The sequence below is a fragment of the Phocoena sinus genome, chromosome 6 (genome assembly GCF_008692025.1).
Source record: "Phocoena sinus isolate mPhoSin1 chromosome 6, mPhoSin1.pri, whole genome shotgun sequence".
Taxonomy (NCBI): Eukaryota; Metazoa; Chordata; class Mammalia; order Artiodactyla; family Phocoenidae; genus Phocoena; species Phocoena sinus.
In genome coordinates, this window is record NC_045768.1 from 71,692,915 (window position 1) to 71,765,003 (window position 72,089).

At 35.5% G+C, this 72,089-nt stretch overlaps 1 protein-coding gene across 1 annotated transcript; it reads left to right on the forward strand.

The window, feature by feature from the left end:
• Positions 1–8,484: 8,484 nt before the first annotated feature.
• DMRTA1 (DMRT like family A1) lies at positions 8,485–13,520 on the forward strand. The gene is made up of 2 exons (XM_032636122.1): positions 8,485–9,406; positions 12,673–13,520. The coding sequence occupies exons 1-2, from the start codon at positions 8,758–8,760 to the stop codon at positions 13,518–13,520; spliced, it is 1,497 nt and encodes a 498-aa protein (XP_032492013.1). The 5' UTR covers positions 8,485–8,757.
• The last annotated feature ends 58,569 nt before the right edge of the window (positions 13,521–72,089 follow it).

Below are 72,089 nucleotides of genomic sequence, written 5' to 3' on the forward strand. Positions count from 1 at the left end.
CAGTAGAGAAAACTAATCAACACCAAGGTCAAGAACTCTAAAGATTCTGTAGTTCTGCGTTCATTTCCTACCGTAGTAGACTTCAGACACTTCAGAGGCTTGGTCTCAGTTTTGCAGATTTGTTTTATGAATCAGGAGGTTTTATATTGATATTAGCATAGAACCATAGAATTTTAAGCTAGTAAGAGGCTAGTAATCCTTTATGGCACTCAGTCTAACCAGGGGGTTGAAATGCTATGTAAAATTGTGTTGTTCACATGTGCATATATTTCAGATCTCATAGACTTTATCCAATTCTTAAAGTAACTGACATGAAAAAAAAAGCATCTAAAACTACATTTTATAGAGGAGGAAACCAGTGCCTTGGGAACCAAGACCTTTTCCCAAATCACACAAAATTTTAGTGGGATCAGTTTGTATTCTTATGGTGTTCATTTCATTCTGAAGTCCATAAAATCAAACTAGAGATATTAAGACTTTTTTTTTTTTTTACTGTTAAAGTCATTTATCAGGCTCATTGTGTCTACTGCATCGCTTTACTGTACTATTTGGGTGCTTTGGCAGAGCTTTAAATTTTTTTAATGAGAAAAATTCAGAAAGTAAGGGGAGATAGATATCTTTGCCTTACTGGGAAAAATAAACAGCTATTAAAATGAAGTTTATCAAATTAGGTGCTGAGAGGAAAGGTATGTTAGCATTTTGCATTGCACTAACCCCAAGCTAACATGATCAGTTCAAACCTGAGAAGTGGAATGTGTCCACTCTTTTTCTGTTTTTCTGTTTCAGAAGTGAATAGACATCTCGATAGAGCCCAGCTGCTATTTCCATTGACTTAATGAGTTTCTTAGTGCACCCCATTGTGCCTCAGTATTAGAGAAACATATGGCACATTTAACTCTTAACTATGGATTTATCTACTTTTTATTGTGTATTTTCCACCTGTGACACTATAGGTTCTTTAAGAAATCACATATATATGTATATATATATATGATAATATGATTCTATAATACATGCCAGTTGTGCTATTCAAATGGATATATGAACGAAATAGCTTTTTCTTCTTAAATGTTGCCAATAACTGTATGTTCTAGAAGAAAACTAAAAACAACATAAAACCCCTCATTTTAAAGCAATTGTGAATGTTTTAAGACTTTTTTTTTTACATCTTTATTGGAGTGTAATTGCTTTACAATGGTGTGTTAGTTTCTGCTTTATAACAAAGTGAATCAGCTATACATATACATATATCCCCATATCTCCTCCCTCTTGCATCTCCCTCCCATCCTCCCTATCCCACCCCTCTAGGTGGTCACAAAGCACCGAGCTGATCTCCCTGTGCTATGTGGCTGCTTCCTACTAGCTATCTATTTTACTTTTGGTAGTATATAGAAGTCCATGCCACTCTCTCACTTCGTCCCAGCTTAGTCTCCCCCCTGCCTGTGTCAAGTCCATTCTCTACATCTGCGTCTTTATTCCTGTCAGACGTTTTTTTAAAGTAATAAAAATATAGAAAAAGGTACAACAGAAAGGTTTAAAATCAGTAAATTGATCAACTAGGCAGGATATCAGGAAATAATTGCATAAATGGCCTAAAAAATTAAACATGGGCATTCTTACAAAGGTATTGGGTCAATAAAAGATGTCGTAAGAACAGAAATGCAATCAGTCAGGGATTCAGGAAAAATGGGAGGAGAACGTGAATAAATAGACAGGTTTCTTTATTTTTATTCTGATAATGATTTTCCTGAACCTCATTTGACAATGAATCTCAAGTTACAAGTCTTCATGTAAATCTTAATATACCGTTATAGATGACTAATTAAAGTAAAGCTCCACATGAGAATTAAGTCATTCCCTGGGGCCACCTGAAAGAGCCCAACGTTAACTGCATATGGCACTGGGTTTTGATGTGCAGCTATTATTTTCCAAGCTTTGACTTTGAAGACATTGATCAAAAACTGCCACCTCCTACCATGCACAATAACTCTGTCAGAGGCCTGACAACACCTCATAACAGCCACCTTATGCTCACAAAGACATGAATTTCAAAACCAAAAGATGTGAATGGCTAGGAGCCAGGGAGGAACTGATTTACCGAATTTACCTCTTATTTAGAATCCTTGTTGTGAATGGAAGCCATTTTCTTAACTCACACTGCTTTTTAATTGGAACACTTCTAATGAAAGCTCCAGAAGACAGACTGTGGCACAGGAAAAGATAGAAGAGAAAAAAGCAGACATGTATAACATCTTTCAAAGTTAATTTCATCATATTTTATAACAATAATGAACAAAAAACTATTTTCTAGATCCTGCGGCAATTCCTTATGAATAAATAGGGATTTGAGGTTATTTGAATTGACTTACGTATCTTGTTTGTGTTCAGTCATTGGAATACAGTAGGAACTAACTCATTAAAATGTATCTTTTTTTGTTAACTATTTTGCTTTCCAAAAAGGGTACCTATGAACTTCTCTTTTGTCAATTTTTATTTTATGAAACTTTTAACTATTTTTTTTTCTAATGCTGAATGGCAAGGTCTCACAATAGTTACCTTGAGAGGAAAAGATCACCTTTGAATAGAATGTTAGGTTTTGACAGGAGTAGAAGTTAGTATCTAATCTGACTTTAGTGGTGCTTGAAAATAAAAGGAAAACATGTTTCAAATTTCTAATGGTATAAATAAATAATAGCAAAAATTTTTGCCTTGATGTCTGTCTTATTATTTACATGGTAGGATGTGAGAAAGAAAGGGGAAAACAATAAAAAATTCCATCATTAAACTTTACTAAAAGAAGATATGAAAACTATGGAATTTTGAATTTCTCTTTCGAATGTCATACCTTTTTTTTTAAATGGAACTGTTGTTAACTGAAAGAATAGTTACATTTTCAAGATTGCTTATGACTTAGCCAGTAAGCGCCTCTTCTGAATAACTGTATTACGAACAACTCTACCTAACAGGTTGTTTTGTGAGTCTCTATTACAGTGGAAGCTAGCCTAACTTCTGGGGAGAAGCATGAGTGTAAAGGAGTCGGACTATTAGAGTATTTTGAGGACTTACTGTTTTTAAAACTTTAATTTTCTCATTTGTAAAACCAGGATAATATAATTGGCCTCAATAAGCTGATTATGAGAATTAAATGACGTAATATATATAGGGCCTGAGCATAGAGCATAACACACAATAACCAGCTCTTAAAGGGTAGCTATAATAATGAGAAAGAGAGATGTTCTTCATATAACAAGATCCTTTAAGGTGGTAGAATTTTATGAAGACTTATTGATTAATGACTTGTTTTAATTAACTTATTAACAAGGATGCAATTTTTAATTCAACTTCTTACTAAAATGCTTTACCATTTAATATGCGCTATTCATTCTTTTATGATCTTTAACAGCCACGTAAAGGGCTCTCACATACTTTCTGAGTGAAACTGTATTGCTGTCTGTTTAAAGACTGAATTCTGAGGAAATGTTTCCAGATACATTAATTTATGAAGGTGGATTCTATTTAGTGTAAGACAAGTCACAAAGCTTATCTCAGTGTCTGAGCATGAATTTCCTTTAAATATCCTGTGAGTTAAAAAACAAGAGTTTCATAAGTTCTGAGCCCTATTTACACAGTAGATTTAGATCTATTAGAGTAAACTAAATAAAGAGCATAGCTTTTGAACATGTGCTTATTCAATTAACCACAATGGCACCAGCGTTTTTTGCTACAGTCTTTTTAAGTCAGCACTCCTTTATAAAGAATTTTTTAAATCAGCAAGTTCACAAAAGGCCATGTAATTTACTCAAGGAACCATCAGGGTATGTTAAAATGATTGGAACTTTTGCCATGTTTTGCTTCAGTTCCCCCCAATCATACTCAACCAGAGATTTGCAAAATGGTAATTATCTTTCTATGAACTGAAACCTTGTAGAATTATTTTCCTAATGGAACTCTGGGTTATCACTGTTATTTCAGGAGAAAGCGGCATCAATTTCCTAGTTAAAAAAACCGCTACCATTAAAAGAAAAAAATACATGGTATAATGATGAAATGAACTGCATATTAGAATTCAAATTCATATGAACTCTTCAGGAAAAAAGTTAGTAGCATAAGTCAAAAGTTTAAAAAATATCCATAACCTTTAATTATGTACTTTTATTTATAGAAGTTTATTCTAAAGAGATAATTAGTAATTTAGAAAACATTTTCAAGCTCACATATTCATCCCTTTCTTACTTAAAATAGGGAAGAAATGACACATTATAAATATCCTTTATTAGAAGAATTAAGTAATTATTGTATGACTAAATAATGGAAAATTATGTGGCTATTAGAGATGATGTTTGCAAAAGCTATTTAAAATGGAAAATGTTTGTATCACAATATTAAATTAAAAGTTATGTATACAATATTATAACCTTTTTGTATGAAGAAAAAAGATTACAAGCAAATGCACTGACACGTTAATTCATCACATTCATAAGCAATTATGTGTTCTTAGATCTAAACATTTTGAAAAACATTGGAATACATATACAGTGGCATGAAAGTATAACTGTAGAGTTTTGTAAGACTTTTTCTTTAAGAAAAAAAGTCAAAATACCTTATTTAATATTAAGCAAAAGTACAGAAAACAAAGGAAACAATAAACCATACTTCAAAAGAAATTACACTCCAGCTTATATAAACACCATGGAGCTAAAACTGGAAAAGATTACTTCTTAGTGCATTGGAAATAGTTTTCAAAAATTTCAGAATACAAAGGAAAAATAATGTGATATTAATGCCTTTTCAGCCAACCGACAAGTAAGTCTTGTGGCATCCATTTATTTATTTTCAAAGATATATTGTTTACTATGCTGGGCATATAGAAATGGATATAGAAAAAAATGGTACTTCTCTGTTTCCTGTCTTTGTTAGTTTCTTGAGTTCTTCATTACAGGTAAGCATCCTCAACTGGTATGAAAAGGGTCATAAAGCAATAAAAGAAAACAATTCTACTCACTTTTATAGTCCTTGTCCCCTTGATAGTGGGGGAACAATGTGTATGATCTCCAGCTGGCTTTTTGCTATCTTAGACCAAGGGATTAGAGATGATGTCCTCCAAGGAAGTCCTGTTTCCTAAGATGTACAGTGCTGTGGGGAGTTACAGCTCTAGGGCAATGAATTATATCTCTCCCCAGCTGTAGGGTATTCTCAGAAGGGAGCATTTACTGGTAGATATTCGTTTTGGGGGGAGTGACATTTCTTGGCCAATTACTTATATCACCAAATACGTTCATCATTTCTCCAGTACTCCAGGAAAGACTGTGTCCCAGAGGAGGCCTATTTTTTCCCAGATCCGGGATGCCTACCCATTTGATGGACCATAGTCCAAGGGCTGAAATTTGTCACTCTGCAGGCTGTGGCCTCTCAATCATGATAACACTCAATTGTCTTTTGAAAAGCCCTGGAGAAAGAGAAGTTCAGTTCAAACCTCCCCTCAAAACTGACAAAAAATATTAGCATACCAGCATGGTTCTGGGAAGCCTTGGAGCAGATGGGCTATATAAGGTGTGCTCATATATTCTGAAGCCGTGAAGTGAACTGCGTATGTTTATGTACAAAAGAATAAGCAATTTAGAGCCTTTCCTTCCAAATCCCTAGTCTTCTTGCCAGGACAAGCTAATAAGCATGTCCTCCTTAACTTTCCTTTACCACACGTTAGCACAAGATATTCTACCAGGAGGAGAGATGCTTTGACTGAGGCCTTAGTGGGGGTAGTAATGATGTTCTTTAGAGATCAAGAACATTAATAAAAAATAACTTCAGACTAGACGTGGCAAATGAAATGACTCACAGACTTGGAAATATCCTTGTATATGACTTAATGTTTTCAGTTGCCAGTGGGAAAAGTGAAGCTGAGAGAATAAGTGTCTTGCCTAAGATCTTTATAGCTTAGTATAAAGCTAAAAGTCAGGCCTATTTTTCAGTTGCTGATTCACACTTCCACATCTCTGTGCTGAGTGGTTGGTGTGGTGAACCAACGAGAAATGGCAGTTGACTATAAGAGTTTAAAATGAACAAGGAATTGGAATAAAAATGAATAATAATTAAAAAAGGAGATGCATACATGTTTTTGAGCTTGGGAGAAATTCTGTTAGCTTCCCTTCCTTCTGATATGCTCTACGTTTCGCATTTATCAGACTAGTCTCTTTTGTGTGTTTGTTTTTTTGCGGCACGTGGGCCTCTCACTGCTGTGACCTCTCCCGTTGCGGAGCACAGGCTCTGGACGCGCAGGCTCAGTGGCCATGGCTCACGGGCCTAGCTGCTCCGCAGCATGTGGGATCTTCCCGGACCAGGGCAAAAACCCGTGTCCCCTGCATTGGCAGGCGGACTCTCAACCACTGCGCCACCAGGGAAGCCCCATAATAATTCTTGAAATAAGATATTGTTAGCCTTGCAACTTTATTTATCCTTTTTTTTTCAAAGATGTTTTGGCTATGCCACGTCTTTCCTTTGCATTTCCAAATGAGTTTTAGAGAGGGTTTGACAATTTCTACTAAAGTCTGCTGGAATTTTGATTGAGGTTGAATTGATCTATAGATAAATTTAGGTAGGACTGTCTTATTAAGAATGTTGAGTCTTCTGACCCGTGGGAATGGTCTATCTCTCAATTTATTTCGATTTCCTTTATCTTTATCAGAAAAGTTTGTTTTCAGTCTTTCACACATTTTGTCATTTTCCCTGTCAGTAGACACCCGTTTTATTTAAATACATTTAAGAATTATTTTCACTTTTTTGAATAAAAACCAATATCACTTGCCATAATTGGAAGATAACTTTGAAAATCAAATAAAAATAGAAAAATAGTGTTAAATTCCAGGTAAACAATGTTACTTGCTGAGGTTCTTTTAATTTTTTTTGTTAAAAAGCATAATTGATAAGGCTTAACAAATTATAATGTCATATTTACACCAGGCTGAGCATTTTCCTTTATGTAACCACGTCTTTAAAAATAATAGAAAAAAGGAATTGTTTTCTCACTAGGTAATTCACTGTACTTTAATGATCCATATAGCACTGAAAACTCATTACTCATACATTGGATGTGAGTTCCACAGTAAGGGAATAACTGGATTTTAGGTAAGTGTGGCTTGAGCAAAGATATAGAGGTGTGAGAAACTTTGGGTATTACAGAATCTGCAGAGGTTAGGAATTCCTAGAGTGGCAGTTCTAAACCTTGGTTGTATATAATCTTCAGTTTGAGAGTTTAAAAGACTCACAGCCAAAAGAATCAGTTTACTTTGTTTGAAGAATTTATATCTTTTAAAAGTTCCCTAGGTAGTTCCAATGCTTAGGAAGGGTGGGAAACTTCTATGATTGAATGTCAGGATGCCCATATGGGAGGATGGTGATGGTGGTGTTGGTGTGAGGTGGGCAGGTAGGAGAAAGCCCAGATTGATTAGCAGTGTCTGCCCTGGACGTCAAATAGGTGGAATGGTAAAAATGTCATTATTACTTGCTGTCTTAGTGCTAGAATATCAATTGCCTGTCAAGGCAGTTGAATATTATCTTGAAAAACTGATAGAGCCCTGACTCTTCTATCCATTAAGGAACAGACACTCATGAATTTTCTGCCTCAAATGGTCTTTCGGTTTAAAAGCAATATGATCTTTTCTTACAATTAAAGGCATTAAATGCATATTTCAAGAATGCATTTAATGATAGCATGTTTAAAGAATGGTCTACATGACCTTCCCCAATACTGTACAATAGAAACGTGAAGTATTTTTGAAATAGTTTTAACACAGTTGCTATGTATAAATAGTTCTAGATAAGAAATTCATAAAGACTTCTTTGGGCAATAACATTTCAAAATATAACGATATATAGAATCCAAATTTGCACCTCTAACTAAACATAATGCATGAGAAGATTCTGAATGTGAATCAGGCCCCTTAAATACTTATCCACTGTTTAGACGCAGCTCTAAGACCCGTTTAAAATAAGGCACCTTTCAGGTGTGGGTAATATTTGCAGCTTGTTAAGCTGTGCTTTCTCATTAATATTGGCCATGCTACCATCCTAAAGACTTCATCTGGGAAAAGGAAAGAAAAGGAGAACTTCATGTCCAAATCTTCAAACTCTAGTAAGAGGAGCGAGGAACTGGGGAAAGAACTTCAAATCTTGCTTAATTTAAGAAGGGTAGTAAGAGGCATGGGGGCAGGGAGTGAAGGTTATCTTACAAAAAGTATACATTGAGGAATTCATGGGGAAGCAGATGGGAGAAAGGGGCGCGTGTGTGTGTGTGTGTGTGTGTGTGTGTGTGTGTGTGTGTCTGTTTGTGTGTGTGTCTGTGTGTGAAGGGACAGTGTCTTTTGTCTCCCACTGCCCCTCCTCCCAGACGGTCAGGTCCCCACTCTCCGCCCCTGGCCCTCCTTCCCCAGGTTTTCAGCCCTTGGCCAGTAGACCCGGTGGGCGGGGTAGCCTCTGCAGTCTTGCTTTCTCCTGCTCCGAAGGCGAAGGCGCGCGGAGCACCGGGCATTAATTTAGCGCCCCAGGACTCTAAGAGGCTCAGTGGCATCTGCGCCTCTAAGAGCTTCCAGCTGTGGGGATCGGTTGTCCCCAGTTCTTCACGGGAATTGTGCCAGACTCTGTCGGTGTGTGGGTGGGAAGCAGCGGGACCAAGGCTGGTCCTCTCGGCCCTCGCATCCCAGCAGGGTTAGCTGTGGACAGCGCACTCTCCTGTGGTGAGCCCTCACCAGACACTTCTCGGAAATGGAGCAGTCACAGTGTGGCAGTAGAGACCAAAGCGGCAGCGGCCCACCCCACCTGGCCCCGCGGCTGGTGGCAGCGGCCCCTCCGCGCCAGTCTCCAGCGTTACCGGTACCCCCGGGGATACCTGTTCCTCCAACTTTCCTGCGCCCGTCCAGCCTCTTTCTACGGGCAGCCGCAGTCGCCACCGCGGGAAGCGGAGGCTGCCCGCCGCCTGCCGGAGTGGAAAGGGGGGTGGGCGCCGTGGCCTGCGGCTACCCACGGACACCCAAGTGCGCCCGTTGTCGCAACCACGGAGTCGTGTCAGCCCTCAAGGGCCACAAGCGCTTCTGCCGCTGGCGGGACTGCGCGTGTGCCAAGTGCACCCTGATCGCCGAGCGCCAGCGCGTCATGGCCGCACAGGTGGCGCTGCGCAGGCAGCAGGCCCAGGAGGAGAGCGAAGCCCGGGCGCTGCAGAGGCTTCTATACCCTGGACCCTCAGGGCCCGGGGGTCGATCATCCGGAGGCAGCAGCAGAACGGAGAATCCCCAGACTACAGCAAGTGGCCCTGCGACGGTGAGTGCACTGGGACTGAGTGCCTCGAGACAGACTAGTGGTCTGGCGACTCCTGCTTTCGAGATTTTCCAGTCAGATTATACAGAGGAAAAACAAGGTGAGTAGATCTTACGTTTGTTCTTTGCAAAAGAAAAATGGTTGTTTTGAAGAAAAAATCTTTGAAATAAGCAGCCGTGGCATGGAGGAGGGCAAGAAAAGTTGTTTAAAAGAAGCATTTAAGTTCTGGGAAACTGCTCTGCAATATGAATGTTAGTAAGGGTGTTAGGGACCTGACACATTTACTTCAGAAGGGCTTTCTGTTCCCTTAGGACCTAAAGCTTAGGTGATAGGATAAAGAAATGAAAAAGTGAAGTGCAAGTGATCAGTTGAGGAACTCATTCTAGGAATGGAGTTTGTGCCCAAGTTGCTATGACTTTCTCTTTGAGAGCAGAGAGCGGGCATTGAGTGAAAAGCTTAATGAGAGGAGCTACATTTTGAGCTTGCTCTGTACTATTTTCAGTTGTAAAACCAGAGGTCATCTGATCTTACATGGAAAACTCACTTATGGTTGGGAGTACAGTTCTTTACCTTTGGGACTAACCAACTAGAAGTGGGGAAGAGACTGAAATCTACCAAAGTATTTTTACTCCTTTCCCTTAAATTTTTTAAGCATTCTGTCCCTTTTTTTCAACTGCTTTTCAGCCTCCAAAAGTGTAGAAAACTCTAACATTTGCAGTTTCACCTTTTCTCATAGGAAAGAAACTTAGATTTTCTAAAATCAGGTTTGTAAAAACGTTGGTATGAATTTCAAAGTCCAAGAATTTCTTATCCTTGGGGATCTTATCCTTAGCGATTTCTTATCCAAGAAGTTCTTTTTTTCTCTTATTTATTGACTGCAAATTGTCTTCACCCCCTGTGTTAGGTAGAAAAGATTTTCTTTTTGACTAGGGTTATCCCAACTTAACTTTTCATGCTAATATAAATCTCACTGTATTTTAGTGAATTTCATAGCCCTACAAGTAGGTCACTGAAAATGTCATTTTGATATTTTTGTATAAATCTGAGACTGGTTGTATCATATGAAATTATAAGGTAATGATATAGTAAGTTATTAATTAGAACATTCCTTGAATTGTGAAAATTGCAGCTCTTAACAGATCACAGCATGTACTTTTGAAAAGAGTCTCTCTCTACTTAAATAAGGCATATATGATTTTGTTTTCACCTGTGTCACCTTTTTGTCCATGTTCTAGTTTATGTCAGTGGACAAAATGGACTTTAAACATTTCTCATGAAAAATGAAAGAAGGCTGGAGAACGAAGCTGTTAAGCAAAACTGCTGTAAAAATTAAAATTCTGCAGACTAAATTGACAGTGAGATTTGACTGACAGCTCTCTGCTAGGCATTGATTTATTTATGTGATTTTTTGGGGGTGGGTGCTGTTTTATGGGGTCAATTATTTTATTTTATTGTTTGCCTCAGTTGACCTTCTTTGAAAAGCTGTTTCTCAACTGTCTCCTCTTATACAATGTCCATGAACTGTAGTAGTCTATTTATTCACTAGACCAAGACTTACAGTGATGCAGAGGCAAATAAGATTTTCCTACATAAAAGAATATTATATTCGAAAGAAGGAAAACTATGTGTGTCCCAAAATTACCTTACAAGACATAGCATACAATGATAAAAGTAAAGTAAAACCAGCTATAGGAGTTGAGGGAACACAGGTGATGTAAATGATATCACAGTATTTTAAAGACAGCTTATTTTCTAGATAGTCTTATGCAATCAGTATTTCATTACATTATATTGTATTCCATAAATACAATGTAATAACAAAAATTATTCTATGCATAAATTACTGTAGAGGTGAAATTTTGATACCTTACATGTTCAGGGGGTCATATGTGGTGAATCATATATAAATAAAATGGAATGGCAGACCAAGGCTAATGTATCTTTACTTCATTAGATAGGTTTTCTTGTTTTATTTAAGGTGAAAATACTAGTCTTTGTGATTTTGCAGGAGCAGCACCTTTTGTCATATGTTTGATGTAACGACAGCATTTTAACCCTCAAAGTGTTAAATTGTACACACTTTAATTTTAAAATAAACTGTAGATATTTGTTTAGAATGTAGGACCACTCCTTGAGAAAACATAGTATTGCAAATCATGTTTGCAAATCACTGCTTCAGGCATTGTATGTTTTGTTACATTCATAAACATTGTACAAAAAGAAAGTTTGACAGTAAAACTCTGAGTACCCCGTTGACATTTTACTCTTTCTAATGGAAATAGAGGTAAAATATATCTATAGGATATGTAAACCTAAATAAAAGTTATTTGTTATTATTTTCCTGGCATTAGCCTTGCAAAAGGTTTTTAAAGATAGTATTGTTTCATTAATATTCATATACTCAACATGTTGAGGTAGAAAATCGGTTTTTGTGTAAAAACATTTTTGGAAAATTGCCCTTAATATTGGAAAGGAGTTGCGATTTAAAGCATATGACCAAAATGGTTTTTTACAAGACACTTTGAAAATATGCACAGATTGCAATAGTGAAAATAGTGCAGTTAATAATTTTATTTTAGAAACAATTTGATTGTAAGCTCTTTTATTGATATTTCCTAGAGATTTAAAAAGAAAGTCCATATTTCACAGAGGATTATGAAAAAACACCAACTTTGTATTGTCTCTCACATAAAATGAAACATGCAAGCTCTGGTATGATTTGAGATTGGTACAGCAGTTGGCAATATTGGTTTAGATTTGAAATGAAATCAACAATTTTGTTATTTTCTCACATTATTCAGGTAACTTAATTGGAACCTGAAATGTGAGCATTAAAAAAATAGTTGTTGAAATTTAGCATTAGTGACTAAATAGAATATTCATTTTCATACTAAGATTGTTCCTTCTTCTGATTTCTTATCTAAACAATTGTTCTATTTAGTTCTTTTTGCATAGTGTCATTGTGGAAAAAAAACCCTCCCGTGGATAACAACAAAACTTGGGTAACATTTAGAAAAATCTTGAATCACCAAATGGGCAAATAGTGTGAAATATTGGTGTTAACAGTTTGGGGGTAACAATAGACTTTCATCTTCTGATTCCTAAATAACTACAGCATTTGTATATTATATAATTTTGTAATCCTGAAATGACATAATAAATAGCGTTTTCCCACTGTTCCAACACCTGCATTTCCAAATGATCTTTTATAATTCTTGTTCATTAAAATCTCTTACATTGATTAATAAGTATTATTGATATACTATGAGTAAACAAGTTAGTTTATCCAGCATTAATTTTGAGTGGGCAGTACTGTGTTCTTGGAAGTTTTCCCTTTATTTCATTCCTTTTTTTCCTCTTCCCCAGGACGAAAAGAGAGTAAATGTGACTCATTCCAGAGTGGACAAGAAGACCTGGTGTCTAAATCCCATCAATTTACCCTGAGATCATCTCCTAAGTCTAATGATGTCACTGGAAAACAAAATGTCAGGTCATCTATTTCAGAAAACCCAAACAAGGATGATAGCATTCAGTCTCCTCATCCTGGGGAGCAGTCAGGAGGTGAAGAGAGTCCCAGGTCCCTGTCATCGTCTGATTTGGAATCAGGAAATGAAAGTGAGTGGGCCAAAGACTTCACTGATACCACAGTCAGCCTTCCCACTGTGTCCTCTAGACCAAGAGACCCTCTTGATATCCTTACCAAGATTTTCCCAAGTTACAGACGCAGCCGTCTAGAAGGCATTCTACAGTTCTGCAAAGGGGATGTGGTCCAAGCCATTGAACAGGTCCTAAATGGGAAAGAACACAAACCAGACACCAGGGACCTAGCAAGCTCAGGAGCCTTGGAAAATACAGCTTTTCAGAGAGCTTCGAATTTAAGTTTAGCTGGAATTGGTTTTGGAACTCTAGGAAATAAATCAGCTTTCTCTCCCCTTCACAGTACTTCTGCTTCTTATGGAGGTGATTCAAGTATCTACAGCTTAAATCCTAGACTAGGTATCAGTCCATTACGGCTGGCATATTCCTCTCCAGGAAGAGGGCTGTCTGGTTTCATGTCTCCCTACCTAACTCCTGGGTTGGCACCAGCATTGCCTTTTCGGCCAGCTTTGGATTATGCCTTTTCAGGGATGATTAGGGATTCTTCTTACCTTCCCATCAAAGATTCAGCAACTGGTGGCAGACTGTATTCAAGGCCAAATCAGAACAACATGTAATGCATCTCCCTACCTCCCATTTTGGAATATTTCTAGAAGCATGCAATATAACCCTCACACCCACACATACCCACATCTGTTAATGTGTTCACTATGTATGGGAGTGGATTACTGGGCTTTAAAAATGCTATTTTTTTTTATGAGCAGTATAATAGATTTGAGATCTAAAGACTCTTCTTTAGCATTTATTAAGTGAAAGAAACATTCTTTGTGCCTTGAATAAAGCCATTTCAGGGAATATGTTTACTGTAATGAATTTTTTCCCTAAGATATCAGTTATAAAATTCTTATTTTAAAACTATACTTGTTTTTATTTCATTGAAAAAATGGAGTTTATAATTAAAACATACATTATAAAGCAGTCCAGTGTTACATAAAATGAAGCAGAAGCAATAATTGAAAAACTGAGGTAATTCTAAATTATTATTTTAAACTTTTTTTCTCCTTCTGTTTCTTGTACACAGGAGAGAAAAAGCTTATTCAAAGTATTTTATTCACATATAAGTAATTAGCTGTAAGTTAAATTTTTGAGAAATTTAATACCTTATTTTTTTCTGAATGTCTTATTTTTCATTCATATCTGCCATTTGTGATAAGTGCCTTTAATAAAACATTTCTCTTTAAAGTAAACATTGTGAGATACACAAAGGCCTATGAAGTAAATCTTAGGAAATGAGAATGCTCCATCTCCTGGCCACTATCACTAATTGCAACTAAGTTCTGGTAGAGTATAGGAATTAGAAACAAATGGTTTCCTAATAGTATAAGGTAACCATTTTTTGAAATGGTCATCTTGGATCACGCTATATTGAATTTTCATATTACGGAGAGAACATCTACTGTGGATGAGGATTTATATCTTTAAGTATGGTTATGCTTGTATTTGGGGCAATATCCCTTTCCAAATGTTTGTGGCAGGGATATGGCAACCATTCTCAAAGGTAAAAATAATTTTATTCTGAAAACTTAAATAGCTGCTCATATAAATATCGATTGACTCTAGATAGTTAATGCTTGCTGCATTGAGGAGAGATAAAATATTTCCAAAGGGGGAAAATTGTCATTAAATTTTAGAGGTTTTCTTGAGATTTTAAAATTACTTTTGTTCTCCATCTAGAGAATTTGAAAGCTATTTATTTCAGTCAGTGTAAAGTCCCTGAGAACAAAACAGTTTTATGAAGTTTTCTTTATATGTCATCATTTATTTTTTAAAGGACAGTAGCTCTATTCTATTGTCAGGAATAAATGGAAACCCAGCTGTGGTATAAAATAATTGATGAATTAGAGACGGTTTAAACAATTTGAACAGCATGATTTACTATGGATTTCTTAAATTATGTGTATGTGTGTGTGTGTTTATATACCTCTCTATCTATCTGTTGTACACATAAGCCCTATTGGTTCTGTCATCATGAAAGCTTTTCCATGGAGCCAGATAAAAATACATCAATATTTCTAAAGTACATTTTACCAGCAAATATCATATTAAATAACTGCGTAGTATCTGATGCTGATTTAAGATGTAAATATGTTTAAAGAATATGCATTATTATTATTTTTTTTAGAAGATGTTGGGGGTAGGAGTTTATTAATTAATTAATTAATTTTTGCTGTGTTGTGTCTTTGTTTCTATGCGAGGGCTTTCTCTAGTTGTGGCAAGCGGGGGCCACTCTTCATCATGGTGCGCGGGCCTCTCACTATCGCGGCCTCTCTTGTGTGGAGCACAGGCTCCAGACGTGCAGGCTCAGTAGTTGTGGCTCATGGGCCTAGTTGCTCCGCGGCTTGTGGGATCCTCCGAGACCAGGGCTCAAATCCGTGTCCCCTGCATTAGCAGGCAGATTCTCAACCACTGTGCCACCAGGGAAGCCCAGAATATGCATTATTTTTAATGGTGTGAATGTGAGAAAGCAGATCTTCTAAAGATTTGATACAATCAATATTCATTATTTATAAAAAAAAAAGTTTTAGATTCTATGCCTAAACCATGGTACAATGCTTGTCAAGTAGTTGATATTCAATTAATATATACTGAGTGAAGGAATCATTTTGGATGGTAGATCTCTTAGAGACTCTGATAAAACTGAAGAACTCTGCAAAATGGCCTACAGACACAGTTTTGAATACAATTTCATGGGGTTCTTGAATCTCCTAAATGCCATTGGCCAATCAGGTTGGAATCCTTGGTGATTCTTAAGGTGTTTCCATTGCATTAATTCATTTATCGAATCCTATTTTTTAAAAAGTGCTAGATGCTATTAGAGGATACTGAATGTAAAATGTGCCCTCAAAGAAGTTACATTATACAGTAGAGATCTGATATAACAATACAACAGTGCTAGAGTTGCTGGATTCTTTATGTGGTTTATATAATGATGTGCATGTATCCATTTGCTTTTTGAATTGGGGAGAACATCCATTTGGGGCAGTATTCAAAATTTTAAAAATGTTTCTAATTTTAAAACTTAATTTACATAATGCTTTATACATTTCATACCCTTTACAATAAGTTTAGAACTTAAATAGTCTTACAGATTATGTTGTCCAACCACTAAATTGAATGTGAGGAAATTGAGGTTTGGTAGTAGTGTTGTCCGACATCCCTAAGGTTAAAATAATGGTGTCAATCGTCAGGAGTGGAAGTTACTTCACCATTTTCAATTAGACTGTAAGGCCTGAGGAAGGATTCATGCCTGTTTGTCCACTCATAGCTTTGTCTAGTATCTGGTACATAAATAGGTGCTCAGGTAATAGTTTTCCACTGACTCAATTAATGAAAGATAAATAAAATATTAGCTTAGAAATTCATTTATTCAGCTATTTATTAAGCACCTACTTTGTGCCAGGCATTGCGCTAGACCAGGGGATAAAGAGGTGAATAAGATATAAGACCTGCCCACAAGCTGCTCACAGTCTGTTGCCCATGTGTACAGAAATAACCAACCAACCAGTGATGGTACTATTTGACAATGTTGGTACTTCAGTGAGTTCTCTGTAATCTTGCAGTTTTTGCTCATCCATGCTGCTTGAGGTCTGAACTCCTAAGCCACCAATTAGGGGTGGGAAGGAAGATGGAGAACATCTGTTTCCATGTTGTATGTTTAGGCAAGTCCATTCTGTTTGTCCAAGAGGTAAGCAACTTCCAGGTCTATGGTGAAAGAAGTGGGCAAAGAGGAAGTTTTGTTTGCTTGAATGAAGTCTTGTGTGGAAATCACTCTAGTTTCCTCATGGCCTCTAGATCAGAGTTACTGTCCAGTCTTCCTGGGGTTGGTCTTTTGGAATTCCTCTGATTCAGTGCATAGATCTCATGGTGTAAGCTCTCACCTAGCTATTCTGTGAAAATGGGTTAGGGTTGGGGGGACAATTGAGGAACATGTGAGTCAAATATACTATTTTTCTCTTCAACTTCTACTGAAACAAAAAGATTCTGGGGATTTTAAGACCTTCCCCTCTAGACATTCCTAGCTGTGAACGTGGAACTAAGAAAACTACGAATGAAGTGGCCTATGCATTCAACTCTTTTTAAAAATGCATTTTCCTTAGACATTTGTTTGTCTTTGAAAGTGAAAAGCCTGCAGAATACAAGAGAAGCTTGGAATAAAGCACCTTGTTGTATACCACTGTAAAGAGAATCATTCTCCCAAGCACAAGATGAGATAAAGTGCATCATCAGCTTCATAAAGGCAAAGCTTTCCTCAGGGCAGCCTGATTCTTAAGCATAGATGCTCATCCTTTAGGTCAAGGCTAGTGGGAAAAGTTCTTGCTCAGATCCATTCCTCCCACCCCCATGTATCTCCACATAATCTCGTTATTAATGCCTGTGTTGCAAAGCTAGACCCTTAATTATTTGGCACCATCTCCTCTAAAATTGAATTTATTTTGATGTAGCACTTCAGAGCAGCTGTGCCAAACATTAAAATACCTTTTTTTGGTTTTTGCTTTGGTTTTTTGTTTTTTGGTTTTGCTTCTCTCATTTTCAAATGAGAGAAATTCATTGGCATTTCCCCTTTCTGAACTCCATGCTAATGATGGGGGTTTAGGGAAAAACAGGATGACAAATGTGACAACTATGAAAATGTCTGTTTCTCAGTTTTGTCTAACTGGTAATTTTAAAAAATGACATTTTAATGTTTTTAAGACTGTGTCACAGTATCCTCAAGTCAAAATGACCACATTATGTAGTCCTATGAGGATGTACGTAATTTTAAAATAGGTACACAAATGTGGCCTTATCAAAACATCTATGTCAAAAAGGTTCTTTAAAATATCAAATGTTTATTAAAATTCATCCTAGAGACAAGTTCAATTAAAAAAGTGGACTGGATGTTGATACAGTTAGGAGGAAATGTATAGAAAGTTGAGCAAGTGTGCCAAAGAATGTTGACTAGAAAAATCCAAGTCAAGCAGCAGGTGTTTTAGATTCCTGTCCTTGACCTTTTATAAAACTTCTGTCCATCAATTAGATGAAGGAATAAAGATATACAATTCATTATTATCTTATTCATGGACAGCACACATCTGTGAATGGCAGCTAATCTTTTGATTGACAGAATCAAATTTTAAATGATTGATTCTTACCCTCTAACTTCCATTCCAGTGAGCTGATATAACATTCAAGATCTTAGGATTAAAAAAAATCAACTGCACACATAAATAAGAAGGAAGAGAGACCTGGATTTATAACAACTTTTTGAGAAAAAGTAGTAGTATTTATTGGTAAATCCACTATGAGATTACCATGTAACATGGCTGTTCTAAAAGTCAATTGAAATTTAGGTTACATTAATAGGAAAACATGTGTAAAAGGAGAGAGGTGATAGTACCATGTACTCTGAAATATCAGTTCGTCAGATATTAGCTAAAGTAGTGTGATCAGTTCTGAGTGCCAGATACTAGGAGTGATTCTAAAACTTGGGATATAAGCAAAGAGGCATCAGATGCTAAATGATTGTGGTGGTTGTGGTGGTAGGGTTCTAGGAGAAAGATTTTTAAAAGGAGAAATGAAAACGTTTAAAGAGCTAGCATATGACAGAAATGACTGTAAGGGGCATAGGAGGCAAAAGTTACATAGATAATTTAGAGGAACATAAAGAAGGGTACTGTAATTGCATTTAATACACGGACTTGGAACCCCAAAGGCAGACATCACCAGAGAAACGTACAGTCTTAGATCCAGTTTGTTTGTTGCTGTTTGGTTTTTCATTTCATAGGTGAGCCATTCTTTCATAATTTATTGCACTTTTTTTTTGGATTCTTTTGAGGGGTATGTGGAGTAAATGAGCAGCTTTGTGTTCATGCTACATTTATCAGTCAAGATTCAGCCAGGAAAACAGAGTCCCTTTAAGTATATATGGAAGTGAGGGACTTAATTTAGGAATTAGACTGAACACAAACAGAAGGAGCTGGGAAGACAAAGTTTGGAAGAGGGAAACAGGCAGATCAAAGAGTCACTAACGAATCTGCCTAAAGCACTGGTATGTGTAGACAAGTGGGGAAAAGTAGAAACTTGCAGGAAATCTGTGAGGTCCAGCATGTCAAGTCACTCAAATGGTCCCAAGGGAAGGTGCTGTGAAGGGGTATAAAGGAAGTTAGTGCCTCTGCATAGCTTCTAACGCTGTGGGTCTGCAAGCAGGTACCAGGTGGTGGGCCTGCTGCCACTGTTGATCAGCAAGGTCAGCAGTCCAGTGCACCCCTTGCCAACATGGCATTCATACTCACTCATAGCAGCCATATTTACTTCCAAATAAAGGCAAAAGCAAATTCATTATTTCACCTAAAATTGATTCTTTGTACAATAACATGCTAGTCCTCTCCCTAAAAGAAGATACAAAGTGACTTACCCATGTTTGAGGGATGCTCATTCCTCTTCTGGCTGAGTCAGATCCCCCATTGAATATCCTATAATTTTAATCCCAAGGTACTATTATAACCACTATTAGTAACTCTTACATTAGAGTAAGGAAATGGGAGAGAGGGAAAATTGGTACACACACACACACACACACACACACACACACACACACACACACACCCTAGAAGCAGGGAAGAAATAAATGCTCCTATCAGTGCCCTCATGTTTGCAACTGGTCATGGAATCTAAGGTGGTATTTATAACTTTTCCCACTCTCCATTTCATATTCCCTGTACTCTTTGCAAGTCTATTAAGTCAATTGTGGTTCCTTACTTGGATGACCCAAATCTTCTTTCTTGAAGAGTCTGTGTTATTACAGTCCTGCCTTTATTGGGTTGTTCTAGCTTTCCATTAACTTTTACCACAAAATATGGGAAGACTAAGTGACACTCTGGAGGATCTTGTGCATGCTGGAAATATTTTCCTCACCCTTTCTGCTTGTTTCAGAGGTATGAGCTGCTCAAAGTAGCCAATGGTAGTCTCAGGTTCCAATACAATGTTGTATTCTTTGGTGGAATCATTTCTCCTTTGTGAAGTAAGACTTCTAAACCCAAAAAAGCTGTAGGGAAAGGAAACAAAACTGTTGCTATTGCATCATTATCGTTAATATGAGAGGAGCTGTTTCCATATCTGTCCTGTGATTCCTAAACTGAATTCTGGGTATAGGAAAAACATCACTACATATTTATAACTTACTCAAAGCATATCTTACATCCAGGATGACATTATTTCAGCCCCATAAAGTGCTGTCACCAGCTGGTGCCGTAACAGTCTTTCAAAGGCCATTCCATAATTTTATTAGGCCAGCTGTTTCAGGATGAGGGGAACATAATGATACCAGAGAAGTCCATGAGCATGAGACCAATGTTGCACTTCATTTGCTATAAAATGGTTTTTTTTTTTTTTTGTCAGAAGCAATGTCGTATGGAATACTGTGAGGGTGAATATGGCATTCTGTAAGCCCACAGATGGTGGTTTTAGCAGAAACATTGAGAGGAGGAAAGGCAAAACCATATCCAGCATATATATGTCTTTTCCAGTGAGAACAAAAAGCTGCTCCTTCAATGATGGAAGTGATTCAGTATAATGAACTGCTACCAGGTGGCTGGCTAGTTCCCTCAGGGAATGGTGCCACTTTAGGGGCTCGGTGTTGATATTTGCTCTTGGCAGGTTGGGAACTCAGCAATGGCTCTAGCCAAATTGGCCTTGATGAGTGGAAATCCATATTGCTAAGCCCATACATAAGATCCATATCTCCTTACATGGTCATTGTCTTCATGAGCCAATTGGGAATAAAATAATGGGAAAAGAATGGGTTACCTTATGCATATATTTATTAAGATCTCCTCCTCTAAGGTTGCTGTTTGGTGAACATTTGTATGGGACAAAAGTATTCTCATATTTGTACCCATTTGGAGAAGTCTTTCCACATACATCTTCTCTAGATCATACTTCTTCATGTTTCTTCCAATCCTGTTTCTTCCAAGTTGCTGGCCATGCAGCCAAACTGTTAGCCACTGCTCATGACTCATTTTAGATATGTACTTGTATACATCTCTACTTCCAGGCAAAATGAAAGCTTGAAGTTTTTCCCATTGAAAAGATTTTTTTCACCACGATCTTTCAGGGCCATACCTGTAGTGCTGCAGCTGTCCACTTCAGCTAGTGCCAGAATAGCGTGGGGAATTGTCAGTGAACAAAGACCAAATTGTTCTTTCTCATTCTGCTGTCATAGACAACTTCACATTAGAGGAAAAAAGAGGTGGCAGTGCGACAGGAGTATTCAAGCCATGGAAGTTTGAGCCACTTTTCGTGCAACTTGTTTGTGACTTCAAAACCTGTGGAGAAAAACCTATCTATTGCTTCCACTTGGCTGAACACTGAGGGATTTTGGGGCAGACGACACCCTGTTCATAGGCGTATTTCAGGAAATGTCATTATTTAATGACCAGTAGTAAGTGTTAGCACTCAGGTAGGACCCAGTAAGGAGGCAGAAGCTGTTTCTCAGTTGAGAATAATTATTTGCAGAGAAAGTATAACTTTTCTCCAAAATCCGAAAGAGGTATACTGTGATTTATCTGTAAGAATCTGCCTAAGTTTCTTTTAGGATCCCCAACTGCTATAGACACTTCAGGCACTATTGGATATGCTGAGTCCTGTGAACCAAGTGGCAAGACTGGTTGAATGGAAGCCTGGTTCTGTTGCAGAACCTTCTTTTGATCTGGACTCCAAACTGACAGCTTATTGGGTAATTTGGTAAATAGGTTGAAGTCAAATGCCCAAATCATTTATCTTCTGCAACCAAAATTTAGAGGTCCACCTCTAAGAGGTAGCAGGTATCAGATGCAGAAACACATTCACCATTTGATAAGAGAAATTTTGACATGCACCACTGATGGTGAGAACCTTAGGCAGAATCTTAGACCATTGGTGCCTAGAAATTTCACATATATGACGTATCTCTGATTTTCTATGGTGTTTATTCTCCCATTCTCTGGCATGCATATATCTTTTTTTTTCTTTTTTTTCCTTTGTTTTTTTAACATCTTTATTGGGGTATAATTGCTTTACAATGGTGTGTTAGTTTCTGCTTTATAACAAAGTGAATCAGTTATACATATACATATGTTCCCATATCTCTTCCCTCTTGCGTCTCCCTCCATCCCACCCTCCCTATCCCACCCCTCCAGGCGGTCACAAAGCACCGAGCCGATATCCCTGTGCCATGTGGCTGCTTCCCACTAGCTATCTACCTTACGTTTGTTAGTGTATATATGTCCACGGCATGCATATATCTTAACAAGATATTTAGTGTACATACTACTCTTTGCTCACCAGGTCCAGTCAGCATGATATCATTTATGTTGTGGGCTTGCTTGATGTCCTGTAGAGTAGAGAAACAAACAAGTTCCCAGTGGGCTAAACTACAGAAGATAGCTGGAGAGTTGGTAGAGCCCTAAGGAGGGACACTAAAGTTCATTATTGTTTCTGATGGCTTTACTAACAAGTACAGAGTAAAAGTATGTTTGAGATCAATAGCTCGAACTGGAGAAAAGGGGCAGTGTCTATTTTCTCCAACAGAGCAAACACATCTGGAAATACAGCTGCAGTTGTAGTTACTACCTAATTTTATAATAGTAGACTCTCAGTCCTGAAGATCTGTATGCCTTGTCCACAGGCCAAATAGGTGAATTGAATGGGGATGTGCTAGGAATCTTTAGGCTTCTAATGGGGACAGAAACCTTGGCAGTCTCTCCATGATGTGCTATTACATTTGTTTCACTCCTCAGTAGGGAGTGTAAGTTCTAAAGATCTCCATTTGACATTTTCTATTTAATCATTCTCAATACATAGGAAACCTAATTGTAACAGGTCAGGGATCCAATTTGGGGATTCTCCCAGTTGCTGAGTATGTCTTGACCAACTGTGCTTTCCAGAGTTGAGGAAATAAACATTGGGTAATTTGGGGTACATATCGGACTCACTATGAAACTGACTTGAGCCAAAATGTCATTAGTGATTAGACCTCATTCCTCTTTTTAAACCTTATCCAGCCTGGTGGATCATAGTGGCACTTTGGATTCCAAGGGAATAGCCATTATCCAATAAACACTGAAAAATATTATTTCTCTTTTCCCAGTGTACCGTCACCTGGTAAATTGGCTCAGGTCCTTTTGGAGAAAGTTAGGAGAAAGATTTACATTTAAGTTATTAGAAGTATAGCAGGGTCACTACTCAAGGGGATCCATCCTCAGTTTCTATAACAGGTTCAAGACTAGAAATTTGTTGAGGAGCCATGACTCTCTATTATTGATTCAAGAAAAGACTTAGTTTCATCAGACTTAGGACTTTCCCAGTTACAAATAAAGTGTGACTTTATCAGGGTTCCCACCTATTTCAGTCCTAGAAATACAGTGATTGAGTAGTCAATGCCAAGATCTCTGCAGGTCAAATAATTCTAGCTATTACTTCAGCTCAGTGTTTTTGTTTTTAAAATAATATTCATGCCAATCCATGGATGCCTGAAAAAATGTGTATTCTTTGTTGTTTAGTGGAGTGTTCTATATATGTCATTTAGATATTGTTGGTTGGTTGTGTTGTCTAGTTCTTTATCCCTTCCTGATTTTTTGTCTGGTAGTTATATGAATTACTGAGAGTGGGGTATTAAAATTGCCAATTGTGTTTTTTTTCCCACTGTTTTAGCAAAACATGCACACACCACGCATATAACTTGACCTCCATGTAGAAAATATTACTATTAGTACATTAAATAATCAGGAATAGTATAATTTGGTGACTGATGAAATTCTGAGTTTTTGTCATTTACTTTCAGGTTTTCAAAACTAAAGCAGATACTTTGGTTCATATTTCATATTCCAAAATTTATAAATTATTGATTCTTTGATTTGAAAATTTTCATTTTCTAACATACTCTTAATACTTTCTAAAAATATAAAGATAAATTAAGTCTTATAATTTTTAGTCCTTTTAGTCTTTATAGACAAATGTGGAAAGCTATGATTATTTCCATGGGTGGAACACACGGCGGGGGGTCTTATTGCATTAAGATTGCTTTGATTTAAAAATGGTGTGTCTTAAGATCTTATCAAAAAGCAGCTATGAATTCACAGCTTAAACTATTTTACCCTTGTTGAATACACATAACAATGATAGATTTAAAATATTTATTTAATAATTAAAAAGGCATAGCCTTGCCCCAAAACAATATAAATATCTCCATAGATAAGAAATAGAATAGGATCTGACAATAGTAAACAGAGGGCTAAAGGTACATGTATCCTGGTCTTTAGGAACCCAAATTGTCAAAGGCAATGGGAATTCGAATGCTTTGGACTAATATCAACCAGCATTGCCTCTGTTCATGGGTAGTGGGAGAAAAAAATTGATGAATGAAACTTGGGAAATGTGACATATTCCTTGCCAAGGAAAGCAGGCTGAAAAAGGCTGCCACGATTGCCTAGAGTTGTACCTTGGTTGGGATGATAGAAAAGTGAAAACAGCCATGTAACAAAGATCTGGATCATGCTCTGTTATGGCCTTTGATATCACTCCAATATGAATGTGAAACAGGATCCTTGAGGTGCCAGTGTAATGCATGGTTCTGGTCTGGAGACCTTGATGGTGCAATGTAGGCAAGTACAAGACTACTAGACAGGGAAGAATTAACACTGAGAATAAGAAAGGAAGAAAAATGAACTACCCCTAAAGATAGGCATGTAAATTAAAATTCTAATGCACATGAGGAAATCTACTTCCAAGACAGCCATTTCAAGGAACAATTGAGATACAAGTATATGTCTATGAAATTCAAATAATAGAATGATTTGTAGATGACTTTAAAATAGATATATTTAAGAGCCTCAAAGATATAAAAGTAGGAAAATTAGTTAAAAGGAAATTAATTTATGAAACAAATTCAGACTGATATGTATTTCTACAAAACAGATGTGGCAAAACCAATTAAAAATCTTGGGAATAAAAAGTACAGAGAAGAGAGTTAGTTGGAAAATTATACTAAAAATTCATCTGGAATCTAGCACCAAGAGATAAAGAGATGAAAAAGATAAATGGGTATTTAAGATGCTGATGGGAAGTAGATTGAGAGGCTCCAACATATGTCCTATGGGAGTTCTAGGAGTAGAGATTTAAGGAAATTGTATAGAAGCAATAATAGCTAAAACATTTTCAGCTGTGCAGTAGTCAGAAGAAAGAGAAAATAATTTAAAAAGTTAAAATATGTCGGTAAATATTATTGGTTACTGTATGTCTACTTTTTTAAAAATTAAAAAACATTGTGGGAGTATAGGTCTAGGCAACAACAAACTGGAAATTATTAGTGGAGGAATAGGTATTTGTAGGTAGTTAAAACCTACTGTTAAGATTCTTGTCTTTTTGAGAGAAAAACAGATGTTGAATGATTTTAGCGCTTATTAGAAAAAAATGTTTTCTTATGCATGCATACTGAAAAACCTAAAAATTATTACCAAAGAATAATAATAAAATTGTTAACTTCCAAACCATGAGGTGAGATACACACTTTGAGTCATTTTTCTTCAGATGTTCCACTCATTGCATAGAGTCATGACCTTACTCTCCTCCTTCCCTCTGATCTCCTTCTGGGACTCCTCACCGAGTAAACCCAGTTGGAAGCCAGAGGCAAAGGAGGCTAGTTGTTGTGTTCATACACGTCACCCTCACACACATCAACAGCTTGGGTCACAGAATAGAATGGAGAAACATATCTGATCTGGAAGTATAAAGGGACATATCTAGTACAGCCTCACTGCAAAAATAAATTCCAGATAGAATAAAGGCCCATATGTGAAGAACAAAACTTTGGAATTATTAGAGGATAATATGAAATTATCTTTATATCTAAGGGGTATGGAAATATTTCTTTACTTTACTTTCCAGTACTTACCAACTTTGTCCAGAACTCAGGAGAAAGTACTGAGTTAAAGAACTCATGAAATAATTATGTATACCATTTATAATTCCATTTATGAAAATTAAATTAATTCTATTTATGAAAATTAAAAATACAGAACATGCTACAAATTGCTTATGGGTAGATATGTAATAAAAGTACAAGCATATGGATTGGCTATAAAGAAATCATGTTCCTCCATTCCTTCTAAGTAGGAATGGAGGGAAATGGGAGTGGGGAGTGTAACATCGGTGCTTGAAAATAATCTCTAATGTTTTGTGTCTTAAAAACATCTTTAATCCAATTCAAGGAGTGTAAATACATTTCATTATCCTATTTTATTTTCTGGGCTTTAAAACATTTTTAAAATAACAAAGAAGAAAACACATCATTCATCCAATACAAAAATATTCTTTCAGATATATGAGAGTGATTAAGATCATCATTAGATTATGCTAATTTAATTTCTGTAGACCAAGTTAATGGCTGAAGTTAAGGAATTACTCTGGTGTTTATTCCAGTTCCCCTCTTTCTCTGGTAATGGATCTGAACAAGCAAGAAATGTTTCTCTCTAGTTTTTCTCTCCCATAGCAAGCAAAAGCCTTCAGTATTAAAACTGTTCCCAGGAGTTTTGGAACTGAGCAGCCAGAAAGGGGTTCTTAATTTGTGCAAAGGTGTTAATTGAATTTTTAATTCAGTAAGCAACATGCGCAAAACAATATTCTGGGCTATATGGATAAATACAGAAATGACCTTAAAGGAAAAAAAATTAGGTGGCAGGAAATTAATATTTACTAAACAGCTCTTGTGTGCTCTAAGGAAAGAGGCACCTCACGTGGACAAAGGCATGGGAACTTCAAATTTTGTTTAGATTATATTTGAACTTTCTTTTTTCTGTCTGTTCTGTTAGCAAAATGTTTCCTATTCTTTGGGGACTTTTGTTCTTTCTTTAGTTTCCTTTTCTGATTTTCTGAACCGCAGAATTTATTGGGTGATATCAAAGCTAAGAGCAAGGTCCTGATGTCAACTCTCGATTTTACTCCTTCCTGTTTGACCTATCTTGGGCAACATAGCTGACTGTAAAATGTCCCAATCTCCTCATCTGGCAATTGGGACGATAATAATGATACCTAGCTCAGAGGATTGTTGGGTGGGGACGGAGGTTAGATTAAAAAATAGGAGAGAACACAACTACATCGCTTCAACAATGGGTAGCATTAAGCTTCTACAAATGAAACCTATGAATTTTTTAAAGATTTACAATTTAGATGATAAAACAACTCATTTGTTCTTGGAAAATAGCACTATACCATACAACCCTGTGCTTCAGACTTGCAGATACGATGTCCTTAGGTGAGGTCAGCTATTTACTTTCCAGCCTGTGGTGTTTTCATATCAATACTTGCACTGTGCCATTTACACCTTCCTCAGAATGGGTCAACTCTGTAAGGAGTGATTTTTAAAGCTTCCATTTGAGGGCGATGCCTACTTCTGTGGTAATTGAAATACCACAAATGTCCAGTTACACAAGGAACTTTTTTCCAGAACTTGATTTAAATTGTACCATGTTTCCAATGTATTCCAGTGATGTGGCAGCTCTCCTTATTGATTGGTACCCCAGGCAGATGCCATCTTGACCTATGCTGAGCACTTTATATTAGACATTTCATTACGTTGCATTAATCTTCTCAAATATCTTGAGAAGAATACTTAACACCAATTTTATACATGAGCAAACAACCTGAAAAAGCTTACGTAATACTCCCAAGTTGTCTTAACTGGTGTGTGGTATAAAACTCAAACTTCAGTCTAGATTAGTGTAACTACAAAAGTAGTTTACATTCTTCGATGTTGTTTGTCTTTCTAAAGTATATATATGTTACATTTTATATATATATATGTGTGTATATATGTGTGTACGTATCAATAAGTATATGTGTATATGTACAGAATATAAATGTAATTTTACAATTAATGGGCAAATATATATGTTATATTTGGACTATATTTTAAAAATTACGTTTATATTATATTATTATTATTTATATTTTTTTTTTTGCGGTACACGGGCCTCTCACTGTTGTGGCCTCTCCCGTTGCGGAGCACAGGCTCCGGACGTGCAGGCTCAGTGGCCATGGCTCATGGGCCCAGCCGCTCCGCGGCATGTGGGATCTTCCTGGACTGGGGCATGAACCCATGTCCCCTGCATCGGCAGGCGGACTCTCAACCACTGCGCCACCAGGGAAGCCCTATATTATGTTTTAAAACAGGTCCAAATTAAATATGTTGATGAAGAAAATACACAGATACAACTGTTTGCCTGCAGAGGAAGTTCTGTTTTCTTGCTGAATAATGCAATAAATGTGCTAAAGCAGAGCCAGCATGCCCAACTGTTTTATCAGGTTGGCAGGCCAGAATAAAACACCAAATTACTGTCTAGAAACAAAACATATTTTTAAGTAGAGCTGTTTTAACTAAGTGGAAAGCACCCCGGCCCATTTAATATGTGAGGTTTTTTCCCCATTTCTTATAAATTTGAATTAGGTAAAGACTATATTATTATTTGTATTTATAAGAAATCAATCCCCTGAGCAGACTAAGCTACTAATTTACATAAAGTTATTCTTTCAAAATATAAGTAAAAGCAAAAGGGATAGTATGCATTATTATTTCATTTCTATGCAAATATATAAAAATTCCTCCAGGTAACCCAGTTGATGTTTGCCATCTCTCCTTTTCTTTAATGCTATCCAGATTGAATGCTCTTTCTTCAAAATTTTCAAACTTGAGCAATCTCATTAACAGAATGGTGACTGAAAAAAAAAGCATTGAAATAATTATCACTGAAGCTTTGTACAAGTGAGCACTATCTTCATAATCAATAGGAAGCATTTATTGCATGCCTCTTGTGTCTGGGGTATTGTGCTGAGCAGGAGTAAAGCATGTTTCTCACCCTTTTTGAAAGTAGAGCTTCATGGGGGAAGGACAGAAGGTCTTCCTAGTCTGAGAGGGAGGGATGTGGGAATGACGGAGGTGGACAGCGCAGAAAGACTAGGCCCTGATCTAGATGTCCATATTTCTCAAAACTTTGCCTACACAGTGCTTTGTTACATAAAATATAGCTAACATGCTCCAGGCATTTCAAGGAGAGAAAATGGTCCTGGACAGCCATGGAAACACATTTCTTCCCATCTTTTGGTAGTTCATCAAGAAACTGGTTCAGCAGGTATGAGTTGTTCTAGAGAACAACAGGATGATACTAGAGGCTGAACCCCTTCCCCATTCCAATCATTCTAATAGGGCCACGCCCCTCACCAGGAAGCCATGTTGGTTTTTTGGGAGCCTGTGCATTCCTTGTAGTACTGTTTTATTTCCTTTTTCTCTATATAGAGGGTTGTGGAGTCAGATTCCTTCTCTGGAGCTTTTCCATGTTGTGTACAATATAGCTGTGCCTGGCCTAAGCACAGCTACCTCTGTGATACAAACAAGAGTTTGAGAGTTTGTGTGTGCTCTGCTACTCCTTTGGTTTAAGTTAAAAAAAAAATAAAAAACATCTTACTGAACCGTGCTAATGCTATGTGAGATTGTGCTCCCTTCACATGACACATTTCTTTGTAAAATGCCATGTGTGATCAAGTAGGGCAAAGAGCACCAAATTAGTGACAATTAGAGTCGTAGCAAAAATAATCTTTTCTTCAAAGTCTGGCATGTCACCTATGCTCAGAACCAAAGGACCAACTAATTCACAACCTGTGGATGTCTTGCTTGCTATGAAGGGACACATTTAAGAACCCAGATCATGAAATAAACTTTGATTCAGACACATCAAAATGGAAGTTTTTTGAGAATACATCAGCAGAAGTGTTAATGTTAGATAACAATATGTTATAAATTTTAACACTGACCTTTAATGTTCCAAGAGCAGGAATTGCCTGAGGCTTGCTACTGTCTTTGCCTCAAGTTCTAGCTGAACAAGCTTTCATTTGGCTCTCCAGGCGCACTACTGATGAAGTCACTTTGAGAAATGTCAGATATGGATAAAACATTTTCACACACATTACGCCTGACAGGAAAACCTGGTGGGCTGATGTCAAGAACATGAAACCACATCCTGGACTTCTTTGAAATGCTTTGCCTGTCCCTTCCACAAATATAGAGCCATTTAAGATTACCTTCCTGGCTGAGACCTGGATGTACTTCAAAGGACATGTAGGGTTGATAGCATTGATCACTTCTGGGGCTCTGAGATAGAAATGTTGCTTTTCAAAATCTGGAGACCAAAAGGAAAAATGATGATGCTTACTTCCCACAGAGTTGTATAGTTCTATGAAAATTGCAAGCAGAGGGTAAAACAAAAGATACACATGTTAAAAAAAATTGCTTGGAGTGTAAAGGCTCTTTGGCAATGACAGCCATTTTAGCTCAGTGGAGTATATAACTAGCCAGTTGAGTGCTTTCCCCATATTAAAATGTACTTGTTTTAAAAAGTCAAACAATATAAAAAGACATACAATAAAACAGAACTGCTTCCTTTTCTTAGTCCCCTTTATTAGTTTCTTTGGTATACTTACACAGTTTCTATATGCAAATATAAGGAAATAGGCATGAAATTTTATTCTTATCCCCACACTTCTTTTATATGATTCAAAAGATAGCTCCTCGCTTCTTTCATATAACAATGTATACTGGAGTTTCTTTTGTGTGTCTGGTGTTAGGGAGTGTTCTAATATCATTCTTTTACATGCAGCTGTCCAGTTTTCCCAGCACCACTTATTGAGGAGGCTGTCTTTTCTCCATTGTATATTCTTGCCTCCTTTATGAAAGATAAGGTGACCATATATGCGTGGGTTTATCTTTGGGCTTTCTATCCTGTTCCATTGATCTATATTTCTGTTTTTGTGCCAGTACCACACTGTCTTGATTACTGTAGCTTTGTAGTATAGTCTGAAGTCAGGGAGCCTGATTCCTCCAGCTCCATTTTTCTTTCTCAAGATTGCTTTGGCTATTCGGGGACTTCTGTGTTTCCATACAAATTGTGAAATTTTTTGTTCTAGTTCTGTGAAAAATGCCAATGATAGTTTAATAACGATTGCATTGAATCCGTAGATTGCTTTGGGTAGTATAGTCATTTTCACAATGTTGATTCTTCCAATCCAAGAGCATGGTATATCTCTCCATCTATTTGTATCATCTTTAATTTCTTTCATCAGTGTCTTATAGTTTTCTGCATACAGGTCTTTTGTCTCCTTAAGTAGGTTTATTCCTAGGTATTTTATTCTTTTTGTTGGTGTGGTAAATGGGAGTGTTTTCTTAATCTCACTTTCAGATTTTTCATCATTAGTGTATAGAAATGCAAGAGATTTCGGAGCATTAATTTTGTACCCTGCTACTTTACCAAATTCGTTGATTAGCTCTAGTAGTTTTCTGGTAGCATCTTTCGGATTCTCTATGTATAGTATCATGTCATCTGTAAACAGTGACAGCTTTACTTCTTCTTTTCCAATTTGGATTCCTTTTATTTCTTTTCCTCCTCTGATTGCTGTGGCTAAAACTTCCAAAACTGTGTTGAGTGATAGTGGTGAGAGTGGGAAACCTTGTCTTGTTCCTGATCTTAGTGGAAATGGCTTCAGTTTTTCACCATTGAGAACGATGTTGGCTATGGGTTTGTCATATATGGCCTTTATTATGTTGAGGTAAGTTCTCTCTGTGCCTACTTTCTGGAGGGTTTTTATCATAAATGGGTGTTGAATGTTGTCAGAAGCTTCTTCTGCATCTGTTGAGATGATCATATGGTTTTTATTCTTCAATTTGTTAATATAGTATATCACATTGATTGACGGACATATATTGAAGAATCCTTGCATTCCTGGGATAAACCCCACTTGATCATGGTGTATGATCCTTTTAATGTGCTGTTGGATTCTGTTTGCTAGTATTTTGTTGAGGATTTTTGCATCTATGTTCATCAGTGATATTGGCCTGTAGTTTTCTTTCTTTGTGACATATTTGTCTGGTTTTGGTATCAGGGTGATGGTGGCCTTGTAGAATGAGTTTGGGAGTGTTCCTCCCTCTGCTATATTTTGGAAGAGTTTGAGAAGAATAGGTGTTAGCTCTTCTCTAAATGTTTGGTAGAATTCACCTGTGAAGCCGTCTGGTCCTGGGCTTTTGTTTGTTGGAAGATTTTTGATCACAGCAAAGGAAACTATAAACAAGACGAAAAGACAACCCTCAGAATGGGAGAAAAAGTTGCAAATGAAGCAACTGACAAAGGATTAATCTCCAAAATTTACAAGCAGCTAATGCAGCTCAATATCAAAAACACAAACAACCTAGTCCAAAAATGGGTAGAAGACCTAAACAGACATTTCTCCACAGAAGATATACAGATTGCCAACAAACACAGGAAAGAATGCTCAACATCATTAATCATTGGAGAAATGCAAATCAAAACTACAATGAGATATCATCTCACACCAGTCAGAATGACTATCATCACAATATCTACAAACAATAAATGCTGGAGAGGGTGTGGAGAAAAGGGAACCCTCTTGCACTGTTGGTGGGAATGTAAATTGATCCAGCCACTGTGGAGAACTGTATGGAGGTTCCTTAAAAAACTAAAAATAGAACTACCATATGACCCAGCAATCCCACTACTGGGCATATACCCTGAGAAAACCATAATTCAAAAAGAGTCATGTACCACAATGTTCATTGCAGCTCTTTTTACAATAGCCAGTACATGGAAGCAACCTAAGTGTCCATCAACAGATGAATGGATAAAGAAGATGTGCCTCATATATACAATGGAATATTACTCAGCCATAAAAAGAAAGAAAATTGGGTTATTTGTTGTGAGGTGGATGGACCTAGAGTCTGTCATACAGAGTGAAGTAACTCGGAAAGAGAAAAACAAATACTGTATGCTAACACATATATATGGAATCTTAAAAAAAAAAAAAAAGTCATGAAGAACCTAGAGGCAAGATGGGAATAAAGATGCAGACCTACTAGAGAATGGACTTGAGGACATGGGGGGGGCGGGAAGGGTAAGCTAGGACAAAGTGAGAGAGTGGCATGGTCATATATACACTACGAAATGTAAAGTATGTAGCTAGTGGGAAGCAGCCATGTAGTACAAGGAGATCAGCTCGGTGCTTTGAGATCACCTAGAGGGGTGGGATAGGGAGGGTGGGAGGGAGGGAGATGCAAGAGGGAAGAGATATGAGGATATATGTGTATGTATAGCTGATTCACTTTGTTATAAAGCAGAAACTGAGATACCATTGTAAAGCAATTATACTCCAATAAAGATGTTAAGAAAAAAATGTATACTGGAGATATTTTCATATCAAACTCAAAGAGATTGCTTTTTTCCCCAGCAACTTTAAAAAATAACTGCATAGTATTCCAGTCTATGGATGGGTAACAAGTTAAGTGGACTCCTATTGAAGGCCATCTGTGTGATTGACAATTTTATGTGTTTGCAAACAGTGTTGCATTGGATGACTGAGTATTTGTTGTTTGCTTGTGTACAATGGTATCTATAGGATAAATTACATAAAATTGAAACTAGATTAATTTATAATTTGAAAGGTTTTGCCAAATTGCTCTCAATAGGTTAAGCTATTTTGTGGTCTTAGCAGCAATTTATGAATATCATTAATAGAATGTGTCAAAAGTATTTTGGACTTTAAGAGATTAAAAACGTTTGGGTTTTTTGGATAAAAATATCGATATAGTTTTAATCTGAATTTTTTTAATGATAAACATCTCTTCAGATGCTTAGGGGACATTCATATTTTTTATTTATTTTTCTGTGAACTATGAACTGTCTACTTTTGGTGTATTCATTTTTCTATTGGATTGCTATTCTTTTTCTTATAAACTTTCTTAGGAACTCTTTCTATTTTAGGGAGGTTAGAATATTGTTTTGGGGATTTATGCTTTTCTTCTTACTTTTGACTTAGGGTGATTTTTTTTGTACTGCAGAGTGTTTATTTTTCATTATAATCTTTACATAGTAAAATACATTAATCTTTTCTTCTATGGCTTCTGAACTTTGAGTACAAGTTAGAGGGGCCTTGCCTACAATGACTGCTTTTTTTTTTTTTTTTTTTTTTTCATTTTTTTTTTTTTTTTTTTTTTTTTATGGTACGCAGGCCTCTCACTGTTGTGGCCTCTCCCGTTGTGGAGCACAGGCTCCGGACGCGCAGGCTCAGCGGCCACGGCCCACAGGCCCAGCCGCTCCGCAGCATATGGGATCCTCCCGGACCGGGGCACGAACCCGCGTCCCCTGCATCGGCAGGTGGACTCCCAACCACTGCGCCACCAGGGAAGCCCTACAATGACTGCTTTTTAAACAATAAAGTAATTGCCCAAGTTTTATTTTAGTGGTTTGTTATATATTTTAATTATAATTAATAAGTAAAATTATTAATGGTATTAAAATAAAGATATAAACAAAGTAAAATGAAATGATAAAATAATACAAATGAATTAAAAATATGTAATCATTAATATGCAACTATTAATAAACATCAAATATATATATTTACACCTTTGACACAAGATTTGCAAATTTTATTTTATTTATTTATTTATTTATTTATTTTTTTGTGGTACATGGGCCTCTCACTGTTGTGGCCTCTCCTGTTGCGGAGCACAGGCTCCGGACACGCAGGCTAGGTGGCTATGGCTCACGGGCTCAGCTGCTCCGCGGCACGTGGGATCCTCCCGGACCGGGGCACGAACCCGTGTCCCCTGCATCGGCAGGTGGACTCTCAACCACTGCGCCACCAGGGAAGCTCACAAATTTTATTTTTTTAAATTTCCAAGTGAACAGGTCTTTTTGTTTCTGGTTTTAAAGTTATTTTCTATTTTTTGATCAGAGAATATTGTCTGTATTCTTCTACTTTTTAATATTCATTGTGTTTTTTGTTTGCAGCCTAATAATGTCCTACTACTAATATATTTCAATTTTTGCTTATATTTTCTGTATTATCCTTTAAAAAGTTGTCATGTGAGATGTGTAGATATTAACGATTCATTGTGATTTGTATTCTTTAGACTGATAAAGTGCCCTTTTTGGCTTTTTTTTTTGAATTTTGTAATACATTGGCTTGAATTCTACCTAATTTGATTCATCTCATAGTAATATGACAATACCTTTTTTTTTTTGTATCATATCTATGTATGCCTTTCGCTATTGTTATTTTCAAACTTTCTGAATCACTTTGTTTTAGCGGTATCTGTGCATACAACACAGAATTAGGTTTGTATTTCCATTTGAAAATTGTTTTCTGTTTTTCAGTGACTTGTAGTCTTTTATGTTTGTTAAAATGAGAGATATTTTGTTTCATTGTAGCTAATGTTAATCGGATCTCTTTTGATTTAGTAATGGCTATTTACATGAATTAGCTGTAGTCTGACTTATGGTGAATCATGTGCTGGCTTGTAAACCCTTCTGCTTGGATGTAGTAGGCATCATTTTGACTCGCATTTCATTGGAATAAACAAATTATTACTATGTTTAACTTAAAAGCAGGGGATGGGGAATACAGTCCTATTTTTGACCTGGAAACATGAGACCAGGCATATTTGTGCATAGTTTGATTACTACATGAAGCTGTTTGACATTTTGATTTGTGATTTTCAAGCTCCCTACATAGGTTATTTAGGAGGTCTTGATTTGAGGACTAAATTATACTAGAGAAATATGGTCCAAATACTTTTTGCCATTTTTACTTGGATTATATTTTTGCATCTCTGAACAGAATATGTTTTGGATATGAAGAAATTTTGAATATCTAAAATAGTTGGCTAATGGGGATAATGATAATTATAACAATGATTATGATAATGACAATGGGGAAAATAATGATAGGAGAAATATTGCCTGAGAAGTATAATTAAAGTATGACAAATGGCCAATGACATTTATTTTATGGCAGATATCTTTTTGGAATAGCAGCTTGGGGCATCACTGACCAGATTTTCACTTCTGGTTTATGGAATAATCTGTTTCTGTGGGCTCACTTTCTTACAATATATAATTTGTCTCTTAATTCACATTTTAAAAATTATTTTAAGTACTTTTTTGGAGTTTATTTGTTGATATTATTTTAAATACAAGAGCCATTAAAACTGTACATGTACAGCCTTGAAATTGTAGCAACCTGTATTAACACTTTGCATGGTACCTTAACCATAGTAAGTGTTCAAATTATATTTGTTGAATGAGTCAGTGTAAAAAGGATTTTAATAACTGAAGAGAAGTCATACTCTATGCCTTCCTATCACCTTTGACATAACAAATAAGCAAGAAAGAACTGAAATTTCAGAGAAAACAGATGTTTGTTCCTTGTGTTCATTAAATGAAGTTAGAACAATACTCTGGTTTAGGTCAGACTTACATATATATAAGGATACAGAGAAATATTTTTCTCTGGTGAACTTTAAAGGAACTTAGAGAAAATATCAATTGCTAATATTTATTGACCATTTAATATGTGACAGTAATCTTATCATATCAATAACTTAATGAAGTAGAAATTATTATTATAGTCATATTTTATGATGAGACAACTTTCCTGACTGTTTAGCTCGCAGAATAATGGAAGTATGATTTGCACCCAGGAAGTATAACTCCAGACCCGTTATGCTAGAGATGACTTTGCCACTATGGTTGAAAAAATTTCCATCATTGCATTCAAAGTGCATTTTATTCTAAGATAAAAATCACAAAGAAATAAAGAAGAAATTCTATGGGGAATAAGGACCTTACTGTTAACTTTGTAGGTTTGAATTTATAAAGCTAGTTTTCTGTTTTTTTCCTATGTATTTAACATGCAATACTGTCTCAGTGCTACTTTAATTATGTACCAGATGCTAAGTTCCTGATAGCTAAGAATCTGATTAGTTTAAGAGAATATCATACTTTTCCACCCACTGAAATCTAGTCTAGTAAATCAATAATCTCTTTTATGGTTTATAAACTATTACATTTGAAAAGATCATACCCATTTTATTGCAGATACAGACACTTAGGACATGTTCTCAACTATAATACACTGTTGTCAATCCTGAGTCAACTTAACCTTAATATCCTTTTCATGACAGACAAGAGTTAATTTTTGTACATTGTATGAGATAGAAATCCAACTCATCATATAATTTGCCTTCCAAGAACTTCTAAAACTACTTTCCAACTAGTTTTCATCTGTTCATGCACAATGGCATAGGGATCTTGGTTTTTAAACCATGTAGAGTATGTCTGTTTTCCAAAGAGGATCTTGAGTCAAGGTCATTAACTCATTTGGGCCCTGTGGAAAAAAAAAAGAATGTGCGGATTATTTCCTGCTGAATGAGGAACCACAAGCCACCCACATGGGTTGGCAGGTAGCTCTCAGCACCTGAGCTCCCACTTTGGGGAAGTAAAAACCCCAGGGCCATTTTGATTGAAGGCACAGTTTCAGTACACTCACACAAAAAAAGTAAAGTCACAAAATCTATTACTTACAGATCGCAGAAAGTGGGAGAGGGGCACACAATAAGCTGGGGGAAGTATAGTTCTCTGTCCCAGGTAGCAAGCACCTGTTACTTATAAGGTAGCTAAGGTGGAGGTCACTAACTTTTTGCAGATTCAACTCTTAAGTGTTTATTTTAAAAGGTGACAGGAAAAGCAAAGTGGGAACTTGTGGTGCGAATCCCAAGCTTGGGTCCTTATCTAAATGTCCAGACTGTAAAATGCCTAGGTAGCAACTTGAAATAGCTGTTTGCTCATCATAACTTTTAATTCTATTGGATTGATCCATATATCTATCCTTATGCCAGTACCACACTATCTGGGAAGTATGAATCCTCCTTTATGCTTTTTTTTTTTAATAGGATTGTTTTGGTTACTCTGGACTCCTTGGAATTCCATATGAACTTTAGAATCAGCTTGTTAATTTCTAAAAAAAAAAAAAAAACAGCTGGGATTTTCATAGGGATTGCACTGACTCTGTAGATCAGTTTGGGATATATTGCCTTCTTAACAATGTTAAGTCTTCTGATCCATGATCGTGTAATGCTTTTGCATTTATTTAGATCTTCATTCATTTCTTTCAACAATGTTTTATACTTTCCAGAGAATAAGTTTTGCACTTCTTTTGTTAATTTTATTACTATTTTATTCCTTTTGATCTTATTACAGATGGAATTTTATTATTTTTATTTTCAGATTGTTTATTGCAAACATAGAAATATAATTGATTTTTGCATATTGATGTTGTATCCTGCAAACTTGCTGAACTCATTTATTCTGATAATTTTTTAGTGTATTTTTAAGGATTTTCTCTAAGATCATGACATCTTTGAATAGATATTGTTTTACTTCTTCCTTTGCTTCCTGCCTTTACTTCTTCCTTTGCCTTTTATTTCTTTTTCTTGCCAAATTGATCTGGTGAGGACTTCCAGTATGAGGTTAAGTATAAGTGATGAGAGTGGCTACCTTGTCTTGTGCCTGATATTGGGGGTAAGCTTCAGTCTTTCACCATTAAGTATGGTGTTAACTATGGAGTTTTTTCTAGATGTCTTTTATCAGGTTGAGGAAGTTCCCTTCTATTCCTAGTTTGTGAAATGGTTTTTATCATTGTAGGGTGTTGGATTTTGTCAGATGCTTTATCTGTGTTTATTGAGATGATTTTGTGATTTTTACAATTTTATTAATATTATGCATTACATTGATTGATTTTCAGATGTTGACACCAATTTAGTATGATGGGGTAAATTGCATTTGACTATACTGTGTCATTCTTTTCATATGTCATTTGATTTGGTTTGCTAGTATTTTGTTGAGGATTTTTGCATCAGTATTCATAAGAAATATTGGACTGTAGTTTTATTTTCTTGTGTAGGTTTTTTTTTTTTCCCCAGTTTTCATTGCTGGATTTAGAATCTGGGTAATACTGACCTCATAAAATGAGTTGGGAAGTGTGCTCTCCTATTTTTTTGAAAGAGTTTGTGAAGAATTGGTATTAATTCCTCTTTGAATATTTGGTAGAGGTCAGCAGTGAAGCCATATTGGCCTGGGCTTCTTTGTGACTAGCTTTTAAAATTATAGATTGAATCTCTTCACTTTTTAAAAGTTTATTCAGATTGTCTATTTCTTCTTGAGTCAATTTTAGTAGTTTGTGACTTTCTAAGAATTTTTCTATTTCTTCTGTCACCTAATTGTTGATGTGAAACTGTTCACAGTATTTCTTCATAATCTTTTTATTTATGTAAGTTTGGTAGTAATGTTTACTCTTTCATTTCTGATTCTTGTAATTTGATTCTTTTCTCTTTTTCTCTTGGTAAAACCAGGTAAAGATTAGGTAATTTTGTTGATCTTTTTGAAGAACCTAATTTTCTATTCTCTATTTCACTAATTTTCGCTCCAGTATTTAAGTTTATTTTTGCTTGCTTTGCTCTTCTTTTTCCAAAATTTTAAGGTAGAAGTTAAGATTATTGATTTGAGATATTTGATATTTATTTTTTAAAATATTGAAATTTGAAATTATAAATTTTCCTCTAAATATTGTTTTAACTGAATCCAGTATGTTTTCATATGTTGTGACTTTATTTTCAGTCATCTATTTTCTGATTTACTTTTTAATTTCTTCTTCTTTGACCCATTGGTTCTTTAAGAATGTGTAGTTTGATTTCCACATATTTATGAGTTTTCTTAAATTTCCCTTGTCATTGATTTCTAATTTTATTTCATTATGTTCAGAGAACATACTTAGTCATTTAAAATTTATTGATTCATGGCATAGCATATGGTTTATTCTGCATAATGTCTCATTTGCACTTGAGAAAAATATATATTCTGTTGTTGGGTAGAGTGTTCTATAGACGTTTGTTAGACCTAATTGGCTTATAGTGTTGTTTATAGCTTCTGTTTCCTCTCTAATTGTTTTTATCTATTATTGAAAGTGGGATATTAGAATCTTCAACTATTATTGTTGAATCATCTGTTTCTCCCTTCATTCTGTCAGTTTTTGCCTTTTATATTTTGGTGCTCTGTTAATAGGTGCATATACATTGATAATTTTTTATATATTCCTGATGGATTGACCCTTTTATCATTATAAAATATCTCTCTTTATCTCTAGTAACATTTTTTTAAAGCCTGTCAGAAAGATTAGAGATAACTTACCATGTGTTCTGCATTTTATTTTATGTTTTACATTTATTTTTTAGCTTAATTTTATCTGCTATACCTTTTTAAAAATTAAAAACAATTTAAATATGTTTAATACAATTTCAAGATTATAATATTTGCATAGTCTATACAGGGAACTATACAGTCCATATGGCCTTGGACCAAATCCAACCCACCACCTATTTTTGGTAAGTAAAATTTTATCAGAACACAGCTACCTATATCTTTTCTTTTAGTATTTTCTGTAACTGTTTTTGCAATACATGGCAGTGTTCAGTGGTTGTGACAAAGGCAGTATGGCCTACAAGCTGAAAATATTTACTATATGACCCTTTTTAGTAAATGTTTACAATTCCTGTTCTATGACAGCAGGAGATACCTTGATCTTATCTTTCTGATTAGGTTCTTTTTTTCTATTGAAGTGTAATGGACTTACAGTATTCCATTAGTTTCAGGTGTACAATGTAGTGATTTATTATTTTTATACATTTCAAAATGATCACCATAAGACTAGTTACCATCTATCACCATACTAAGTTATTACAATATTATTGACTATTCCCTACGCTGTACATTAGATTTCTGTTCAGAGCTAGAAGTTTGTACCTCTTAATTTCCCTCACTTATTTCACTCATCTCCCCATCTTCCTTGCCTCTGGCAACAACCAGTTTGTTCTCTGTATCCATGAGTCTGTTTTTGTTTTGTTATGTTTGTTTGTTTTGGTTTTTAGATTCCACATGTAAGTCAAATCATACAGTATTTGTCTTTCTTTGTCTGACTTATTTCATTTAGCACAATACCCTCTAGGTCCAACCATGTTGTCACAAATGACAAGATTTTTTTTTTAATCGATGAGTAATATTACATTACACACACACACACACACACACACACACACACATATGCATACACAATATCTTTATCTATTCATCTGTTGAATGATGCTTAGGTTGCTTCAATATCTTGGCTATTGTAAATAATACTGCAGTGAACATGGGGTGTATATACCTCTTCAAATTTGTGTTTATGTTTTCTTCAGGAAAATACCCAGAGGTGGAATTTCTGGATCACTTGGTAGTTTTATTTTTATTTTATTTTATTATTATTTTTTTTTGCGGTACGCGGGCCTCTCACTGCTGTGGCCTCTCCCGTTGCGGAGCACAGGCTCTGGACGCGCAGGCTCAGCGGCCATGGCTCATGGGCCCAGCCACTCCACGGCATGTGGGATCCTCCCGGACTGGGGCACGAACCCGTGTCCCCTGCATCAGCAGGCGGACTCTCAACCACTGTGCCACCAGGGAAGCCCTATTTTTATTTTTTTGAGGAACCTCCATACTGTTTTCCATAGTGGCTCTACCAATTTATATCCCACCAAGAGTGTACTTGGGTCCCCTTTTCTCCATATCCTTGCCGAGACTTGTCATTTATTGTCTTTTTGATAAAAACCATTCTGATAGTTTTGAGGTGATATCTCATTGTGGTTTTGTTTTGCATTTCACTGATGATTAGTGATGTTGAACATCTTCTCATGTGTCTGTTGGCCATCTGTATGTATTCTTTGAAAAATGTCTATTCAGGCCCTCTGCCCATTTTTTATTTGGGTTGTTTGTATTTTTTTTGATTTTGAGTTGTATGAGTTCTTTGTATATTTTAGATATTAACCCCTTATCTGACATATCATTTGCAAATATCTTCTCTCATTCAGTAGGTTGCCTTTTAGCTTTGTTGATAGTTTTCTTCACTGTAAAAAAGCGTTTTAGTTTGATATAGTCCTATTTATTTTTGCTTCTTTTCCCTTACCTGAGGAGACATATCCAAAAAAAAAATATTGCTAAGATTAATGTCAGATAGTGTACTGCTTGTGTTTTCTTCTAACATTTTAGGATTTTAGGTTTTACGTTTAGTCCTGTAATCCATTTTGAGTTTATTTTTGTATATGGTGTGACAAAGTACTTCAGCTTGAGTCCTTTACCTGTAGCTGTCTAGTGTTCCCAACACTATTTATTGAAGAGGCTGTCTTTTCCCTATTGTATGTTTTTGCCTCCTTTGTTGTAGATTAATTGGGCATATAACCGTGAGTTTCTTTCTTGGCTCTTTATTCTGCTTGATAACTGTAACTTTGTAGTATAGTTTGAAATCAGGGCTCATGATATCTCCAGCTTTCTTGTTCTTTCTGAAGTTTGTTTTGGCTCTTCAGTTTCTTTTGTGTTTTCATACAAATTTTAGGATTATTTTTTCTAGTTCTGTGAAAAATGGCCTTGATATTTTGATAGGGATTGTTTTCTATCTGTCAGTTACTTGGGAAATATGGTAATTTTAACAATATAAATTCTTCCAATTGATGTACACAGTATGTCTTTTCATTTGTTTGTGTCTTCTTCAATTTCTTTCATCAATGTCTTATATTTTTCAAGTACAAGCCTCTTACCTCCTTGATTGGATTTATTCTTAGGTATTTTATCTTTTTGATGCAATGGTAAATGGGATTATTTTCTTAATACCTCTTTCTGCTAGTTCATTGTTAGTGTATAGAAATGCAACAAATTTCTGTATATTATTTTTGTATCCTTCAACTTAACCAAATTCACTGATGAGTTCTAGTAGTTTTCTGGTGGTGTCTTTAGGATTTTCCATCTATAGTATTTTGTCATCTGCCAACAGTGACAGTTTTAGTTTTTTCTTCCAACCTGGATGCCTTTTATTTATTTTTCTTGTCTGATTGCTTTGGCTAAGGCTTCCAAAACTATGTTGAATAAATGTGGTGACAGTGGGTATCCATGTCTTGTTCCTGATCTTAGAGGAAGAGCTTTTATCTTTCCACCATTGAGTATGATATTCCCTGTGGGTTTGTCATATATGGTCTTTATTGCATTGTGGTATAGTCCCTCTATATCCACTTTGTTGAGTTTTTAATCATAAATGGATGTTAAATTTTGTCAAAAGCTCTTTCTGTATCTGGGGAGATGATAGTATGATTTTTTTTCTTTAATTTGTTAATATGGTGTATTATGTTGATTGATTTGTGGATATTGAACCATTCTTCCATGCCTGGGATAAATCTCTTTTGATCATGGTGTATGATCCTTTTAATGTACTGTTGAATTTATTTTGCTAATATTTTGTTGAAGATTTTCCCATCTATGTTCATCAGTGATATTGGCCTGTAATTTTCTTTTTTTTTTTTTTTTTGTGGTGTCTTTGGTTTTGGTATCAGGGTGATGCTGGTCTCATAGAATGAGTTTGAATGTGTTCCTTTCTCTTCAATTTTTGAAATAGTTTGAGAAAGATAGGTGTTAAGTGTTTTTTAAATGTTTGGTAGGATTTATCTGTGATGCCACCTGGTCTTGGACATTTGTTTGTTGGGAGTTTTTAAAATACTAATTCAGTTTCATTACTGGTAATTGGTCTGCTCGTATTTTCTACTTCTTCTTGATTCAGTCTTGGGTGATTTTATGTTTCTCAGAATTTATCTATTTATTCTATGTTGTCCACTTTATTGGTGTATAATTGTTCATAGTAATCTCTTATGATCCCTTGCATTTCTGTTTTGTTGGCTGTAACTTCTCTTTCATTTTAAAATTTTATTTATTTGCACCCTCTCTTTTTCTTGGTGAGTCTATCTAAAGGTTTATCAGTTTTTTTTTTTTGCGGTACGCGGGCCTCTCACTGTTGTGGCCTCTCCCATTGTGGAGCACAGGCTCCGGACGCGCAGGCTCAGTGGCCATGGCTCACGGGCCTAGCCGCTCCGTCATGTGGGATCTTCCCGGACCAGCGCATGAACCCATGTCCCCTGCATTGGCAGGTGGACTCTCAACCACTGCACCACCAGGGAAGCCCAAGGTTTATCAATTTTGCTTATGTTTTCAAAGAACTAGCTCTTAGTTTCATTGATCATTTCTATTGTTTTTTTAGTCTTTATTTCACTTGTTTCTCCTCTCATCTTTATTTTTTTCTTCCTTTTATTAACTTGGACTTTGGTCATCTTTTTCTAGTTCCTTTGATGTAGGGTTAGATTGTTTGAGATTTTTCTTGTTTCCTGGGTAGTCTTGCATCTTTGTAAACTTCCCTCTTAGAACTGCTTTTTTCTGTGCCCCATAGATTTTGGATCATTGTGTTTCCATTTTCATTTGTCTTTAGCTATTTTTTGATTTCCTCTTGGATTTCTTCAGTGACCAATTGGTTGTTTGGTAGCATGATGTTTAGCCTCTGGGTGTTTGTGTTTTTTGAAGATTTTTTTTTTCTGTAGCTGATTTCTTGCCTCATGCTATTGTGGTCAGAGAAGAAGCTTGATAAGATTTAAGCTTAAATTTATTGCGACTGGTTTTGTGACCTAGTATGTGATCTACTATGGAGAATGTTCCATGTGCACTTGAAAAGAATGTGTATTCTGCAGCTTTTGGATGAAGTGTTCCTTATGTATCCATTAAGTTCATCTGATCTTATATGTAGTTTAAGGCAAGTGTTTCCTTATTGATTTTCTGTCTGGATGCTCTGTCCATTGATGTTAGGGGTGTTAAAGTCCCTAACTTTATTATTGTGTTACTGTCAGTTTCTCCCTTTTTATTTGTTAATATTTGCTTTTTATATTTAGGTACTTCTTTATTGAGTATTTATATAGTTATAATTTATATCTTCTTGTTGCATTGATCCATTTATCATTACTTAATGTCATTCTTCGTTTCTTATTACAGTCTTTATTTTGAAGTCTATTTTGTCTAATATGAATATTGCTATGCCAGCTTTCTTTTTGTTTCCATTTGCATGGAATATCATTTCATCTCTTCACTTTCAGCCTGTTTATGTCTTTAGCTCTGAAGTGAGTCTCTTGTAGGCAGCATATATTGATATGTGGGTCCTTTTTTTAATCCATTCAGCCACTGTAGGTCTTTTGATTAAAGCACTTATTTGTTTTACATTTAAGGTAATTACTGATAATTATGCACTTTTTTTCCATTTTGTTAATTGTTTTAAGGTTGTTTTTGTAGTTCTTTTTTGTTGCCTTTATTTTGCTCTTTTCCCTTGTGATTTGATGAGTATCTTTTGTGTTCTATTTGGATTCCTTTTTCTTTTTTTGGGAGGGGATATCTGTTATGGGTTTTTGCTTTGTGGTTACCATGAGGTTCACTTATAATAACTTATGTATATACATGATTATTTAAGTTGATGATCTCTTTCCTTCTAATGCATTCTAAAAACCCTACCTTGTTAACCAACACCCACTTTTAATGTTTTTAACATCTTATTTTACATCTTTTTGTTTTATGTATTCCTTAACTACTTATTGTGGATATAGATGATTTTACTACTTTTGTTATTTAGCCTTCCTGCTAGATTTATAAATAGTTGCATTTTTTCTTTTCCAATTAAACAAGCCCTGTTAATATTTCTTGTAAAGCTGGTTTACTGGTGCTGAACATTTTTAGCTTTTGCTTGTCTGTAGAACTCTTTATCTCTCTTCAAATCTGAATGATAGCTTGCTGGGTATTGTGTTCTTGGTTTTAAGTTTTTTCCTTTTATCATTTTAAATATATTGTGCCACTCCATCTGGCCTGCAAAATTCTGCTGAAAATATAGCTTATTTTCTTATGGGAGTTTTCTTGTACATAACCAGTTGCTTTCCTCTTGTTGCTCTTAAGATTCTCTCTTTATCTTTAAATAATTTTGCCATTTTAATTATAATGTGTCTTGGTGTGGACATCTTTAGGTTCATCTTGTTTGGAATTCTCTGTGCTTCCTGGACCTGAATGTCTATTTCCTTTCTCAGGTTCGGAAGTTTTCAGCTATTATTTATTCAAATAAGTTCTTTCTCCTTTCTCTCTCTCTTCTCCGTCTTGGACTCCTGTAGTGTGAATGTTAGTATACTTGATGTTGTCTCAGAGGTTTCTTAAACTATATTCTCATTAAAAAAAATTCTTTTTACCTTTTTTCTGCTCAGTTTGGGTGATTTTCAGTTATTTTTCTTCCTAATCGCTGATGCTTTCTTCTGAGTCATCTAAACTACAGTCCTTCTAGTGCATTTAAAAAATTTCAGTTATTTTATTCTTCAGATCCCTTTGATTCTTCTTTATATATTCTAACTCTTTGTTAAACTTCTCATTGTGTTCATTTATTTTTCTCCCAACTTCATTGAGCATTTTTATAATTTATCTTGATGTTTCTATTAGGTAGATTGCTTATCTCCACTTGGCTTAGTTCTTCTGGGTTTTGTTTTGTTTCTTCCTTTAGAACATATTTCTCGGTTTCCTCATTTTGCCGAATTCTCTGTGTTTATTTCTATGTATTAGGTTGGTTACATGTCCCAATCTGGAGAAGTGACATTATGTGGGAGACATCCTATGGGGCCCAGCAGCACACTCCTCTCTGGTCACCAGAGCTATATGCTCTAGAGGTGCCCCCATATGGGCTGTAAGGACCCTTCTGTTTTGGTGGGGCTGTCAACTGTGGGCACATTAGTAGGTGGGACTGGCCCTGGACCAATTAGCTGCTAGACCCTGCCTCTGGCTGTGGCTATTGGCCCACTGGTTGGTAGGGCTTGGTCCCAGGGTGGCTAGCTGGGGGGTCCTGCATGCCTGGGGTTCCTGGGGATGGTGTCCATCTGCTGGTGGGCAGGGCCTGGCAGGTGTGGCTTGCTGCAGGGCCCAGGAGGACCTGGGCTGGTTCTGGCTTGATGGTGGGCAGGGCTGGTTTCCCCTGCAGCTGGCTACTCGGCCTGGGGGTTCCCAGGACTGGTGCCGGCCTGCTGGTGGGTGGTAAACTCCTGTCGCTAATAGGCTAGAGAGATGACTCCAAAATAATGTTTGCCAGCACCAGTGTCCTTTTGGATGAATGATCTCCCATAAATGGCTGCCACCAGCATCTGTGTCCCCAGGGGGTTTCCTAGTTGCCTCCTTCTTCTCTGGGAGGCTTTTCAAGTTCAGCAAATGGGCTGACCCAGGATCCTTTCAAATTAGTGCCTCTGTGCTGGATTTGGAGCATGTTAGATTTTGTTCACCCCTTTAACAGCCCTCTGGCTTTCCTGTATGAAGCCCTGCTGGCCTTCAAAGCCAGACATTCTGTGGCCTTGTCTTCTTAGTGCAGGACCCCTCTTCTAGGAGCCTAATGTGGGGCTTGGACCCCTTGCTCCTTGGGAGGATCCTCTGCAATTGTGATTATCCTCCTATTTGTGGGTCACCTTCTCAGGGTGTGGGTCTTGATTGTATCACATCTTTCTCCTCCCACCCATCTCATTATACTTTGTTCTGTGTATCTTTAGTTGTGGTAAATCATTTTTGCTAGTCTTCAGGTCACTCTCATAGATAGTTGTTCTGTGGGTAGTTGTAATTTTGATATGCCTTTCGAATGAGGTGAGCCTGGGGTCTTCCTACTCTGCCATCTTGGCCACACCTTCTTGAATATTTTTTCTTCTCATGGCTTTTTCTTCTCTCTTGGTATTCTCATTATATGTACCTTGATGCTCAATGTTGTCTCACATTTCTCTGAGTCTCCATTTATGTTTATTCTTTTTCTCTCTATTTAGCCTTGCATAATGTCTATCAATATATTTTAAAGTTTTTAATTCTTTCTTTTACCATTGCAAATCTATTATTGAGCCCCTCTAGTGAATGTTTACAATTTTAGTTATTGTACTTTCTAACTCTGTCATTTCTATTGGGTTCTTTCATTTTTTATAATTTCAGTATCTGTATTGATATTCTTTATTTGATGCAACATTGTCATCTTACCTTCTTCTATTTCTTTAATCATGTTTTCTTTTGATTCTGAGCGTAATTCTGAGAGTATATTTATAATGGCTATTTTGGAATCTTTTTCTTTTAAATCTAACATCTGGTCACTCTCACAGGTAGCTTCTGTTGCCTGACTCCCCCCCACCCCCCACAGTGTACGGGTCATATTTTCTTGTTTCTTTGCATGCCTCCTAATTTGTTTTTGGAAACTTGATATTTTATAATATATTGTACTGAATGACAAGTAGTAATATATTTTATATATTACTGTATTATATATATATAAGTATGTATATAATTTATATTATATAAATATATAATAGTAATATATTTTATAATACATTGTAGCAAGTATGGGTTTTCTCCTCCCCACTTTGTAAGCTGGCTTGTTATTGTTCATTTGTTTGTTTAGTAATTGGTGGGATTACTTTAGTGATATCTTTTCCCCCCAGCCTCCCAGTTTTAACTCTCCAGGGTTGCTATTCAGGGAGGTGCAGGTTTGGATATGACCACAGTCACCCTGGGATAACGATGATATGGGTAGAATTCTTTTCAGTCTTTTCCTAACCACACCTAGCTATTAAACCTGACTGATTTCCAGTTGATTGCTTCATTTTCAACAATAACCTAGGCATATATTCTTCTATAGACTAATCAAATCCAATTATGTCTCCTTCAGTGGATGGAATAGTTTCTGAAGTCAGTGTTTGATATTTGTTCTGACCCCAGGAGGATTCTTCCTAGCTGTCTTATTGCTCAGTTATCTCCTGTGATCAAGCCAGTCTATAGTCTAGGCTGTATCTTCATTAGATCCATGAATCTCCTCACCCTTGAATCTCCTTTCACCACAACCTCCACCATTCTTTTTTTCAGTAAAATTTATTGGAGTAACATTGGATTATAGCACTATGTAAATTTCATATATACAATATTATATGTTGACTTCTGTAAATACTACACTGTGCTCATCACCAAAAGTTTAGTTTCCATCCATCAGTATACAGTTGATCCCCTTTACCCATTTTGCCCTCCTCCTACCCTTCTTTCCATCTGGTAACCACCGCTTTGATCTCTGTATCTATGTGTTTGTTTTTGTTTGTTTTGTCTTGTTTAAGTTATTTATTTATATTCCACATGTGAGTCATATCATACAGTATTTGTCTTTCACTATCTGACTTACTTCACTTAGATACACTCAAAGTTCATCAGTGTTGTTGCAAGTGGCAAGACTTCATCTATTTTTACAGCTGAGTAGTATTCCATTATATATATCTATACATCACATCTTTATTCATCTGTTGTTGATACATGGGTTTTTTCCATATCTTGGCCATTATAAATAATGCTGCAACGAACATAGGGTGCATATATCTTTTCAAATTAATATTTTTATAATCTTTGGATAAATTCCCAGGAGTGGTATAGCTGGATCATATGGTAATTCTATTTTTTACTTTTCGAGGGGTTTTTATACTGTTTTCCATAGTGGCTGTTTCATTTTACACTACCACCAACAGTATATGAAGTTTCCCTTTTTCCCACATCCTCTCCAACATTTGTTATTTCTTGCCTTTCTGATAATAACCATTCTAAAATATGTGGGGTGATATTTCATTGTGGTTTTCATTTGCATTTCCCTAATAATTTGCTATGTTGAGCATCTTTTCATGTGCCTGATTGCCAACTCTTTGTCTTCTTTGGAAAAATGTCTATTCAGATCCTCTGCTCATTTTTAAATCAGGTTGTTTGCTTTTTTGTTGAATTGTATGAGTTCTTTATATATTTTGGATATTATATATTTTGGATATTTTTATATATATATATTATATATTTTGGATATTAACCTTTTATTAGATATATGATTTGCGAATATATTCTCCCATTCCAATCTCCGCTATTCTTGAGAGCACCCTCAGGTTAAAACTTCATGTTCAGTTGCAAATGTAGCCAGTTCCTTTAGGAGAGATTAGGAGCCATCTGTTTTACAGTCTGTTCTTCCCACAGGCAAAATCTCCGAGTCAGAACTCTGGAGCTGTCAGTGGGGACAGTGACCAGCATTCCTCTGAGTGACACCACTGCTCTTGCAGTTGAGTGCTTGGTGGAGGGGGTGAAAACAGCATAGAGATAAAAACAGAGAATACAGAAAGCAAGGGGTGAACCCTGTGATATTGGATTAGAATTATAAATATCAGGGTAAACATCGTAAGTATACGCATACACACAAATCTCTACACAAACTGGTTCATTTGTTGGTTTTTCTAGTTTTCCTTTGTTTCAGGAACTTTGGTAAGGCAGAATATCTCCCATGTAATCGTAATAGTTGGGCTAATAATATGTGACTGACTTACTTAGTGTATTTTGCATTAAACCGGAGACGAATGCTCATTGCCTCAGTTAAGTAAACTGGCGTTTCTTTGCCATGAGGCTGTTTTTGTAAACGTATTCTCTTATTTGTACAGAAGACCAGATAAAAACATGAAATTAATGCTTTTTAGAGAGAATAAAGACTATATTTTTCAAAGATCAAATGAGTATAGTTTCAAAGTTAAATATAAATTTAATCTTGGAGAAGTTGTAAGATTTTCATGGATATGAAATTTGCTTTTTGTGTAGGATTGATGATTTGCATGAATCTCAATTTGACATATGTTTTCCACTATACATTAATGAACCAGTCACATTATATGTGACAGGAAGCAGTAAAATATAGAAAGTAAATGACAGTAAAATGAATTTTTTTATCTATGGTGGGTATAGATTTGCATTATTATACTTGTGGTGGGAAATGAAAGTTACCACTTCCTCCTTTTTGAGAAAATTTCAAATACCTGAGAAGGAAAGAGGAAGAAAGAGAGATACACAGAGAAATAGAATTGAACCAAGCAAAAGATTTTTGTATACATTTTTGAGGTTATATAAAGAGAACTTAAAAAAATTGAATTAGCTTGATATATATATATATATTTGGTAATACAGTTTATGTAAAACAGGTATTTCAAAACTTATGTATGATGCATAATGAATATTATTCATATTCCTCAATTTTAAATAACAATCCACGTAACATGAAAAATATAAGCGTATTAAGTTTGTCCTTGATGAGTTTATTAGTACTCAAATATCTTTATATCAAAAGAAAACTAATAAGTAACAACTGGTTTTAATATTTACCATGTTCACTGGTTGGAGGCATTAACATACTTTTAAATCATATTACATAAATATTTTGGGCTTAGATTTGGAGTAGCAAATTTCTGTCCAAAGGAGGACTCTGGAGGCCTATGAAGTATGAGAGAAGAAAAACAAGGTTGTTCAGTAGAAGTATTTCCATCATTAAACCTTTAAAAATGTCAGTAAAAATCTAGTTATTATTTCTGAAGCTGGAAAGATAGTGTGGCAAATTCCCCATACTACATATTCTAAAGTTTGTCATTCAGGTGGAACTGTTTGAACACCCACATTTTGTACTTCACTTCCTTCCTTTTCCTGAGTTCATTCCCTTTTATTTGGTAGCTCTTAGACTGATCTTCCCTTCTTTGAATAATTCACCATCTAAATAAAATAACAACCTCAAAGCATCCCAGACTTAATGCACTCCATTCCAGCGTGGGCTCCCATGGGTTGATGTGAAGGAAACTTAAGAATTAATCACACAGGATACAATGCTCAAGTCACTTTCAGAAAAAAAATTCTCTTTCTCTTTTGTTTTTGTGTTTAGTTTTCTAAACACTGTCATTCTGTTTCCACTTCAGCTCCAGATCCCGGGGATGTCTTGGCACCAAACACATTTAAAACAAATAAACACCTTCTTGCACACTCTAACAAGTGCAGCAATTAGTCTCAGAGCACAGCTTGCTCTCCACCATGGCAACTCATTTGGTGCTGGTTGTTATTGTAGGAGAACAACTTTGAATCAGAAACATTTATTTGATTCCTCAGTTTTCACCCCTGTCGGCATGGTGGCTTCTGTACATCCTTTTCCTATAGTGAGTTCTGCGCCTCTATGAAATCAGCTGCCACCCAGCATACAACACTTAACTCCAGTATGTCACCTTGTCACATTCTCATGGAACTTTCAGCAGTGGGTGATCTTCACTCCATATGGGCTGTAATAACTACTTGCTGTGGTGTGAATTACACATGATTTCAGTACGGACATTTTTTCTTTCCTTTTGTTATACAGTAGTATAAAATTAAAATAATATTAATAATCCTTGGTATATATTTATAAGCAGCTTGTATCGCAAGATGAAAATGTTATTTGTAAGTACCCAAGATGGTATTTAATAGGTTAGTCAGAAGACACTTTAAAAAATTTATGTATTTATTTATTTATTTTCATTTATTTTAGAGGGTATTTTCTCTGAGTTGATGCAGCAATTGGAAAGTTGTATAAAGACCCTATCTGTGGCTTTATTTGATATACTCTTCTACTTTTCCAAATGATTTTATTTCAGAAATGCTGGATTTTTTTGTGTGTGTGTGAGGAAGGGACTAAATCATGTTAAAATATGTCTTTTATCCTGAAACACAGTATAGTAAGTTATGAGGCAAAATGCATGTTTTCATCAGCAATGTACCATATTTTCTTATGTAAATTACTATTATTTGGAAGCTGAATCAAATGTTTCCAGCGACAAGGAAAGTTGCTATTGAACTTTGTTTCAGGGTACTAACTTCTGCCTTTTTTGGACATTATTAGTCAATTTCCCTAGACCCTTTCTTCAGTAATGCAAGGTACATGTAAATGAATAAAGGTGATAAACTCTCACTCAGTTCTAGTCCCAGATCTGTGGCTAAGGGTGTGACTGGGTAAGCTGAGTAACCTCTTTGGGATTTAGTGCTTCATCACTTACACAAAGTGGTTAAATTAAGTGGTCTTCTCAAGCTCTTTATGGTTCTAAAATCCATGATTTTTATTCATACTGAATAATTCTTGCACTTGGAGGATTTGATTCTAAATAATATCATAAAGAACTCTGCTTGATTTTTCTGTGTAAATTAGGAAGAAATTTTAACCATTCACACATTTAACAAACATTTATTATAACTCCACTATGTCCTGGGCATTGCGCTAGAAACTAAACACAATGAGTGCAATGAACAAGACCTTGTCCCACCCTCAGAGAGATTATGATCTAATGTATAAGATAGACAAGCAAATGACCAGAAAGAGGATTATACGTTGTGGTAAGTGGCAAGAAGGAAGTAAAGCTTTGAGACTGAGAACAGTGGGGATGGGAGGGAGGTACTTTAGATAAAGTAAGCAGGGGTAGCTTTGCAAAGTTTGGTTTCTTTAGGAGTTTTGGTCACTAGAAAAACCACACTGACTGCTCTTGTTTGTGTAATACCATTCTTTTGAGAGGAGAGGGTAGTGGTGTGGAAGGAATATGAGGTATGATTTCAGAAAATGTGAATGGAAACATGCCTTTGCACACACTCGTCATGTGTCTTGGACAAATCTTTTAGCCTCTCTGGACTTGTTTTCTTATCTGTTATGGTGCTTATAGGGACACCTACTCACTAAACTGCTGGAAGATACAGTAGTTGTAAAAGCAGAAAAACTTCTGCCAACTCTTGATGAGTGATCAGGTTTTTTTTCTTTTTTTAAACATATCAGTGAGAGAAAGATTTAAAAATCAGCAGACAACACTTTTTCCTCCTTTTTAAATTTTAGCAAGAAGCAAGAAAAGCCATACGTTAGAAAGGCACAGTAAAAGGCTAAGCAAAATGCAGAAAAGCAGGCTGGTGAAAGAAGACAGGTTTGCTGTGGCCAAGAGATAGCCACAGTTTTCTTCTTCCTTTAGTCCCATTTCTACCACCATATCTGCTCCTTGTCTGAGGGAGGGAGGGAAGTTTTACTGTTTTATTCTGTGAGTTGTGAATTAGGCTTTGCTTACAATTTCCTTTTTGGAATAACCTAGAGTTTAAGTAGAATACACTGCTGGTGAGTCTTTCTGTATTAGCATTGCAGGGCCTGTAAATATCACTTGTGAAATAGTCACAGGAATGAACAGCCCTTCAGCTGGAATTACAGCACAAATTCAGAAACAGCTATTTAGTGTGTTTATTTCCCAGTGTGAGAATTTATCTTGGATGCCATCTCTTATGTTTCTTAGGTCACAAACTTCATGTAGTTTTCTTAGTTGCTAACCCAATAAGAGAAGCGTCTTCTTTATTATTCATTACTATATAAAGGAAAATCCCATCTTGTCTACTTCCTTTAAGACGTTACTATCAAAATGCCAAGCCAAGTGTTTAGTGCTGATAGGACTGCATTTGATAACAGCATTAGCAGATCCTTATTGGTTCTGCATGTAGCAAAAGCTAGAGTCCCTGGACAAGACTTACCCAGTTTAGCTTATGGTAACTTTAGGATGTCTGCATCTTTAAATATGTAAGCTAGTTTTAGGCTTTCAAAAATGCTGATTAAGAATTCTAACTGTATTTATTTTGGGAAGAACAGTGAATTTTGTTGCCATGTGATATAAAGTCAAATCTACAAACTTGTGGGAATGTACAATAGAGTAAGTTGTTTCCATAGTTTTGGTTTCCATACTGGTGGGTTAAGCATTTATTTTCTACACACTAGTATTTCAGAATTCTGTGTTGTCAGGCAATGTTCTCTGGCTTGAGGGAGTTAGGTGGATAACTGTCAAATGCTATGCAGAGAAGATTGCATAGTATATATCTGATTTTAAAGATAATAGGAAATTTGAAAGCCTGCATCCAACAGTTTGGAGATAGAAGAGCACATTTTGTAGCTTGTGGGTGTTTATCTGATTGTCTTAGGCAAATGTTCTTTATATAATCACTGTTTATACATTTGTACTCAGTTGTGCCATTAGTGATATCTTTTCCCATTCATGCATCCTCTTTATTCCCAGTACAATGATTCTATGATAATGCTCTTTTGGCATTAAGAGGTTAAAGAGTGATTCTACCAAATGCTTTATTTGAGTTGTGCAAAAAATATGATTTACATTTTCTAAGGCATCCTTGGGAGATTTTAACATTTGTTGATTTCTTAAAAATTTATCTGTTAACACACAGATACAAAATTCTAGCTCCATTTATTACTGTAGAATATCTTTAAAAGACTCATGGGAAGAGACGGAAAATATTGAGTCAACTACATATCACGCATTATGTTAAATTTTTTGCATTACTTCTTAATTTTAAACATTTTTGTATCCAAGAATTTATTACTTTCCCAAGATTTGATTACTGTTTTTTTTTTTTTGGGTGACAAAATACTTCCCTTTCTAGAGAAAATCTAGAATTTTATCATTTCTTAGCGTGTGGATGGGAGAGGAAGGGGTTAAAGAGACATTTGAAATAGAACAAGAATCAGAGCTCTTCTAAATTTTAAGAAATTTTGATAAAATCAAATATATACATACTTATAATTTCTAGCCCTCAGAACTAGGAGAGAATGTTATCGTGAGGGTTTTTTTGTAAACTGATTCTCTCTGGGGCTTTGAAAGTGCAGATACGCACCTGAACTCAATTCTTCAACGCTGAGAAAATCTGCATCTACAAACCTTAGTAATAATTAGATTCAACCTTAGTAATAATTAGAATTTTATGTGATTTCTCTTTTAGCTGATCTTAAAATAGAATAGTCCCAGAAATCAAAATACATATATTCTATCTCTTCTGTTTGGGAGAGGGAACATGTATAGATAAATCAAGTGAATTTTTCTGTAAAACCTGTTCTATTTAACATCCTGGTACTAGCACATTGTATAAAGAAAACATAACAAAAAACCAAAAATTAAACCAATCTTCTTAAAGGATTCATTTCTAGAATCATTTATTGTACATTACTTTAATCTATATATATAAAAAACAAACCCCTTTCTTTTACTTCTCTCAAAGATTTTCTGAGCACGTAGTGCATGTAGGGGGTTATGCTAAGAAGTTCTACCATACGTGTCCAAATGTTAATGCTTCTAGTTGGCCTTAATTGGCCTCAGGCCATATCTGTTAACTTGAACGTAATAAAGGGAATAAACACAAATTTTTGAAGCTTATTCTTTGAGAATTTAAAAAAAACAGAAGAAATGAAAAAAATCATTTATATAGAGGGTATTGATTTTGTTGCTAAATGGTCTTGTGAAAGTTGATGATTCTATAATTGGTCATTATAAGGCTGCTAGCTAAGTAAATTATGGTCACACACAAAAGCGTCCTTTTTTTCATAATTAAAAGTAGTCAGATAATCATTGGTGTAAAGAGGAGCACAGTTTTAGAATTCAGTACATATTCTAAGGAGAAAAGCTCAAGTATTCTGTTTGACCAGAAACCCAAGTACATTGCATGAACAATAAAGATACTCAGATGAAAATAGTTCTGATGCACTCTGATCTTTAGAGGACTTGGATAAGTATACTTCTCAAAACCCTTTTGTGATACAGAAAATTATTATTGGCCTAGTTGAAGCAGATATGTGATAGAGAAGAGTTTGGGGGAAATTTGTACCTCACAGAGACATTCTCTTTATCCTCACAATATCTTCTTGTAAATTCAGCATTTTTATGGAAAATAAAGTTTATGGGAATGTATTGTTCTATGAAACTTGTTACACACACATGCACACACACAAACATATATATGTTGTTATTATGTACATTGTGAATTAACTGTATGTTAAACATAAGGTCAGGGCTAAAATTGCTGTCTATACTAAGCAATACCAAAGCAGAGGGCAAGAGTACTGCTTAGCTTGGGTAAGAAGCTCTCATGGACAAAATAATTGAACCTCCACCTTGGCTACAATGTCTTCTCAGGAATGTTAAAGATTAATCTTAAAGAATGAGGAGGACATTTGAGGGCATAAACATTGAAAGGGCATTACAACTAATTCTGCATATGGACGACAAAGGATAAATATGAGATAATGTTGTAGCACTTCATGTATTCAGTGACATATAAATGTCCTTAACGTTGCAATGGGGATTGTTTTTGGTATATAAAATATCTGCTGAGACTTCACCAGCCCAAATTTAGACATAGAAAATTGAAAATCTTTTAGGCTGAAACAGATATGTATATCTCATTTGTACCTGTTTCCAGAATAAGTATCCCAATCAGCTCTTATTTTTGTTTAAATAAAAGAAGAGATGAATATTACTACAACTTGTTGAACACCTACTATCTTCTGGGTAGCTTGCTGCGACTTTTTTGAGGACTGTATGATTTTCCTTGATCTCCAAATGAAGGAATAAAATTTGTTCATATAGCAGAGACCTAGGTTTAATCAAGGTTGCAGAAGACAGTACAGAAACACTATCAATAAATAATGAAACCTAAACCCTTGTATTCAAACTGTATGAAGTTATTCTAAGTATCTGTTTTCAGATTAATAAATGGGGAGTACAGATATTACAAGAGAAATGTCTTGATAAAGCTCTATTTAAATCATCCTTGATACCCTAGTAGCATTTCTTTGGCTTGTGTAAAACTATACTTTTCTTGTCATCTTCCTCCTTTCTGCCTGCAATTTGCTTACCTTGGATTTTGACTGCTCTTATTTTAATATCTCTACCAACCAACTATATTCTCCCAAGATTTCTCAATCTTCTTGCAAAGTGACGAAAACTATATTATCTCTTTAATTATCATTACATGCATATTATTAAATTTTTTTCTAGGTCTTGGCTATCACTTATGCTGTTGTTCTTTGTTTTACAACCATCTTCAGAATGAGCCAGAAATTATTCCAGCAGCTTCTCAAATACAATAAGCTTCAAACTGAAAATATCATCCACAGCAGAAGTGTTTTTCAGTTTCTCTACTTTTGTCTCTGGTACATGAAATTTCTTCTCATGTTCCAAGTGAGAATATTCCAAGCCGTTTTTGTATCTTGTCTTCACCTTATTTATCAAATCTTTTCCTAAGTTCTATTGTATTTTTCCTATTAATTACATCTTTGTTTTTTTTTTTGGCCGCGTCGTGTGGCATGCAGGATCTTAGTTCCCAGACCAGGGATCGAACCCATGCCCCCTGCAGTGAAAGCGTGAAGTCTTAACCACTGGACTGCCAGGGAAGTCCCAATTACATCTTTGATTTACTCATTTTGTTTCACTTCCAGCTCCATAATTTAGGGCTTCCAAATCCATTTCCAAATTATTTTTCAGTAAGTGCTCTGATGTCTTTCTTCATTCTGTTTCTTACATTCAAAATGTCCTCCTTTTTCTCTAAGAATATCTATCTGTCTATCTATCTATCTATCTATCTACCTATCTATCTATCTATCTATCTATATTCGTCTTCTAAAACTCAGCTTAATTCTATGAATTCTTCTCTGATGATGCCAATACACCTAAACCTCTGCTTTCCATAATTGAATCCTGAATCTTAGATGTGAGATCATGCAGTTAAATTCTTTATTGAATTTTTTCACATTGTTTTCTCAGATAAAGTGTAACCTTCGTGATGTCATGAACTGTTTTTCTTTTGTGTCACTTTGATATGTAGAAAAGCATTAGAACATTGTGGAAGCTTAATAAACACTTATGGATTGACCAAAGGAGTTCCTCAAGACTATAGAGAAAGGATAAGAAGTGTAACCAGATCTCAAAACATTAGTTCCCACATTGATTCAGTGTGCATGGCAGTTAAAGACATAGATTTTAGAACAAGGTAGATATCAATATCTATATCTTGGCTCTAGTACTTGACCAAGTTACTTAAACCCTTTAAGTCTCAGTTTTCTTATTTGTGAAATGGGGATAATAATATCTAGCTTTTGCTGTTGTCATAAATATGTAATGAGATCATAATATAAAATTACTAACATTTGTACACTGCTAATACTGTAACTAAATATTTTACATGGGTATTTCATTTAGTGCCTTATAAAAACACTCTGAAGAACACTGAAGTAAGTGCTATTAAACTAAGATTTAGAGATTATATAACTCACAAGAAACTAAGATTTAGAGATTATATAACTCACAAGCAGTGGGATAAGAATTTGGACTCAACATCAGCTTCAGAATTTATGCTCTTAATCAGTGAACTTTAAAGTATATAAGCATTTAACAAAATGCCCAGCTCATACTAAGTATTCAATAAGTGACAGAAGTTTTATTAGTACGAATGTCGTTGCATGAGATTTGAAGGCCTGCTAATAAATGAGTGAGTGCATTCTAGTGGCTCTTTTTACTGTTATCATGTGCATTCATAAACTGTACTACTATTTTAGCATATTTTCCTACTTGTAGGAAACAAAACAGTTAGGAAATTTCTCATTCTCAGCTGTATGATCAAACATAACCGTCTCTAACAACTTCATACCATTAAGAATAAATATTCCAGGGGACTTCCCTGGTGGTCCAGTGGTTGGGACTCTGCGCTTCCACTGCATGGGACGCGGGTTCGATCCCTGGTTGGGGAACTAAGGTCCTGCATGCCGGTGCTGCACAGCCAAAAAAAAAAATAAGTATTCCATATTCTCATCTGGTTTCTGAAAGAAGAAATTCTTAGATTGTGATATCTAAATCTTACCTTTGAAATTAACTAATGTTGTGACAGCAAGCATGTGAGCATGTTTTTTTCCCACCCCCCAGATTTTGTTCTTCCCATTCCAAAAAAAGGGCTTGGGTTTATTTATTTTATACTGTCTCTCCAAAAGATTTTAGAATAATTCTAAATATGGAATTAGAGCTCTTGGTAAAAACATATAATTGAGAAAAAAGAAAGAACCACTGTAGGGACATTAGTTTTGTGTTGAAGTATTTTAATGATTACAGCTCTTTCGTATCTGTCTCCACCAACATTTCCTTCCTTTAATTATTCTAATTGAAATACTTTTCCTTTTATTTTTTTCTGAAAATAACCTGTAACCAACTCAGAGGGGGGCTTGCACTTATAAAAATTGTTTTAGTTGCCACCATACCCTTCTTCTTTCATGGGTAAATGAAAGGACAGATTAGGATCAAGAAAATGACATAGCAAAGTGCAAACATTTGGTAGAATTGCCATATTTACACTATTAGCTGTTTGCTGTGTAAATTCTCCAACCTGTTTCAATAACAAAATTATTAATAATTTATTAGAACTTTCTCTTTACAAGTAATTAGTCAAGCAGCACTGAAAGAAGTTTCTAAGGGGATGATGTTCACAGATCAAGAAGTCAGGGTTATAAATTATGATTATGATTATTTTATTTTAGAAAGTGACAGCATGTACTACTTATTTCTGCCATTCAGAGGCCAACAATGGCATCACTGATGATTTACCTGAGCTGTGCTCATCTGTTTACACTTTTACATTCAATAAAAATGTGCAGTTACTATGGCAACTGGAAGTCTATAGGGTCTGTTTCAAAACCTGTGCTTGGCAGTTTATGTGCATAAATCCTCAACACGTTGAAATGAGGCTCTAGTTCTGTGTTTTATTAATTTTATTTTCCTTGTATCTCAGATGGTGTTTTATTTTATAAACTATGAAGTCGAGCAGAAATTGGCTAAAGAAACAATTTCCCTTGGGAGTCTAACCTTGGAGCCTTAGAAAAGGCTGGATTATTAGTGTGAAAATGAAGCACAAAGCTTGGCATTCCAGATATCTTACATAAGCATTAACACTAATTTTTTCTACAAACTGGGGCAAAGCATGGGATCTTTTGCAGTTCAGGTTCCTAAGCAGTTCAGTGACTCCTCTTTCTTGGAAGGTAGAAAGCCAAATTCCAAAGGATTTTGGAGGTAGAAAGCTAATTTCCAAAGGAAAATTAGCAACAGTGGGGTGTATTTTTCTACTTAATATTGACATATAAAACTTTATACTAGTTCTATGAAATGGTAAACTATCTAGTACAGGTGAGGTGTATCATTGCTTTCCAGAAGAAAAGTCATTACAGAAAGAGGTCAAGTAACACTTTTGATCAATACAGCATTAATACATTGAACTTCCTTAATAGACTCCTTTATATTGCAAAGTGTTCTATAATTTTCAGCGCTTTCTCCAACAGATACTTAAACCATGTTGAGAAAGTGTGGTCAGTGTAGTCTATTTGAGCATGCACGTCTCTAGTGGAGACAGACTTGTGTTTGAAATCCGGTTCTTTTACTTGCTACGTATATCAACTTTACCTTTTTTGAGCCCTGTACCTTGTCTGAAAAATCCAAATAGGACTATATATTTGCCGGGTGATTCTTATATTTGCTGTTTAGATTAAATATTTTCAACCGTGGTAAAATATACATAACATAAAATTTACCATTTTAAACATGCAGTTCAATGGCATTAAATACATTCACATTGTTGTGCAACCATCATCACCATCTATCTTCAGAATTCTTTTCACGCAAAACTGAAACTCTGTCTCATCAAACAACTGCTCATTTCCTTTGCCCCTAGCACCTGGCAACTTCCATTTTATTTATGTCCCTATGAATTTAACTATTTTAAGTACCTCATATAAGTGGAATCATAGTATTTGTCCTTTTGTGACTGGCTTATTTCATTTAGCGTAATGTCCTCAAGATTCATCCATGTTGTAGCATGTGCCAGATTTTCCTTCCTTTTAAAAGCTGAATACTATTCCATTGTATAATATGTAAATATATATCTATATATACACATCTTGTTTATTCATTCATCTATCAGTGGGCACTTGGGTTGCTTTCACCTTTTGGCTTTTGTGACTAATGCTGCTATGAGTGTGGGTGTACATATCTCTTCAAGTCCCTGATTTCAGTTCTTTTAGGTATAGTCTCAGAAGTGAAATTGCTGGATCATATGGTAAATCTATTTTTAATTTTTTGAGGAAATGTTATACTGTTTTCCACAGTGGTTGTACAATTTTACATTCCCACCAGGAGTGCATGAGGGTTGCAATTCTCCACATTCTCATAAACACTTGTTATTTTCATTTTTGTTTTTGTTTTCTCTAATAACCATCCTAATGGGTGTGAAGTGCCATCTCACTGTGGTTTTGATTTGCATTTCCTTAATGATTAGTGATGCTGAGCATTATTTCATGTGTCTGTTGGCAATTTGTATATTTTTGGAGAGATGTCTATATAGTATATTATGGGCTGAACTGTTTCCCCTACAAAATTCATATGTTGAAGCAATAACCACCAGTACCTCAGAGTGTGACCATATTTGGAGATAAGCTCTCTCAAGAAGTAATTCAGTTATTAAGTTAGGATAGGTCAATTCAATATATAGTCTAAATTAGGCAACATTAATATGTTCATTGGAAAAAAAAGATGCCAAATGCTATAGCATTGAAAGCATGCTACTTTTTCCCTACTGAGAATTCAAAGTACAAAAGCTTATAAATGAAATTTAATTAGTAGTTTGTATGAATATTTTCTTATTAGGATACATGTGATTAAATGGTCAAAGAAATTGAAGTTAAATGCTATTTTGCAAAACAAAAAATAAGACAAAATAAAACAAGGAAACCCAAATAAATAATAGATAAGGAAATTTCTATCTGTATCTTCTAAACCACTAGTTTTGCCCTGGGTGAGTAAAGTGAGCGTATTAATTTTGAAATTGTTAGTAAAATAGTACTTTAAATGAGTCTTTTATATGTGTCTACTTGTAAACTACAGAGATTACTTTCAAAAATAGGATTTGGGGGAGTCACGTAACAAGTAATCCTATTTTAGTTTTGTCATTTGAAATTAGAAATTTAATAAGGAATTTTTGGGAAAAAAATAGATGTGTAACATGAATTATAATTCAATAAAGCTGGAAAAAGTAAAATAAAAAAAACCCAGGATATCCATTGTCACAATGCAACAGTGGAAGAAAAAAAAATAAAAGTGATCCAGCAGGTACAGCCCTAAATGCATGCCCGTGTTAACCAAAGAACATGTATATGAGTGTTCACCACAGTAATATTTGTAATACTCCACAACTGGAAACTACTGAAATGTCCATCAGAAACAGAATGTATAAATAAACTGTGGTATATTCATGCAAATTGAAATACAAATACAAATAAAACAAATACAACTAAAACAGTGTTTTGTTCTATTTAGCATCAGTTGGGACAGCTCATCTGGGGGCTGGAGACTTCAGGGTGGCTCATGCCTAAGGCAGGCAAGTTGGTGCTTAATTCAACAAATAACATCACTATATTCCATTACATTTTTATATACATGTGCTATAATACTGATGATAATAATCGTGGTTGAGAGCTTACTTTGTGATAGATGCTATATTGAATCTTTTTTTTTGGATTCAGTTAACCTTATTTTTCATTGAAGTATAGACAATTTACAATGTTATATTAATTTCAGATGTATAGCCTAGTGATTCAATATTTTTACAGATTATACTCCATTAAAAGTTATTATAACATAATGGCTGTAATTCCCTGTGCTATACAATATATCCTTGTTGCTTATATATTTTATTCATAGTAGTTTATATCTCAACCTTATCCCATTTGCAGCAATGTGGATAGACCTAGAGAATATTATGCTTAGTGAAATAAGTCAGACAAAGAAAGACAGATACTGTATGATATCACTTATATGTGGAATCATTGAATCGTAAGAGGTAAGATGAGATATTTTGTATTCATTTTTGCAGGTTAGAGAGGTAAATAATTTTTCCGTGGTCACTTAACTACTTAGGGTAGAGTTGGGATTTGAAAGCAGACAGTTTGATACCAGAGAATGTTCTCTTAACTACAATGCTAACTTGTTTCCTGTTTGTATGTACCAAAGTCTTGAACCAACACCAAGTGCAAATTAGACTATACTTATTACAATTTTATATCTTGTAAAAACACATAATTTCTGTTTCTCTCTTGGACATGAAATGGTTTCAGTTGACAGTGAATTTTAACTCACTTTAGTTCAAAATCAAATAAAAAGGTATGGAACAAACAAGGTAATTTGAAATGCTAAGAAATTTGCATCTGGAATGACCAGAGAGAAGGGTGTATTAGGACTTATAGAAGTAAGACCATTTTTCTCACCTTTGCTTACCTAAATTCAATATGAGGCAAGAAGAATTTCTTAACTATATACTACATGTCAATAATCAACGTCCTGGATGCTGTGAGGGATGTAAAGATCCAAAGTTAATACTCTGAGAAGATATGATGTTTAGACAAAAAACTGTTAGTTTGCAATTTAAGATAGTGTAAATCAAATGATTCATCTGGGTCATTAGTATTCTGACTTTGCCAATCACTAGTTATGTGACACTGCATGTTTCTTAATTTCTCTAAGATTCAGTTTCCTAAAGTGTAAGATGGGAATATTAACAGCATCTAACTTGTATGGCTGATGTAAGAATAAAATAAAATTATGCACATAAAGCTTTTAAGTTGGGGTCCGGTAAACAGAAAGTGTGCAAGAAATTTAAAACATTATTATTGTTTTAACATATTCATATTCTTCAGTGTATGTTTTCTGGGAGTTGAATGTGATAGAAAGTTTCATAGAAGAGGTGGTCCTTGAAAGATCTGGATAGTTGGCATTGGAAGGAGATGTTTTAGGGTGAGAGAATCAAGGGGTGAAAAATACAGAGGTAGGAGTTAAAATGATATGGAATGATAGATTTGGATTCCCAAAAGTGCTATTATAAATGGTTCCTTCAGGACATTTTCGTCTTTGTGAGGGAGCCTAGACTGTCAACAGTGTTTTTTTGTGTATTTTTATTTATATGGGGATAAATTAATTTAATGACTGTAGAGACTTAATTGTGCTATTTATTGTCTCAGATTATTGTGGGTCAGGATTTAATGAGGTATTGTTTTATTGTATGTTGTTAATATTTATTTCAGCATATTTGCACAGTTCTTTAAAAATGTTCAATTTAGGGCTTCCCTGGTGGCACAGTGGTTGAGAGTCCGCCTGCCGATGCAGGGGACACGGGTTCGTGTCCCGGTCCGGGAAGATCCCACATGCCGCGGAGCAGCTGGGCCCGTGAGCCATGGCCTCTGAGCCTGTACTCCGCAACGGGAGAGACCACAACAGTGAGAGGCCCGTGTACCGCAAAAAAAAAAAAAAAAAATGTTCAATTTATGTATGCCTTTCTAAGATGGGATTGCATAATTAGTCATATATAACAAATGGATTTCATTAAGTATTTCAACATGTGGTAAATTGGTTGTATGAAAAATATGATTGGTTTTCTTCCCATCTGAGAGGGAGTTCGGTTGACTAATCATTGAAACCATTGCTGATGTGAGTTGCCTGTTTTTATTTTCTTATCTGTGTGTACTTTATGGTTGCATATTCAATGACAGGAGGTCAGTTGTACCAAGTGTGTTTACTACATTGTGCATGATAAATCCATTAACCACATTCATAAATAACATGGTGGAGCAGCAAGTGAATATTATCTATTTAGTAAGTATATAGACTTAGAATCTATAAGAAAGTTAAAGAAAGTTATTGTTTGCTATAGATTTAATAAAGAAATGACTTATTTCTGTTGATCTGTACATGTTGCACAGATCTTTTAAAGTGCACTTAGCTTTAGTTTTTAAGCTTTGACTTATGGTAGATTTATTTTAATACACGTTTTTAGTAATGGTTTTTAAAATAAAAGATGAGAGTTAAAGAAAATTCACTTCAATTTTAAGATTAATTTCAAATTAAAAGTTATAGTGATCTAGGAATAAACCTACCTAAGAAGACAAAAGACCGGTATGCAGAAAATTATAAGACACTGCCGAAGGAAATTAAAGATGATACAAATAGATGGAGAGATATACCATGTTCTCGGATTGGAAGAATCAACATTGTGAAAATAACTCTACTACCCAAAACAATCTTACAGATTCAATGCAGTCCCTATCAAACTACCACTGGCATTTTTCACAGAACTAGAGCAAAAAATTTCACAATTTGTATGGAAACACCAAAGACCCCGAATAGCCAAAGCAATCTTGAGAAGGAAAAACGGAGCTGGAGGAGTCAGGCTCCCTGACTTCAGACTGTACTACAAAGCTACAGTAATCTAGACAGTATGATACTGGCACAAAAACAGAAATATAGATCAATGGAACAGGATAGAAAGCCCAGAGATAAACCCATGCACATATGGTCACCTTATCTTTGATAAAGGAGGTAAGACTATACAATGGAGAAAAGACAGCCCCCTCAATAAGCGGTGCTGGGAAAACTGGACAGCTACATGTAAAAGAATGAAATTAGAACACTCCCTAACACCATACACAAAAATAAACGCAAAATGGATTAAAGACCTAAATGTAAGGCCAGACACCATCAAACTCTTAGAGAAAAACATAGGCACAACACTCTGTGACATAAATCACAGCAAGATCCTTTTTGACCCACCTCCTAGAGAAATGGAAATAAAAACAAAAAGAAACAAATGGGACCTAATGAAACTTCAAAGCTTTTGCACAGCAAAGGAAACCATAAACAAGACCAAAAGACAACCCTCAGAATGGGAGAAAATATTTGCAAATGAAGCAACTGACAAAGGATTAATCTCTAAACCATACAAGCAACTCATGCAGTTCAATATCAAAAAAAACCAACCTAATCCAAAAATGGGCAGAAGACCTAAATAGACATTTCTCCAAAGAAGATATACAGATTGTCAACAAACACATGAAAGGATGCTCAACATCACTAATCATTAGAGAAATGCAAATCAAAACTACAATGAGATATCATCTCACACAGGTCAGAATGGCCATCATCAAAAAATCTAGAAACAATAAATGCTGGAGAGGGTGTGGAGAAAAGGGAACCCTCTTGCACTATTGGTGGGAATGTAAATTGATCCAGCCACTGTGCAGAACAGTATGGAGGTTCCTTAAAAAACTAAAAATAAAACTACCATACAACCCAGCAATCCCACTACTGGTCATATACCCTGAGAAAACCATAATTCAAAAAGAGTCATGTACCAAAATGTTCATTGCAGCTCTTTTTACAATAGCCAGGAGATGGAAGCAACCTAAGTGTCCATCAGCAGATGAATGGATAAAGAAGATGTGACACGTATATACAATGGAATATTACTCAGCCATCAAAAGGAATGAAACTGAATTATTTGTAGTGAGGTGGATGGACCTAGAGACTGTTATACAGAGTGAAGTAAGTCAGAAAGAGAGAAACACATACCGTATGCTAACATACATATATATGGAATCTAAAAAAAAACAAAGAAAAAAAAAGTGGTCAGAAGAACCTAGGGGCAAGATTGGAATAAAGATGCAGACCTACTAGAGAATGGACTTGAGGATACGGGGAGTGGGGAGGGTAAGCTGGGACTAAGTGAGAGAGTGGCATGGACACATATATGCATATATATATATGCACTACCAAACATAAAGTAGATAGCTAGTGGGAAGCAGCTGCATAGCACAGGGAGATCAGCTCGGTGCTTTGTGACCGCCTAGAGGGGTGGGATAGGGAGGGTGGGAGGGAGGGAGATGCAAGAGGGAAGAGATATGAGGACATATGTATATGTATAACTGATTCACTTTGTTATAAAGCAGAAACTAACACACCATTGTAAAGCAATTATACTCCCATAAAGATGTTAAAAAAAAGTTACAGTGAAAAAGTATTCTCTTATAGGTGTTTTGGGTGTTATTATAGTATGAAGATCTGGCCTGAAGTCAAAGTGTTATGTTTACTCTAAAATATGAATGGTAATGTAGATAAGAGATGAACACAGATGAATGTAAAAATTTTTGTAACTTCAAAATTCTGTGAGTTTGTGGGCATTTTTGAAATTTACTTGGAATGTAAAGTTTTATTCAGAAAGTATTGCATAAATTCTAATTAAGATCTCTCAAATTGTAGGGTTATAAATCTAGCAGTTATAAGTGTGTAAATTGATTATTTTATTCTAGGAGGAAAAAAATATTTTAATGCCTTGCTTTTCTTTTGCTGTCTCATTGCCTTTACCACTCTTTTATTTTTAACATCTTTCTTGGAGTATAATTGCTTTACAATGTTTTGTTAGTTTCTGCTGTATAGCAAAGTGAATCAGCTATACCACTCTTGATAATGTTTGGAAGAAACAGACTAATTATTTAGGAAAGCTTTCATTTTGAGTAATGTGTGCTGAGTTCCCCAGAGGGAAAAACGTTTAATTATTTTGATCAGATTAACACTTTTTATCTTATCACTGATATCTTTTGAAATTTCTCTGGTCATATACTCATCTTCTTAAGATAGTAAGAAAGTAGTAGAGCATTTATTGTTTCATTAGGAATTCTATCTGTGGACATGTGTGTAAATGTACGACTATCTAAGGTCAGTGCTGGAGAGTGCCACCCAACTCTATATTGTGTTTGTTGTAGTTACTTCTAACAGAAAAGAATAACAGGCTTCGATTTAACTCACTTTTCTCTTTAATGCATTAAAAAACTCTAGCATCATCTAATTTTAAAGAAACAGGTGATTCAGTAGTCAGTAGCACTCACTATAGATATCTGCTCCTAAATTGACTAGTCTGGAGCCATATGAAGAAGTCAACTCCATCTGGAATTCAATAACACTTTTTCATATGGTTAATCACCAGATGCTTATGAAAGAGAACGTTGTCAAGGCTGGTAGGCCTGAAATTAGCTGTACAGCTGCATTTTGGCTATAGGCAAACCCTATAACAAGATTCGAGTGTATGAAGGCAAAGATAGCTATGACTCCTGTACTCCTTTTTATCCTCCAATGCTAAAAGTGCTGTATTAATAAAATAAAAAGTATCTGAGTTTATAAGAAGCAGTCTCTATCACTTCCTGAACTCCAAATTAAAGCTGAATATAATCAGCATGTACCTAGATGAGCAATATTAACATGATGTCTTTGAGACTTTATAGCTGGCATATGCAAATTTCTGAATTTTATTTACGTGACTAATTTTATTCTGATACATTTCTTATGATCAGGATAATAGGTTTTGGTTTTTTAAAATTATGTTTTGCTTTTTTTATAGTTCACCGGCAATGTCCTAAACATTTTGAAAGCTAACATAGGATTTGGAAATTGTTGAATTGGCCTGCTATAGAATGCTTTTGAATGCCTGGAATTTAAAAGTTAGTATCAGCTATGATTGTTTTTTTGATCACGGACTAGTTACTTGAAGATATCTAAAATTTATAGATCTCTTAAATTATCAATAATATCTCTATTTTGAAGTTTTAACATTTCTTTTTTGAGTGTCATCAGTAGTCTTAGCCATACATAGGAACAGGAGGCCAACTATTATTCCATTTTACCCAAGCAGAAAATTGAATTTAGTATCTGGTGTGTGTTACACGGTGACTATTTGGTTAAGGATATTGGAGCTTTTTTCTTATCTAGTGAAGCATTATGGGAATTAATGCCTTCAGACATTTGCCACTGAATTTCTTATATTGAAACACTAAACCAGGTCTTTTGGAGGAATCTTTGTCCAAAGTAGCCTTGGGGGAAGGGATCATTTGTCTCCTTTTTGACCAGTAGTCAAGGTCTATATTTGTTGACTTGGATTGGGAGAATTTTTTCTGCTTTAATGGTAAGCAAATAACCTGTAATGAAATTTAATTGAAACTGTGAGACTTCTGAAATAAACTTTTTCCTATAGAAGTATAATTTAGTGTAAAGAAGTACATAAATCTTTGCATGTACAACTCAGATATACAGTCATTGAAAATGACTCTGTCAGAGACTCTTATTCTCTGATAATCTCTTAAATTGCACATATCCAAGATCATTTGCTTCCAAGCAGAGTATACTTCAGATAAATGTATAGAATTAAAGATGTGCCAAAGAAAGTCTTAGTAAAAGGAGGCGCTAGACACATACAGAACTTTTACAGCATTATTTCATCCGCCTTTGCTTTGCTTAGATGCTGCTGTAACTATTCCTCATGATGAATGATTTTGTCATATCTCCTTGTGAAGATAAAGTAGGATTTCTCAGTAAACAAAAGTGTCCCATGATGCAGTCAGCTTTAATCAGCTCACAGATCCAGATGCCACAAAGCTCAGATGTGAGTGTGCCAGTTCTAGTAAGTCTATTCCTAACCTGTTCTCCCTTCTTTTTCTCTATGCCAGAAGAATATAGAGGGAAGTCAAGATTAACATACTGTGGGAAAAGAATTAGAGAAAGTGAGAAGAAATCTACTACTCCCCCTCTCCAAGGCTTGTCAGCTCTGCCTGCAGGAGGGGAGACAATTCTATTCTAAGTTCAGTTCAGTGTATTGATTATTATATGGGACAGTATGTTCTGATTTTTGAATCTAGACTGTGCTTTGGACTTAAAGTGGTTGTATAACTGTTGGAAGTTGTGGGGCCTAGAGATTTTTAATTTAGGGTCAGGGAAAAAAACTTCCATTACTGAATAAATTTTAAAGGGGCAGTAGGAGTAAAAGGTAAAGTTATGTTATGCTTGATTAATTCGTGTGGAAATTAATCAGAGGGAGGAATAGCATCTCCAAATACATAACTAACAAGCTAAAACATAGCCACTTCTGAAGGGAAGGGAACCTAGTAGGCTTGCTGATGCTAAGCTGCCTACATCCAGTAAAGCTTGTGGCTGTTTTTTAAGTCCTCCACTTCTTTTGATCAATACTTTAGATGGGAGTGAGATTATATATTTATGAATGACTCTCCAAATTATGAAGTTGATAAAGATGCAAATTATAATTATTGAGAACTGTTTGGTTATGGAATAGTGATTTGATGGTAGATCCATGATACGTTAGAATGGCACAGCCTCAAAGTCCTCAATTATGAGGCTACATTTCTGGAAGTATGCAGCAGAAGTCTTACAATATTAAATAAAAACATAGTGACTTAAGAGAATGAGAAGATAAACCACAGACTGTGTGAAAAATTTGTGAAAGACACATCTGACAAAGAACTGTTATCCAAAATATAAAAAGAACCCATGAAATTAAACAACAACAAAATGAACAACCCAATTAAAATGGGCAAAAAACCTAAACAGAGACCTCACCAAAGAAGATATATAGAAGGCAAAAAGTATGTAAAAAATGGCTTCACGTTTATATGTCATTAGGTACTTGCAAATTAAAACAACGAGGTAATACCACTACACAGCTATTAGAATGGCCAAAATCCAAAACACTGACAACAGTGAATGCCAGCAAGTATGTGGAGCAAGAACTCTCATTTATTGCTGGTGGGAATGCAAAATTGTACAGCCATTTTGGAAAACAGTTTGTTTCTTATAAAACTAAACATACTCATACTATATGATCAAGAAATTACACTCCTTGGTATTTACCCAAATGAATTGAAAACTTAAGTCCACACAAAAACAGCACAGGAGGTTTATAGAAGCTTTATTTTTAATTGCCAAAACTTGAAAGTGACCAAGATATTCTTCAATAGATGAATGGATAAAATAATCTGTGATACTTCCAGAGAATGGATTATTATTCAGAGCTAAGAGGAAATGAGCTATCAAGCCATGAAAAGACATGGAGAAAATTTAAATATATATTAGTAAGTGGAAGAAGCTGATGGAACAAGGTTGCATACTGTATGATTCCAACTATGTGTCATTCTATGACAAAGGCAAAACTATGCAGACAGTAAAATGATCAGTGGTTTATGGGGGTGGGAAGAGGGAGGGAGGAATGAATAGATGGAGCACAGAAGATTTTTAAGGCAGTGAAACTCTTCTGTATGGTACTGTGGTGGTGGATGCATGTCATTATACATTTGTCCAAACCCATGAAATATACAACACCAAAAATGAACCCTGATGTAAATTATGAACTCTGGGTGATAATGATGTGTTAATGTAGGTTCATTGATTGTAACAGATACCATTGTGGTATAGGATGTTGATAACGGGGGAGGTTGTGCATGTGATGGAATATGGAGTATATGGGAACTCTTGTTCTTTCCACTGAATTTTTCTGTGAACCTAAGACTACACTGAAACATAAAGTCTGTTGTTAACAAAGAGTGTAATCATTGATTGATTATTTACTCAAAACTATTAATTTCATGTCCTTTGTGTGTTTGGCATTTTGTTGTGTATGAGGCAAACAAAGATAAGTAAACAGTTTAATTGGGAGACAAATAAATAGTAAAATGTATAAGTACTACAATTGAAATAGAAGCAGAATGCCTCAGCAGTCACTAACTCAGATAAGAAGAAAGAGTGAAAAAAAAAGGAAAGGTACTAACTCAGCTTTAGTCAGGTGTAGAAGTTTCACAGGAGATAAGAGTTGAACTGAGTATTGAAGTATGAGTTTTCCAGTTGGCCTTTCAGGCAAAGGCAATAGAGGCATTAAAATATGAAGAACTGTGGCAACTATGAAATATGATTGATCAACTCTCCTGAATGTCATCCACTGGACCACCATCAT

What these genes read in the sequence shown, in the direction of transcription:
- DMRTA1 (XM_032636122.1), top strand. Translation starts at nt 8,758, where the DNA reads ATGGAGCAGTCACAGTGTGGCAGTAGAGACCAAAGCGGCAGCGGCCCA. An exon ending in TTATACAGAGGAAAAACAAG is followed by an intron (nt 9,407 to 12,672) that starts GTGAGTAGATCT and finishes CCTCTTCCCCAG; the next exon opens with GACGAAAAGAGAGTAAATGT.